Source organism: Eublepharis macularius, chromosome 8, assembly GCF_028583425.1.
Source record: "Eublepharis macularius isolate TG4126 chromosome 8, MPM_Emac_v1.0, whole genome shotgun sequence".
NCBI classification, from domain to species: Eukaryota; Metazoa; Chordata; class Lepidosauria; order Squamata; family Eublepharidae; genus Eublepharis; species Eublepharis macularius.
This window is the reverse complement of record NC_072797.1, coordinates 21,274,342-21,335,289: the sequence shown is the minus strand read 5'-3', so window position 1 is coordinate 21,335,289 and position 60,948 is coordinate 21,274,342. Positions and strand designations below refer to the sequence as shown.

At 44.0% G+C, this 60,948-nt stretch overlaps 1 protein-coding gene across 1 annotated transcript; it reads left to right on the top strand.

Annotated features, from left to right (window-relative positions):
* The first annotated feature begins 212 nt into the window (after positions 1-212).
* On the top strand, positions 213-41,122 carry MTMR12 (myotubularin related protein 12). Its single transcript, XM_054987334.1, has 16 exons — positions 213-405; positions 15,371-15,425; positions 16,765-16,898; positions 17,870-17,942; positions 18,467-18,597; positions 19,759-19,852; positions 21,576-21,699; positions 22,917-22,992; positions 25,500-25,606; positions 27,414-27,538; positions 28,536-28,614; positions 28,832-28,902; positions 34,472-34,644; positions 35,347-35,514; positions 36,757-36,918; positions 38,583-41,122. Exons 1-16 carry the CDS (start codon positions 334-336, stop codon positions 39,150-39,152), a joined length of 2,214 nt encoding a protein of 737 aa, XP_054843309.1. The 5' UTR covers positions 213-333; the 3' UTR covers positions 39,153-41,122.
* The last annotated feature ends 19,826 nt before the right edge of the window (positions 41,123-60,948 follow it).

The following is a 60,948-nucleotide window of genomic DNA, read 5'->3' as shown; positions in this document are numbered from 1 at the left end:
CAAACCGCCGCCTCGCCTCGACGAATCCTGGAGAACTGGGCAGGCTATCTGCTTGGACTGACAGCTCGCTGGCCCAATGGCGCGAGCACAAGAGGCGAGGCGTTTCTCCAGAAATAAGGGAGGACAGAAAGCGACGCCGAGAGCCAGAGAAAGGCCGGAGCCGCGGAGATGGGAGGAGTCAATTACGCCAGGCGGGGGACGGCGGCGCACGAGGAGCCCGGCGACCAGGACTCCTCCTGGGAGGAGCTGCCGACGCCGCCGCGGTCGCCGCCCCTGCCCGCCGGCCCCGGCTGGAGCTGGGGCACCGCTGCCGGGGCTGCCCGAGGGCGAGCTATGCTGGGCGCGGGGGGCGGCGCGGGGGCTAAGGGAGCCAAGCCGTCCTTCGTCTCTTACATCAGCCCTGAGGTGAGGCGAAAGTGGGCGCGAGGGAGGGGCCGGGGGGGGGAGAAGGGGAGCTGAGCGGGGAAGGGGCTTGTTGGTGGAGGCTCCCCGGCAGGTTGGGTCCTTTTCCCCAGTTGGGAACTCGGAGGTGATGGAGGTAGCTGCTCCCCCTCCCCTTCTTTTGCTTTTTTGTAGATTAAAAAACTATACTTAAACAGGCTATGTGAATAGCAGCTAACAAGGTATAGTATTTTTTTAATACAACTTAGTTTTAGATGGGTAGCCCTGTTGGTCTGCAGTAAAAGAGCAAGATTAGAGTCCAGTTGCCCTTCAGAGACCTATAAGATTTCCAGGGGGTGAGCTTTTGAAACTCAAAGCTCATATCCTTGTAATCTAGTGGGTCTCTAAAGTGCAACTGGACTTGAATCTTGCTCTTAATAAAATATAGCATTCTTAATATCTGAAGAAGTTAGCTGTGACTCGAAAGCTCATACCTGCCACAAATTTTGTTAGTCTTATAGGTGCTTCTGGACTTTTATTTGTAACATAACGTTCTTAATATATTTCTTCATATATTCTGCTCTTATTAAGATGTGTTCATTGATCTCTTAATCTCCATGGGTTTTTATTGACTTCACCAGGTTGTGCTAAGCTGTTTTCAGCTTCACTTTCTTTCTTAAAAAAAAAATGAAGGATGTGGCTAATAAACTCTGTCGTTGCTGATCGGGACTTTCTCGTGAATCTTCTGTGAAGGCAGAGCTGTATGAATTTGTGCATTGTGTATTTTATTTTTTATGTTGTTATAGTCTGCCTTTATTACTGAGACTCAGGGTGGATTAAGCAGTGGGTGTCAGTATAGTCTGTTTCAAAGATGTTTCGTTAAACCATGTAATAGGGTGTATAAATGCAAATTTCCACAGCTTTAAAACCAGCAGAATTTTAGGACAGTAATGCTAAAATGGAGCATAAGCAATTGTAAGACTGATATATTAAGCAACATAGAAGCTACACAGCAGGATTATACTTACAGCAACATATGGTGCATAATAATAAAGTATTGTCCATATCCCTTTGCTATATATAGTTTTTCAGTTTCTTTAACATGTTTAGAAGCCAGAAGAGGGTATAATTAAGCAGCAGTGAGGGTCAGCAAGGGTACTGTAGAAAGAACTGGTGAGGTCAAAGGGTAGTAGTGGAGTTATTTCTTATCATCCCCACTTTGGAAATTGCAGTTGCTGGTGGGGTAAAGGAGAGACACAGATTCCTTTGGGTTAACAATTGACTAGCTAATCGCAGGGTTGCAGTAACTTAATGTTCTAATAGCTTTTCTCTACTAAGGTGCTTGAGTGGCCATGCTTTCTATATAATATGTTGTCTTTAAAAATGACAACCCTAATTGAGCTAGTTTAGTGTAGTGGTTAAGGGTGCGAGACTCTAATCTGGAGAACCGGGTTTTATTCCCCATTCCTCCACTTGAAGCCAGCTGAGTGACCTTGGACCAGTCACAGCTTCTAGGGGCTCTCTCAGCCCCACCCACCTCACAGGGTGATTGTTGTGGGGATAATGATAACATACTTTGTAAATTGCTCTGAGTGGACATTAAGTTGCCCTGAAGGGTGGTATATAAATTGAATGTTGTTCTTATTATATTATTATAATTCTCTTAAGGTATGAGTGAGATGGTAAAGTGAAGTGTAACATTTTAAGCTATCGGCTTTGGAGTCTAAGAATGATTGTTTGCTCTTAACTGTTGCCAAGTAGAATAAGGTGAAGGACACTAAATGCCATGTGGAAGACGCCACAATTTACCCTTGTAGAATGTCTTTCTCTCCCTATGGCGATAGTTTGCAGTTGTCTAATTGTAGAGGAAACTACTCTGAACACCTTCTGAGGTTCATTTTATATTATAAACACCTGCTGTTATGAAACAAGCAACATGCGCAATAGAGTGGCTTATATATTGTAGGCATTTACATGCATGTGTCTCCCTACAGCATTCATCTCGTTCAAGACAACTCATAGGGAGGAGTGTGGAATGGATTATGCTCTCAGTGCTACTTGTTCCTGAAGTTCGCTCTTTAATGGACTCCTGTATAAATGAATGCTTCAGTGAGGAAAAGTAAATGGTGCACTACCAATAGGAGTTCTTCCTACCAATTGTTGCCTGAGCCTTTATGAATAAAGCTCAGTTATATCTATGTGACCTCATTCTGGGTTTTGTTCCTTGGTCATACTAAAATATTCCATAATTTTTTATGGGTGGAGCTCTGGGAACTAGTTTTACTTATATAACTTTCTCTTTCCTTTAATAAAAGGCATATTTAAATAAAGATTGAAATAAGTAGGCTTTGGTTAAAGGAAGGATGGGAGTACTAGACCATAACCTGCAAGAGACTAAAACTATTATCAGTTCTACAGTTCTCTGGGGAGATGTGGGCTGCAGGCCACAGTAAAGTAATTTTGAGTACCAGAAAAGTGTAGTGGTATGTGTAATTCTCCCACAGACACACACAGTCCCAGTCTTTTCTTACTTGCAAACAGAAACAATAAGCAAACTCATCATTGTGGCTTGATTAAAAATTTTTACTAGAAATGCATGGGGCGCCTGGATGAGATTACAGGTTTCAGCCACACAGCTAATCAAGCTTCTAGTTAGCTACTCCTACCTTCATGGCTAGGCAGAACGGTCTTTGCAGGAGGCAAAGGTTGCTGTGGGCAATAGCAGGAAGCTAGTAAGGTATCTGCTGGGGGGGGGGAGTAATGGCTAGAGGCACATGAGGAGCACAGAGTTGCGAGGGAGGGATTGCCTAACAGCAGTGGATCATGAGAAGGATGGGCGTGGGGAAGATCTAGAGGAGCCAAGGCTATGACCACTGTATATTATGGCATGAAGAGGGATTTTAGTTATCTGGACACTCTGAAGCCACGGTGGGAAGGATCATTGGAATAAATGTGCACAACACAGTCTTATCAAAATACTACTTAAATGCACTGTAACTTTATTTACTTGATTTATACCCCATTCTTTCTCCTGAATCGGGACCCTTGTATAATTCTCCACTCCTCTTATTTTATCCTCACAATAGCCCTGCGAGGTAGGTTAAGCTAAAAGTATGTGACTGGTTCAAAGTCACCTAGCCAACTTCCATGTCAGAGTGAGAATTCAAACCTGGATATACTAACAAACTTACATTAACATAATTGAACTGTTTGTAATTAATAAATTTAAACAATCTTTTAAAATGCAGTGTCAAAAATTGTGCAGATAAGGTTGCGCCAGTTAGAAAAATAGTAAGTAAAGAGTTAAATATAGAAACATTATTTAAGTATGGTTAGTAACTTTTTCCTTACTACAAAGTCTTTTGCATAGTAGCTCCTACTGTTGTTATATACGCCATAAGCAACAATCCCTTTACATCAACCAACTTTCTATCGCTTGTATATTGAATGTTCTAAAGTTGAATGTCGATCTATTTAGTTATGTATCATTCTACATAGTAAGTATGATAAAAGAAGTGACATGGGTTTAATGTGATGAAAAGTTATTTTTGAACATTTTTCTTATTTTTGAAAGATCAGTAGCTTCTGATTCAGAACTCCATAGACTTAGAGTACATAAAAGATGTGCACATTATGAAACAAGAACAAGATGCTCCATTTCACGAGCTAGCTTCCTTCTTGGTTTGGTGTATATTTACCAACACAGACTGATTTCTTTCATTACTTTAAATATTTGTACCCTACTTTTCTTCCCAGGGGAGACTCAGTGTGGCTTTTAACATCATTCTTGCCTCCGTTTTATCCTGAACACCAGGAGGCAGGTTAGGCTGAGAGAAAGTGACTGGCCCAAGAGATCACCCACTGAGCTTTCATGAATTCAAACCTGAGTGTCCCAGATCCTAGCCTGACAATCTAATTACAACTGCAGAAAGAACCACCTGAAAGAGGCAAGAGTTGTGCATATCTCTAGTAAACAGGAATCGTAATTAATACTGTAGATATTCAGGGAATACAAAGAGTATCTAAATCTATATTAAAAACCTTGCCTGACAGCTTTTCACTTCAAAAACTTTTTTTCTTTTGGAAAAATGAGGAATGTACAGATTAGTTCATGCCTTTCCACAGGAGCATACTCCAAGGGATTCATTACTTCACATAGGCTTATTTTGGTGTATTTTGCAAGTTTAGTGTATTTGGCAAATAGCCAGTTTGGTGTAGTGATGAAGAGCGTGGGAATCTGGAGAACCAGGTTTGATTCCCCACTCCTCCACTTGAAGCCAACTGGGTCGCCTTGGGTCAATCACAGCTTCTAGTAGCTCTCTCAGCCCCACCCACCTCACAGGGTATTTTGTTGTGGGGATAATAACATAATTTGTAAACTGCTGTCAGTAGGTGTTAAGTCATCCTGAAGGGCAGTATATAAATCAAATGGGGGGGTAGTGGTGGTAGTAGTAGTATCCGCTAAAGAGATAACTTGGGATTGCTTCCTTCCTCTTATGCGTATTTGTAATAGGTCTTTAACTTCGGTATGATGAGCAAGGCTTTCAATAGTACAGACTTGAGAAGGTGGCAATTAGTTCACTGAGTGTGGATGTAGCAAGAAGAGTTGAGCTAGGCATTTATTTTAACGTATTTGCATCTGAATGTGACCCATGATAAAAATGAGCAAAGGAATGGTTTCATGAACAGAGGGATAGATTTATAGGGCTGGGGCTTAGCTGAAGGAAGAGAAAATAAAAAAAACTGGAGTTCATTTGGTAGCAATTGGCAGATCATACTGGTATACAACATTGGCTGTTGAATAGCACAGACCAAAGAAAGATAAAGTCAGGAACTGGGACAGTGGAAAGCAAGAGGTTCATGTAGTGGTTTGGGGCAGTTAAGGGCTGCTTCCACACACATTGGATATAATCCACTTTCAATACTTTTTAGTGAACATTTGGAACTGCTTTTCCATGTGTGGAACAAAAAATCCACTTCCAAAGGATTGCTAAAGTGCATTGAAAGTACATTATTCAACGTGTGTGGAAATGGCCAAGGTTTCTAGGATGGGAGTAATGTAGGCAGCACAAATAAAATGGCTTTACTGAGAATAGTGAATTTGTTACGAAGGTCATCACATGGAGTAATAACAGGATGGCAGAGTATAATCAGGAAGTTAAGGACTGGGAGGTAGGTTAGCATTAACTACTACAACCTGCTCACCAATAAAGGCGGGCAGTTGACCAGCCAGGACTACCTTTTGTGCCCCCCCTTCCCACCACCGTAATTAGGATAAAGTAAAATACTTCAAAATAATAAACTTGCCCAGGGTGGGAAGTAAATGTGTAGTGCGGCACACAAAGTTTTTGGTTAGGGCAGGGTTCAAGAGGAGTTCAATATTGATGCCCAGCCTAGCTGATAAGCAGTGGGCCAGGCGTGGTGTTTGGATTTAATTGCTATTCTCCAAATGTGGTAGTCTGACACTGATGGAACCTTCACTGATAGCTTTTCTGATTATTTTACTATGTCTATCTGAAATTGTCACACCATGGCTTTTCAGAAGCCAGGTAGTTCTTGAATTTATAGCCAATATCAATACAACTGCTGAGTCTAATTGTATTTAAGACCTCAAAGAACCTCCATTTATATAGTGCTTGTGTTTATCTATACAACACGTAAGGACATAACAATATTTACTTTATTGAAGTGTACTTGCTAAAGAAATGTAAGCTGATACTTGAACTTGCCCTTCAGGCCAGCTCCATACTGGTTATTCTTGTTTTTAGTTTCGTTCTGGTTTTGACTGATTGAAGAGTTTGAAATAACGCATGAATATCTAAAAATTACAGTTGCTTATAAGTACCTTCCTATGTCTACTTTCAATAGTAATTAACTCTAGTTTGCAGATTTGTTGGATTAAAATATAACATGGAAGTCTACACTTCGATGTAATATTATGGTAGATGTCAGGCTGTCCTTGGTTGTCAGACGCCCTCAGTGTGAACTTGGACAAAGTTTATCCTGCAGTTAGAGCATATGTGGGTTATCGTGAAGTTACTGGCATAGCTCTGTAAATAATGTGGGGAAATTTCCATGGTAGTTCACTGAGTGAGGGCAAGGAAGGACTTCGAAAACCAGAATGCTGTCAAGCAGCTTTTGCTTAGAATGCCTGTATATTGGACTCTACTGCTGCTAGCCCTGGAAATACAAAACACTGAAGTATAAAGGTGGCTCTGTATACTCCAAGATTATTTCTGGGTCTTTATTCATTCTATCACCCTTCTCCCAAGGAGCTCAGTGTGGCACGTATTATTTCTTCTCTTCCATCCCCTTTTGGTTGATTTGGCTGAGATGGTAACTGGCACATGGTAGCAGAGTGAGCTTCGTGGCAAAGCAGATTTGGACCCAGTTTTCCCTGGTCTATTTTGCCATGGAGCCCTTCTGCAAACTTAATATCTACACTGAATTGCATGCTGCTTTAAATGGTACTGTTGCTTAAGTGCTCTCAATCCAGTTAGAACTTGCATTTCTAAGTGCTTGAAACTTTATTCTGTCTACTCGATTGCTGCTTAATCCATTTGGTTAGTTTGGAGGCGCTTCCTGTTCTGATACAGATGTAATGTGGCTTGCCCAGGAATATGCATTAATGACTGGGGGATGGGCTGCCGGTTTGTTTCCTGCCCCTCAGATTCTTCCACCTTCACCTCTGTTCTTCAGCAGGGTGAAAAACAGTTCTCATGAGTAACTACAATTAGAAACAAGCTTGGTTTCAAAATTAGCATGGAATCCTGATTAGCAATAGCTGTGGTTAATACCTGGTGAATGTTTAGTTGTTTTCCAGACACTTGCGCAATTATAAAATCTTTTATCTTTTGGCAAACCTTTACTATGGTAGAAAAGTGGTGTTGTGACTGAGTGCATTTATTTTTAGAAGACAAATTTAAGTGCTGTAATTGTAGGGAATTGCATCCCCCCCCCCCCCAGAGTAGAGACTATAAAGATGAATGAGTTACTTTCACAGTACAGGTTACTGGGGCACAGTTGTTAATGTTGACTACATCTCTGGTTAATTTGCATTGCAGTGAGTTAGAGAACTTAGTACGTTGTTTATCCTGCCTTTCCTGGGAGGAGCTCATTCACAGTAGCATTCATTTGTCCTCCATTTATCTTCACAACAACCCTTTGAGAATAGATTAGGCAGAGTGACTGGCCCATAGTTACGTAAGTAGTTTTCATGGTGGCTGACCTTGGATTTAAATGTGGGTCTCCCATATTTTGTTCTAATGCTCTAATACTGGCAGGTTGGCTGTTTAGAGTCTTTCTCTGTTATGTACCTCTGGAACCAACATTTTTATGGAGTCAGTATGAATGATCTGAAGGCTGTTTTAGCAGATTTTTAGTACTTAGTACTACAAAAAGGAACCTTTAAAGGCCACTCTGAGCCATATGCAGGTGAATTCAATGAATTCCAAAAAGCTTGATGGACAAAGCTGGCTGAGCCTCTCTGGGGAGGAACTCATGACCATTCTTCATGTTCTTTGCCTGAAGGTATTTAACGTGGTTGACTGACAGTGCAATTCTATGCAGTATTACTTCAGTGAAACCCACTGAAAATTGGAGTGGCTCTGCATAGGACTACTCTGTCAGTGATCCTCAGTGCTTTCTGAGCTTTGGGCTATCTACCAATCAATTATATTGTTAAATTGGTACCAGAAATCAGCTGGTGGCAGATGAAGACATAAACGTTAAAAGAATGCAGAGTTCTAAAATACTGGGTTTTTAAAGTTTTCTTCCGAGTAAGGAGGCAGTACCATTTCATATGTTGACCGTAACCATATAGGTCCAAATTGCAGCTAGTGAATCTTCTCTGTCAGTATTCCATCTCTGCAAAAAAAATTCAACACTTGCTTGAAACATCCATTTAGTTGTGGAAGTAGTTGCCTGTGAATAGAAGTTATTTTGGTGAATGACTTACCAGTGTAATTTAATAGGGGAGAAAATATGGGCTTTTAGCTGATCAGTGTACAACACTGCTGTATATGCAGGACTTCTCTTTAAAAGTACCATTCAGACTGCAAATTAATTTTGTTAACTTCATTTATGTCCTGCCTTTGTGGGACCAAGTGGCTTACTTTGTTCTATACTTCCCGTTTCATCCTCACTGCAACCCTGCAAGATTATTAGACCGACAGTCTGGGACTGGCCCAAGGTCACCCAGCAAGCTTCCATGATGGAGTAGGGATTTGAACCTAGGTCTCAGATCCTAGTCTGCCACTCTTAGCTAATGTGCCATGTTGGCTATCAAATAAGAAGATATAAGCAGCTCCCTTGATGTCATGTCTTCCCATGTGGAAATATTCAAATATACAACTCATAACCTACAACACTTGTATGACTGGGGAAATAAATTAGCTTCTATAGCAACAACGCTTCTGTTGTCATCATCTGTTACAGTACATGATGGGAGTAATTACTGCTTCAGAGAGCAGAATTTGGAAGGTGGTCACATAGCTTGGTATACCAATAGGAAGATTCCAGTAAAAAACCAGCTTTAGTTTAGAGTTCTGTATACTACTTCAAAACTTTGTTTTTAAATTTTGAAGATTGCAGATGTACATAAAATCCAGAAAAATACTCAACCAAAATAACATGACATATTAACTATTGTTCCAATAGCTTGCCAGAGTTATCTCATATCATGCCCTTCCCAACCTGTTTACATTGTCCAGAGTTAAGACAGCCCTAAAGTTCAGATTCCTCTGTGAAACAGGGAAGAAATCTGAGTGCTGTAGTATACCTAACAACCTTGATAATTTTGTAATGATTCAGTGCATTTTAAGGAAGCAAATACAGCATCCACTTGAGCATGAAGCTGTGTACTGCTGTAAATACTGTTTTTCTTTTCAGTAATCTGATATTTGTTAAATAATGAATGCTATTATTAGCAAAAAGCTTCTCACAAGTCAGTTTAAAATCTAGCTTATTTCCTGGTAAAACACTAACTAAAGGTTACAGCATAATAGAGTAGTATGAGCCTTAAAAGTCTTGGTCAGCGTAATAGTTCATTGAATCCAACATCCTGTTTCCCACAATAAAACTGCCAGATGTTTCCAGGAAGCCTTTGTGCAGGCAGTAGTCCTCCGTCTGTTTGTCTCTGCAGCGACTGGTGTTCATAGTTCAATTAGCATACTGCCGAACTTTACAAAAAAAAAAAGGTTTAAGCTAAAAGCAATCCAACAAGCTCTTCCTGTACCTGTTGATCTTGCCTTCCTGGGTATCTGGCTGTCTACAGTTAATACAACTGGTCTACGCTTGTCCCTAGGCACTTGCTAGACAGTGAAGACTGCTGAGGAAATGGCTCATAGGAAGACTATTGTGATGTCTGGAGAAACTTGGAAACATGGGAATTTACTTATTTCATTCATACCCTGCCTTTTCCCCCAGTAGGGAACCAAAGCAGCTTACATCCTTCTCCCCTCCATTTTATCCTCTTTGAAGACAGGCAACGTGTAACTGACCCAAGGTACTCCAGTTAGCTTCCATGGTTCTATGGGCATTTGAACCTGGTTCTTCCAGACCCTCTGTGCTAGAAGTTCTAGTGCTGCACATTGTGTAGCTTTTCTCTGGATAGGCAAGGGAAGATGTTTAAACTGGCTGTAGCTATGCTCATGCAGACCTTTGTTGACAACCGGTGCAGCTCTTTATAAAGAATGCTGTGATGCATCAAAATCAGTCAGAAGCTTGCTCTGGGCTTGAGTGTTGTATGATTTGCACTACTTATAGCCTGAGTATCACTTCAGCACCAATTTGGCTTTATCTGGTGTGTGATTCTATTTTTAGCAAAAAAAACTTAGAAATCTTGAGTTAATAAGATTGGAGTGCTAAATTTAGACAAGGTGACAAAACATATTTGTTTAATTGGTACAAACCCTGGTTAATTACCCTCTCCCTTCTGAGATTGAAAACAGAAGTATTCAGTCGTAACCACTCGACTTACTTTGATTTTCTTAGCAGTCAATGCCTAAGGAGTCGATTTGGGTGTGGTTCTTCTTTACATCTGCCCTCCCTTTATATTTTTGCAGTTGTGGAGTCGGTTTGGTTTCTTCTGCATGTGCCTTTTTTCAAATGATTTTCAAATGAGGATGCTGTTGTCATTGATGGCATCGTTAGTAATATCACAGCAACATCCTCTTTTTGCGCATGCTTATATTGTTATATCAATATAAGGGCTGAATTTTTAAAAAAGATTGAAAATGAACACATGTGGAAGTCTTTGCATGAGGAAGCCTAAAAAAGGAGAGGCTCAGTCACCCATATGTAACCCCCACCCCAGCAGTGGAAAGTGACGAGTCTTGCCCAGACTGACAGCCAAGTGCAGCCACAGCTAAGTGCTTTTCAAACACTGATGTTTTTGGGGGTGCCAGAAGTGGCTACTCCCCCAGGACCCCCAAGAAATTGGCCACTAAAAAAAATCATTTTCTTAGCATTTGTTGTTACAACCTACCGTTGTAACAATACATGCAACAGGTTCTCTAAATTCCATTTTTCCAATTTCACTTTTTGAAAAAGCAAGCCTCTAGCCTGTTGTGTTGCAGAGATACAAGGAAAAAGGCATATCTCCTCAATGGAATGGGCTAGAGACTTTTTAATGGAAGCTGGGAATTCAGAGTATGCATCGTTACAAGGGTAGGTCAATATAGCACTATGAAAATGGTGTGGTGGTGATGATGAGCATCCAGTCCTCAAAAAGTGGGTTGGAAAAGAATGGGAGTGGGTGGGACAAACAATGCTGAAGGGATCATTATGTACAAGGAAAAAATTGACTCAGAATTGGCATCCAGAAAAAAAAGATTGGGGTAAAAGTGGTCTCAAAAGAAAGGGGAAAACCAAAAAAAACCTACAGGCAAAAAACATGTGCAGAAATCACAGGATAAATTGAAGCAGCATGGGGCCAGAGCCGATGGTGGGAAAACCCATGCTGAAAACCTTGCTGTTTAATTCTGATTCAGAATAGTAGTTACTAGGAGAGAACAAACCACTTAATGAAGGGGCTCTCATTCATACATAACGATTTATTGGAGTGGCATAAAAGGCATTTAATAATAACTGCACTTATATACTGCTCTTCTATAGAGATTACTAGGGGTGTGCACCTTGACACATATTTGGGTTTCCCACTTCAGGTTTACTGGAACAAGGGGAAAATTCCGGAAAACGCGAAACCACTTTGCATAGTTAAACTGCTTCAGGGTTATTAGGAAAGATTTGGCCATTGTTTCCAATGGGAAATGCCGCTCCCAGCTATCCGGGGGGCTGGGGGGGGGCATTTTCTTTCCTAATAATACCAAAGTTGGTGGAAACCTTCTTCTAACACTCATGACCAGTCAAGTTTCAGAAAGATTGGACTTTGGGGCGGGGGGGCATGTTATGCCCCCTCAAAGAAGGTGCCCCTATCCACCTCCAATCTCCATTATTCCCTATGTGAAAAACTAGTGGGCTTTCTAGGAGGCTGGGGGAGGCATTTTGCAAGCAAAATGCACCAAATTAACAGGGGACCTATTCCTTCCTGTCCTCTCAAGAACCCCCAAGTATCAGGGATATTGGACCCCGGGAGGCCATTTTATGGCATCCCAAAGAAGGTGACCCCAGCCACCCCATTTGTTTCTATTGTGGGGGAAAAACAGACTCCCACAGCAGAAACACATGGATTGTGACATGGAATTTCTTCTTGAACGTCTCTTCTAACAATTCACAGCTCAAGCAGTAATTATATTAGCCAGTATGGTATAAATGGTTAGTGTCAGACTGGGACCTGGGAGACCCATTATGCTGATCTTCTCCTACATTCTTTATTTGGGATAGAGGCTCCTGTGGTACCAGTTTATGCAGATCGCTTTAAAGAGCACCTTGAATTTGGCTTTATTTTTACTATCCTATCTCCAGTCCTGCGTCTGATCTGGCGTACATTTTTATTGCCTAAAAGGAGCTTTTCCTTTTGACGTCAAGATTATTTTAATTTAACACTTCTAAGTGACCTGAAGTTTATAACACAAAACTGGAATTGTGGCTTTCTCCTTCATGGTTGAATGGAAACTTTGAACAGAAGGTTGCTAAACAGGATCTGGGAGTAGCTGACTTCCTTCTAAAAAGGGGAGGGAAATCAAGGAATAGTTGTCTAAGGATTGTGGCAGAAGAAATTAACATAGTGGATTTCGTGTCTCCCCCCCCCCCCCCCTTAGGACAGAAAAGTGCTTTATGCTTGAGTGATCAGTGTCTCATGTTTCAAAAACAGAGGAGAGAAAGCATCAGGTGTAGCAGATCATATAAAAATTACTGCTGTGTGACAGTATTGAACAGGAGAGTGATAAAGCATGTGCCGTGACTCTTGCTGCATGAACCAGGTGCTAGCTGGCATGCATTTGAGTAGCACAGTACTTTTGAGCCCTTTGAAGTGCAGGATTACTACCAACAGTATGCTGAGATGATGTAATGTTTTGCCATATAAATAGTTTGTTTCGATTCTGCTGGCTAATGTGTTTTTTGTAATGTGTCACTTTGGTTTTAAATGTAGGCTTCTGAAGGGAGGAGGAGGGGGGGCTGAATGGGTGAGTGGAGTACGTTGTGGGTTGGATGGAAGCTGGAATGGAATGAACTGCAGTTCTTAGTCCAAATGGTGAAAGTTTAGTCAGTTCACAGTGCAATCCCAAGCGCAGTTACTCCAGTCTAAGCCCATTGAAATCAGTAGACTTAAGCTCAAGTAGCTCTGCTTGGGATTGCTCTGTCAAACACTGTGTGATGAGAGGACCGTTTATTCTGTTAGTGAAGAACTGAGGTAAATAAGTCTTTGTGATGGAGTCTGTTTATTTCTAGCCTAAGTGGCAACAACATGAAAAATTAGTCTTTGACTGGGTCTGTGAATAAATATTTAAGAATCTATACCTAATTTGAAACCACCAGGCTTATGAACCTAATCTGAAACCAATTTAGTGCATGTATCTTAATCTTTGCTACTGAGAGCTGCAGAGAGGGTCAAATAAAAATTGAAAATGCAAAGCACAGACTTTAGCAGTAAACACAACATGTTTGGTAGTCATTGTCCTATAGTCATAATAACACCGGCCGCATATTTGGATATCAGGTTAAACTTTAAACAGCTCTGAAAACAATAACCTTTTACAAAATAATATACCCATGGTGACATAGCATGCTAATTGTAGACAAAATTAGTCATATTTAAGCAGTAAATATATCCTGAAGAATACATTAGGTTTACACTATAGGCAGGAATTACGTATTCTCTAGGACTATACATTTACGTAGAGAAAAGTCAGTATACAATCTCGTCTTTAAATTACTTATTCCAAAAATGGAACATTGCACAGGAGTGTTTTCCCAGTGTTCCTCCAAAATTAATTTTTGCCATTGGAAAAATAGAAAACCCTGAGGGTAATGTACCACCTTACAAATGGGCAGAATCAACAGCTGCCCTTTACAGGTGCTGTACAGGTGCTTTCCCTGTGGTGGCCTCCACCTTATCGAACAGCATACTGGAAAGCCCCCGCTCTCCTGGTGTTCCACAAACAGTGAAAACAGAATTATTAAAAGGGGCTTTTTACTCATATAGGCGGGCTGCACTATAAGGAAGTGGTCTCAAGATCCATCAGTAAAGGGATAAGAAGGGGCCATTGACTTCAGTAGTGTTGCTGTAAATATTAAGGTACCATAGACGTCACTACTGTTGCTATAAGTATAATGTTGTTTAATGTGTCAGGCATAGAATTGCTTACGCTCTGTTTCAACATTTCTTCAGGTCTGTATTGGACTTCTGCTGATTTTTAAATCTTTGCAAATTTGCCTGTATATTCACATTACATGTTTAGTGAAATGTCTTTGATATTGATGTACTGGATCATGCTATGTAATCCACCTTGAGTCTTCGTGATAAAGGCGGATTATAAATAACATAAATAAATGGAAAAATGTTTCTCCCTCCAAACGTTTCTGTTCTGTTATCACTCCCCCAGGCTTTCTCATCTATATGAACAATACCTACACGAAGCTTGGAAGCCAAAGGGGCAGCTGAATATAGGGTTCTGGGGGCTGAGTGTAAGGTTCCAGCACCCTTCACTACTCTGCTTCCATGACAAGATAAAATGTACAAAATGCACAAGTTACACCTCATTGTATAGTTTACAGTGGATAGTCATGGTGGTCTGAAGTAGATTCACAAGGTTCAAGTCGAGTAGCACCTTAAACACCAACACAGTTTCCAGAGTATAAGCCTTGAAATTCCCACCTTCTGATAAAATACTCAGATCTCCATTAGTACTCATATCTGAAGAAGGGAGCTTGAAATTTATACCCTGGAAATGTTGTTGGTCTTTAAGGTGTTGCTGGACTCAAACCTTGCATATCTTACTTAAAAAGGTGAGCCATATTGGTAACGACTCACTTTTTATCCTGGCGCAGGTGCACTTGTGCCAGGATAAATGTGAGTTGTTGGTACGGCCCAGCAAGGTGCTGCTGGTTCTTCAGAGGTCCACACTGGGCCTATATGCCACCTGCGACAGGCCTCTGAGGGGCTGCAGAGGCAGCAGGAGGGCGCATCGTGGTCCCATAGCCGCTGTAGAGGTGCTGGAAAGGCTGCGGCAGTGTGAGGGGGCCGAGGATCCCTGCCAGGGTAGGGAGGGGGCGAGGCTCTCTGCTGCTTCCACGGTTGCTGCGGCATGTCCCTCTCAACGTGTCTCTCCCAATTCCCCGTGGAGGCAGTGGGAAGTCCATGCAGGGGGTGAGGCTTTCCGCCACTTCCACAGCCATACAGCCATTGTGGTAGATAGAGAGGCCTTTATTGCAGAGAACATATAACCCTCGTTATAATCTCTCAAGTTACACAGTAACTTTTTTCAACTGAAGCATATTGTTCTGCACAACAGCACATACTCTGAATGTTCTCAAACATAGGTCTCTACTGTAGAGAAGGACTAAAATGTCTCTTCTTTCCTTCCAGGAAGTACACTTAAAAGAACCAGTTGAAAAGGAAGTAAAGCCTCATTTCTTGCCAGGTAATATTTTTATTATTCTTAAACTATTTGTAATTTAACTCGCTGTATTTTGACCAGTATATCAATTTTGCTCAACGCTCTGGGTACCTTTTCTACGCTATCAGTTTGTTCCAGCTGCTTTTTTATCCTTCCATATAAGGATAATCCTCCCAAATGTAATAGATCATGGGAGATGAAAGGTCATCCAACTCAAATCCTTTTCCTGAAAGGAATGGGAGAAGACTAGGTAGCTACGTGCTCCCGCAGGAGGAGTTCTCAGCCTTCAGTCAGTGAAGGAAGGCTGGGGGTAGAAGGGAAAGAAAGCTTTGTTTTGTAGTTTCTTGACACAAATACCAAGTTGGATCCAAACAGCCTTTCTGCTGGTGCAAAAGGGAGGGACAGCACCCCTTGACCCACCCCAAATGCCTGTGCTGGGAATTTCGAGACTTGCATGGACAAAAACAATGTGGGAAGGGACAGGGTGCATAGTAAAGGAGACAACTGGGGAAGACTGAGCCAAAAGGCTGGCTTGATCCAGCCCTCTGACAACACTGCAACTTAATACAGCCTAGGAGTTGGGGGATAGGATGCCAGAGGCAAGGGGAGCCAGCCTTATCGCTGCAATGATTCTTTTTCTGGTGAAAGTTTAAGCACTATTTTTTGTGTGTGTGCTTCTAGGAGACAGGATGGGGAGAAGGGGTGTAAATGCCAAAGAAGCTGGTGCTTTTTATGTTTAATAGATGTAAAGGAGGATTGTCTGGCTAATGCACCTGGACTTGCATCGCAATGTTCCCTCTTCTACACAGGTCGTAAAAGAACAGGAGCCGTGTCCTCCTTCACATCTCATCACCAAATTGAGAAGCAATTTTTACTAACTTAAAATTAAGGGGGCTATTGTATGTTTGGTTTTGAAGGTAGTATCCCAGATTTAAAGAGGTCTACTTTTCATTAATTTAAAAAGGGTCCAATAAAAGATCTGAGAACAAGAGGCAGAAAGAAATGTTCTGTATGTAGACAAAGTTAGGTTTTAAGGAATTGCTAGATTTTGAATATTGAGGAGCTTTTCTGTAGTATTCTTGATGCTTCCATGGGCTGGGTAGAATTAAACTGCCTCCTGTAGTCAGATTGTGCAGAGCCATGTTAAACTTTGCTGTCATTCCACCTGAAGTTTGAAGATTGTGATAGGATATCCCAGGACACTCTAAACCAATGGACCCAAGCGCCCTTTTAACAAAAATGGAAGTAAGCAGCTATGCAAATGTCTTTTGTGTTCTGCACAGTGAAATAATTAATGAAAACATTTGCAGTAAAGTTTTGAATTTAAGAATCTGAATGTTTCACTACACTCAATTTCTATCAGGTGAAGTGCTGCTTTGTGAAGCAAACATGGTTTTGAAGTGTGCACTGGATGATGGATCAAATCGTGGGACATACGGCAAACTTATTTGCACAAATTTCAAGATCTCGTTCCTTGGTGCCTGTGCTTTGGAAGATGTAAGAAATCAAAAGTCTACCTTAAGAGTGTTTTAATCTATCCTAGGCGGGATATTAGCAACAGCTGATTTCTGCCACAAAGTGTTCCGTCGTGTTACCTTAAATGAATCTAGTAATTGTCATATACATTTATATCTCTGTATGAGGATTTCTTCCAGTAGATATTGTTGGGTTTAAGCCATAAAGTTCAACGCTGAACCTTTCACTAAACTATGGACTCGTTAGAAGAGATTGTTAATTCTGTTCTTACTAGTAGTCATAAGCAACATTTTAAAGGAACAAACTTCTGACTTCATTGTTACACAAAATTTAGTGGCTGATGGAGCAAGGAAGATCCAGCACTCGAAATTCTTTTTCTAATTGTGTGGAAAACATTGCAGATTAATTTAATGATATTGTCTGAATACTTGAGTTGAGAACTTTGGAGAAACATGACACGCCTATATTTTAAGTACTTTTCAAAATACTCTGCCTTTGGAGGTAGGCCTAAATTGCACCTTCTGCCTCATTGAAGCAGAATCTTAGAAGCAAAACTAAAGCATAATCAGGCTGTTCTTAGGCAACATACAACATAATCCACCATAAAGAGTTTGAGAACTCTGATGTTCAGCGTTTTAAATATATCAAAGCAGACTCTTCAGTAGTCTCTAGATTGCTGCTCTATTGTGTGCATGCTGCTTATCTCAATATTAGCTTGATGCTGTTGTCTGTGTGCACATCCCTGATGATTGGTGGAGCTCTCGGGAGAGAACTATAGCTCTGGAAGTAAGAAAAGCTCGGAAACTCGGATGTGAAAACATTCCGTTTCTGACTTGATCCATTCAGTATTTAGAGCTCTTGTTCTACAAAAATAAGAATACATCTGGTAACACAATCTATATACACTTGGCATAGGTACTCTACAGAATAAGACTACTCTTAAATTTGCCTTAGTAAAGAAAGCCTAGTAACAGGTATCTTTCCTCTTTCAGGAACCACTGTTTAAAAATAAAATCATTGGAGAAAATGACATCACTCTTCAGTGTGTAGACCAGCTCTACGGAAGTAAGCTGGGTAGCTCTATGGGTTAATGCGTTGTTTTGCTTGATGACCTTAACCTACAAGTCAGTCTCTTATGCAGTTTAATGGGAAATTAATACTACAATTTAGCAAAGTTATCCCTGTGGGTAAAAGTGAGTCATGCATACCTTTTTCCTGTTTTCTTTGAATACCTGCAATGCCTGCACATTAAAAAATCCAGTGACTGTCTTCCAAGTCTGTACTCACTTTATCTAAATTTTCAAACTGACAACCTATGATCTAAAGAGAGAATTTGCTGCTCATTTGTTACAAAACGCAGATTTAAGATACTAGCTCAAGAACTACTCAGGTCCTGCTTGGTGCATTTGGTTCAAATATTTGTTCCCTCAAAAAGGCCTTTTCCACCCTCAGAACTAAAAACTATAACAAAACAAACTTGAATTATTGGGGCACAAATATGCAGGATATAGTTTAGTGGTTGGCCAAATAAGTGTCGTTTATTAATTGCCTGAAGAGATGTTTTAAAATTACATTTTTTTCCCTTTTAGTGTATGATGAGAGAAGAAAACCTTTACACAATCAACTGAGAAGATACCCAGAGAAAATAATAATCTATTGCAAAGATCTGAGAGTGTTTCACTTCTGTTTGAGGTACACAAAGGAGGAAGAAGTAAAAAGGGTAATTATAACCTTGTTAATTCTTCCCCTTGATTAAAAAAAATAATTTTGGGTGTCAGTGTAACATAATGTCTGTTAATGAAGTTACTAATGTTCAGTTTTCTCAATTCAGTATGGAAGTAGATATCACAAGGGAATTGTAGGATTCCCTTATGTTTTGCAGTAGTGATGAGAGGCACATGTAAGAAAGGATTAACTGAAGGGGAGAGGTGCCTTGCCTTCTCTGAGCAGGAAGTTGGAAGTAAGCTCAAAGGGGGTGGGGGTACTGCTGGAGAGAAGGGCACTTTTAAGAGAGCATAGGTGAGCATAGGCAATTAATCACTCTGCCTTCCCCATTTGTTTTTTTTTCCTCATGGAGAAAGCCTGCCTCACACTCATCTCAGCAAACATGAGAATCTCCACCACCCCTGGAAGCTAACACAGGGCTGCTTTAGAGCCAGGTCATTTGGGAGGAGAAATGGAAGCATACCATATTTAGATCTATATAACTGGGTCTGCTGTATCTAACCACTGTATTCTCACACTGAATAGCTTACTAGTTCTAAACTTAGTGGAAAAGCTTGTTCCTTTAAAATCAGCTGAATGGCACAGAAACAATACTAGAGACTCTCTAATACTCAGCTGAAAAGCTTTCATTTCTGAATTCTGTTGAAGCCCTCTTTAATGTTAATGGAAGCTGCACAACTGCATTCTTTAGAGATGCAAAATATGATAATGAAACTATTTCGAATCTTAGCTTTGGCACTTCTCTAGGGTATACACATCAATATGTTTGAACGTTTGTTTCAGCAAACCATTAGCCATTGAGAACAAGTTTGAGGGATCTCACAGTCCAGTCCTCACATGTGGCTTACTGTGATTCTAGTTCGCCTGCTGCAGCCAACGAAATCAGCAAGGTTACTGCCAACTGAGAAGTAGAGGGTGGGAATTGCTGCAAGGGAAGCAGCAGGGAGTGTGAAGGAGCCTGACTTGGCTTCAGTGGAAGTGAAGAGAAAAGGCTAGGATTCTTGGTGTTGCTTTAGACCTAGGCTGCAGAGGAGTGCTGTCACATAGGTGTGTATTAACTTAATCCATAAAAAAACCTGCCAGCTTTGTCACACACAGAACCTCAACTCTTCTGGCGTACTTCTAGCTCATGGCTATGTTGTCAATTCTTTCCTAGATTGTTAGTGGCATAGTTCATCACACACAAACGCCTAAGCTATTTAAACGCTTGTTTCTGTTCTCATACACACCAGCTGCACCAAAAGATATGGGTAAGCATGTGACAGGTGACTGTCTTTATACGTTGTTATATGCTGTTTCATAGAATACTATTGTTCCAATAAACTTGCATTAAAATTTGTTGGTTACACATAGATTCAGATAAAGGGCTGATTCCATACAGATGCCAAAGCTACCCTGGGATGAGTAATTTCATCCTGAAGTAGCTTGGATGCCTTTATCCTGCTAAACTGAGACTTGTATAATAAGATATTTGTGTGATATTTGATCTCTTTGATATCTTCAGTAAATATCTACACTAGACATGTCTAGCCCTGATTTCTTCTTCCTTGTAGAGGAAAGGACTCAAAACCAATTAAATCTTTTTAATACACATCTAAATTGTGTGTTATGGGTCTCGTCTAGTGAATAAAACCGAGTAGAAGCAGCTCTGTTGATGTTGATACAGTGTTGGTTGGCTTAACCTGAGAATACTTTGGAGGAAGATACGCAGATTCAGATACTAAACTGGTATCTGTAGCCTGTGAGATGTCTGTGCTCCTGCCTCTCGGTAGATCCAAAGATGCAGCTCTTGCCCTGAGGTTGCAAACTAAACCATACATGCAAGATGATGAAGAAATGCCCTAAATCCCAAACTTGAACCAAAGTTGTAAATTAAGTACCCAGTTCCCTGTATACGATTCAGAACAAAACTGACTCCTCTGCCCTATGCTTTATATTAGAGCAAAGGAAAGATTCCCAAAATTGTATAGGCAAAGGGTAGGTACAGAACAAAAGCAGATTAGGCTCAACTTTCTTTTACTATGTAATATTTAGAGTTGTTCCAAGCAATGCCCAGAAACCCTGGGTAAAGAATTTAAGTTGACCTTATGCTACAATAAAATTGGTTAGTCTTAAAGGTGCTACTGGACTCTTTCGTGACTGTACATAGTTGTTTGGAACTAATCAATATGTTGTCAGATTTCCTTTGTTAGCTTATTCCAGACAATAGCAAAGTTTCTATGCTGTCTTTCTATCCAAGTAGAGCATTCAAGGAATGTGTAAGTTCATAAGAGCAAAACATTAGAACAGTAACTGAATAGAGCAAAAACAGGAAAAGCTTACTACAAGCTGCTGTATTTGTCCTGCAAACAATTAACAAAACTACTGTAACCAGATAACTTTATATATAAAAATTCCTTTGGTAGGAGGTAGCTCCTTAAGGGTTCTGTGGCCACAAAAGCACTTCTCATGACTCCCGACTGCAGGGAGTCTTGCAGTCTTTCAGGTAGCTTAAGGATTTTAAGGGCAAAACTAGCACCTATCAGTAATGGGTCAAGGAGAGCCCTGGACAAATATGCATTTCATACTGTTTAAGCTATATATTGGTGTTTAGTTTCTTTCTAGAAAGCTAACTCCTTAGCTCTCTTTAAACTTCTTTGAGTTCAAAAGGCAGCTTTAATATAGAACATTTCAAAGAGCCAGAAAAAATGCTGTGCTTGTACAAGCAACATTTTCCCTTTATACTCTGCCCCAAAAATTCAGGTGCATGTGCTTCCCTTTGAATTGTGGCCATGATCTGAAGTAGTGGCTTTGATGTATAAGCATCCCTGTAGAATACTAATTTTGGTCTTTTAATAGCCAGACTTCATGCATGCAACTCTGGTTAAATTAGAAATTTTTCATTTTAAGTGCATCTCCTTGTCTCGCAGTCAAATTGGTAATAAAACTCAAAGAATCAGAACTTAAGCTCTAATGTTTGTGTATTTTTAATAGAAATAAAGAATCAGACAGTGATGTTTGACACCATAAAGGACTGGCGTCAGGAGTTGGAACGGACCAAAGGGAACCTGAAATTCAAAGCAGTGAGTGCCAATGAAGGATACAGAATTTCTAAAAAGTAAGGCTGAATTTCAGTTGTTCTTTAGTACAGACACACGCTAAGAGATGTCATATGAATCATTCTATACATGCAAACTGGCTGTGGATTAGTAACAAGACAGGTTATTATGGTCTTAACCAGGGCTTTTTTTCAGCTGGAACGCGGTATAATGGAGTTCCAGCACCTCTTGAAAATGGTCACATGGCCAGTGGCCCCACCTCCTGATCTCCAGACAGAGGGGAGTTTAGATTGCCTTCTGTACTGCTGCAGCGGCGCGGAGGGCAATCTAAACTCCCCTCTGTCTGGAGATCAGGGGGTGGGGCCACCAGCCATGTGACCATTTTCACCTAGGGTGGTAAACTTCCCCCCTTGTTCCAGCTGACCCTGTGTGTGGTTCTGGGAGCATGCACGCACTTTGCGCATGTGGTACCAGGGACACCATCTCCTGCCGAGAGTTGCCTCCTGTGCTGGCAACCCACTGAGTTCCACCACCTCTTTTCCCAGAAAAAAAGCCCTGGTCTTAACACTGGTGACAGTATGTAATTTGGTCGTTTCAACCAAAGCTGAGATTGACAGTGACACAGGACCAGTGAGAAGTCCTCCCTCCAACAATGCCTGCGCCACTGACTTTTGCAGAAGCTCAGTGGTTTCTTGCTGCCCTTCTTAAGCGTGTGGTCACTCATGCAACTCTTAGCCCCGAGTCCCTGTAACAGACCCCTGCTGTTCTTGTGTGCTTCAGTTCTTTGGGTGCTCTGTAATCACCCAGTACAGAAGTGTTATTTCCCTGGTTCTTTTGAAGCAAAGACTGCCTGACCACCTTGGCCTGCAGATTTTCAGCTTTTCTCATTTTGTCTTAGTCGGTGTTGATACAATATTTCCCCCAAAATCAATTGCCACAGTAGAGATTTTTCTGCAGTTGTTGAAACAAGTTTTTGTGGTCCATGTGATACCAAGAAGCAACTGGGTACCAGTTTAAGTTTTGTAATAAGTGGTGGATGTCTTGAGTCATTTGGATGTTGACATTCTTATTAGATTATATGACTCTTAACACTTCCAAGCCACTCTGAATTCTGTTTCTGGAGAAAATTGGCATGTAAGTATTCTAAACATAGAATACAACCATCGCTGCTGTTGCTACTCTTCCCCTTTATATGGAAGTACTGCACTTATAAATCAGAAGGCATCATGACTTTCCGGATAATGCAGGCTTAAGGTTATTACATTTATTTTTTTAGGTTGCCACCCTACTTTGTTGTTCCAATGGCTGTCTCTGAAGACAGTCTTCTGCAGTACCAAGGACAAGGAGTTCCAGTGAGTATATTTGTAACATGACTGAACAGAAAGCGTCAAATAAAACTCAATGCAGGGTGTGTTTAGGGCTTGTTCAGGTACAACTGATGAAATGGGTGCAGCTTATGGACACAGGTTGTACAGGACAGACCAAGTGTGGGATGTAACGCTCAAGTAATGAGCCTGCTTTGACATCTGCTTCTGCTCACATGAAGCGCTGCTACTGTGAATTTTGTACAGTTCTGAATCAAATAATTTCTCAGAACACAAACAACACTTTTGGTTCTTGGTTCTTCTCTACTGTAAATCCGTTTTTTGTTTGTTTCATATTGGGCTTGGCATCCTTTTGACCTCTGCTTCAGCAATGTCAATTTCAGCTTCTCAGAATTATTTTCACTGAAGACATGGAAATGTGGTTTAACTTTTAGCCTGTTTGCTACTGGATGAGATCACTTCTTGATCTAATAGATAGTTTCAGGTAGGTAGCCATTGTGGTCTGCAGTGGAGCAGCAGAATTTGAGTCCAGGAGCAACTTAAGGATGAACAGGATTTTTAGGGTATAAGCTTTCAAGAGTCAAAGCTGAAAAGAGGAGCTTTGCCTCTCAAGACCTCATACCCTGAAAATCCCGTTGGTGTTTCCACTGGAATCAAATCCTGCTCATCTAATAGAGTACAGCTGGCCACATGTACAGGTGCAGCATAGTTGGGTAGAGGTTCTCCAGCATGTGCGGAAATTTAAAGCTAAACTGCACTAGATCACGCTTAAGGATGGGCATGCAAGCTTTTTTCCTAAGTTGTCAAGATCTTGAGACTTGCTATTGCCGGTTAGAAGCAGAACTAGCAGTGTTCCATATATCTCAAGTGCCCCTATTTACCGAAAGGAGTCCCTGTTTTCTGTTTTTCATTCCTACTGCATAATCCCTAAAGATGAGGGTTCAATAGCTCCTCTTTCTCAGGGTCTGTAGAAATTTAATCAGAGCAGAACATGCATGCATCTAGTGCGACTGCTCGTGCATAAAGTGGTGAGCAGTTGTGGGAAGGTGCCATGACTTAGTGAATGTCATTTCATGCACAGATGAAGTTCAGTTTGAACCTACGAGAATAAAGGGGTTAAAAGTTCTGTGTCCTGATTTTCATCTGTTAAATGTAATAAATGGAATAGTATGAGATTCTGAATGCAGCAGACTGCTGAGTCAAGTCCCAGAACCTAAGAGCCCACAGCCCAGACACAGGACCTCCATCTTTGTAGGATTTAATTTTAGTCAGCTGTGTTTCAACTATCCAGTCATGGCTCCCAAAGCCCTGGCCAGACTGTCTGGGGCAGTATCTGGCCATCCATCCATCAGCATATTGGTGGCAGCCCAACCCCAAGCACCGTGCCAACTTTGCCTAGAAAGGTCGTGGGGCAGTTACCTCCTTTATGAAATCTATATTGTACTACCTGTCTGCCTTTTTTTAAAAAAACTGTTTCATTAGATTTTCACTGCCACCAGAGGCTCTTGTCTTAGTTCTCTCTGTTTGACTTATAGTATAGAAAGGCTTAATGGTAGGTTAAGCCTTCCTGCTAGGTAGTAGAATTACAGAACAATCAGCACGTGGAGGTAGCTTTGAGGAAAACGGGATTCTTTATTTTAGATTAAACAAGTTTTACTTAACCAGAAATAGTATATAAGCATAATGGTTTCAGAATGATTCATAAGGATGATGGTTTCAAGACAAGTACCGATCTTCAGACATTTATAAAAGGACTCAGACTTACTTGTCCCCAGTTGCCACTTATGTGGATTTCATCCACAAAGTCTGACACAGAGACTTCTACCCTCAGCACTTCATTCACAGAATAATTCTCCTCTCATCCTCATGGACTGACTGCGCTGTCAGAATGTTCTCAGTTCACTCTTCCGCCTAGTTTACAGCTGCTGTCCAATCACAACTCTTCAGTGTGATCCATCTAGGCCCCCTCCTCCTTGCTTTACAGGTCCGCACTTTTAACCACAATAAATATGCATTCATACCCCCACCTTAATTACCTGAAATAAAACTCTCACAAAAATATTTACATGGCAAAACATTACAGGGCAGATTAGAGACTGAGGGATAATTGGCCGGATCATTTTTGTCTAGGGGTAGTTTTTAAAGTAGTGGATGGATAACTGCCTCATTGAGCAGTTGTGGGAAAGTGCCTTGAGTTAGTGACTGATTTGTAATGGACAATGGGATCATTTATGTGGTCCTTACATGATTTTAGTAGCCAAAATGGGAAAGCATCCAGTGAACAAGTAGTAGCCTTACAGATGCCAGGATCCTGTCAGTGTCTATCTCTGTAACTTAGTCAAAATGGTCCATAAGCAGACCAGATGATACATTAGATATCACAGGGTTGTTGTAACTATACACATCATGTGCACAAATGAGATCTTATGCATGGTCGAGTTCTGAACTTTCCTTTGGAAAGCCGCAGCTTTGCTCCACAATGTATATAAAATTAGTGTCTGTGATGTATAATTACTTGTAAATGTGTGTTGCAGATCTGGTGCTGGTCTTGCCATACTGGTGCTGGTCTTCTCAAAATGTCATCTTTCCCCAAAGAACAAGATGACAGCATTTCGCAAATGCAGAAAATCTTCTTGGATGGGTCAGTAATAGCTGTTCTATCCAATATGTGAATCAGTCCTTCCCTTGTACTTTGCTTGCATGGTAACAAACACTTACTAATAATGTGACTTTGTAAAATTGTATTTATTTAGCCTATGGTATTGTTTATAGAAGTGTCCTTGAAATTGACTGTACTAATCTCACACTATGTAATCCGCTTTGAGTCTCAGCGAGAGAGACAGATTACAGACAAACAAACAAATAAATAAATAAAACTTCTATATCAACAGAAAGCAGAGCCCAGCAAAAAAACACCAACAAAGCTTCTGTAAAGAGAGCCCAGTAACAGGGGAAAAACAGACCCCGCCCCCCAAAGAACAAGCAGAAAAATACAGTAAACTTAACCAACTTCAAATGCCAGAAATCAAAGCCCTCCTACTCAAAAGCCCAATCAGAGTCCCACACACAGAGCAAAAAATGCTTAAAATGCAAACAAAAAAGCTTTTCCTTCCTAGACATCAGGCCAACCCCCCCTCCCAAAGAGAGAAAAAATCCCAGTGAGTCTACAGCTCTCAAATCAAGCAGCAGCCACTCCACTCACTGGGCAGCAAGATCCAGTCACAGTCCAAAGCAGGCCAAGAGAACCAACAGCTAGAAGCAGCGAGCAGGCCGTGTCTCTCAGTCTCCAGATCAGAGCAAAGCCTCCTAATTTTAACTCCTTGCTGCAGTTTAAAAAAGGCACTCTCCTTGAGAATCCCATTGGCCAGAGAAGGAGAGCTGCTGTAAGGATTGGCCTCTCATACTTCTCCCATCTGGTAAAACAAAGCAGGAAGCGGCATTTCTTTGCTGTTCCTTAGGAAAGGAACAGCACTACTGCGCTTCCTGAATTTTACCAAACTTAAACATTGGTATTACCAAATTCATTCGGTAATACAGATTTAAGTTCGGTAACACTGAATTTTACCTAATCAGGTAAAATTCGGTAATTTTTACCAAATACCAAACCCAAATTGCACATCCTTAATTGGAACAAAAAGTATTAGGTCAGTTGCATGCCTAAAAAAAATACTTGTGAGAGCCCTCTCCCCAAACAGTACAGATTACCCAACCATTCAGCATCTCCAAGGAGGCTGTTATACATCTAATATCTGAGGGCCCCCGAGAATCTGTTAGTCTTCAGAAATAAGTTTTGTAAGCTTCCAAACCACAGGGATGAGCAAATATTTATACAGTTCTTTGACTGCCTACATTCTAGCTATATAGGCTAGGGTAGTTTTTTTGTAGTATAAGTTAAAATACTAGCAGAAGATCCAGTTGAAGGCACTGAATGCCTCAAGTGTTCCCTGAACTGTTAATAGAGAAAACTGTGACTACACAGACGATAGCTGCTAGTCACAATTCTCTGCCATTTGCTCCATAGCTTATACTTAAGTCTGAATAGAATGAGTATTTTTTTCTGTACTGACTTATACATGTTTTCTCTTCCCATATTATGCTTACAATGCCCCAAGTGTAAGAATGACAGGTGCAGCTCTTAAAGTTAAGACTTAGGATGCTACAGCATACTGGAATAAGTATAGAATGAATTGCTGTATATCCATAGGACAACTGCAGCAGCAGTCCTCCTCCCCCCTGAAAACCCAATAATTGGATAGTCCTAGTGGTATATACCCTTATGGCATTATCTTTTACTAGAAGAGCCTCATGTTACCAACATTAACAACAGTTAACAATTTGGAATATTTTGCGTTTTGTTTACATTTTAGGGAGATGAATTGTAAGCTTGCTTCCTGCAGTAAAATGTTACTGTTAGAATACTAATCTTGAATGATTAATTGTGTGTTCAGAATGTACAAGACAATTAATAAGCCGCCTTACGAAGCCATGAAAATTGATGAGCTTTCAAGCAGTCTTCCATCTCTGCAAGATATCCAAACTGCGTATACTAGATTTAAACAACTGTTTCTAGTAGGTAAGTGAAGTCTACGAGGTAGAAGGCTGGTAACTATCTCAAGGAAAAAATCAAATATTTGTCCAGAGAACATTACTACCAAAACTAGTACAACATATCTGATCTAAACTTACTAGTATATGATCTTCCTTGCACAGAGGGACTGCTTTTGAGCAGCTGCCTGTTTACAGATTTGTGATCTGTGTGATATATGTGAAACCAAAAAGGGACAATTTTGCCACAGTGAGAGCTATTACCAAAATACTTTATTACATTGAGAGTCACATCTGAAATTTAGATCTCTAGACAGCTGTCCTTTGCTTCCAATAGTATTGTGCTGTTTTCTTCCTTTGTGGTTCAGTTTTCTGCACTTCTGTCTTATTTTAGGCTGCATGCAGTTGTCATAAATTGTCTTGATCAAATTCCTATTGGTTGCAACTGGGGATTCAAACGGTCCAGCGAGGCAGAGTGTGTTGGCTGACACCAAACTGGGATTTTACACTAGGGTTTGTAGCTAGTTAACTACATTTTGTACTAACTTGGGTTTGGCTAGGAGTCTGAAATTGCAGTTTTCAATAGCCCCGTCCCTTGCAATCAGGGTAGGCAAGATGTACTCCATGTTAAGAGGCAGACAGGAGGCAAGAATTGAACATAACAGAGGCTTCTGCACAGAGTGAGGTTTCTTTCTTATATCTGGTAGATAATCAGTTTGTTCCATGAACCACAGCTGATTGTGATGTGAATGCAATCTTAGTCTTTCTGCATGCCTGCTAATGTCTGTCAGTATTTAGTTCTTGGTACTCACATTTTTCTTCGCACCTTGCCCATTTTATCATTTGTACATTAACCATTTAGTCTGTATTTGAGCAGCAGAGGCACACAAATGTATACTTTCAGGCATCATTACTGTCTTTGAAATATATCATTCCTTATAGGAGCTCTCTGAAGCTTCTCTTCCAAGGTGGCATCTAGCAATCAAACAACTGAATTACAATTTTTCTTCCTTTTTCATAAACAGATAATAGTGCAGACTTCTGGGATACTGATGTGAAATGGTTTTCATTACTGGAAAGTACAAATTGGCAAGAAATTGTAAGGTTAGTCGTGACTACTTTTTCACAAAGCTTCTACCATAATAAACCAGCTAGTCTGACATTGTGGTGTTGTGAAATGTGTCAGTACAAACTTTAACAACAATGCAAGTCTTCAGTGTTAGTTCTGAGTTATCCATAGCTGTGTGTAGACCATGGCTCCATTGGCTTTGCAGCATAATTACCTTAATTGCAGTGACTTATGTTGGTCTTTTTCTTACAGACGCTGTCTGAGAAAAGCAGTAGAGGTTATTGACTTGCTGGAAGCACAGAATACAAATGTTCTCCTTGTAGGTAAGAGTGATGTACACTTTGACTGCTTTTTCCTGTATTCTTTCAGCAGCAATTTCTAAGTAGCCAGAGTTGAAAGATTCATGAACTGTATGGTATTTTGAACTATACCGAAGTTCCTTAAAAGGATATCTATCCTGCATTTAAACTTTTTTTTTCCTGGTTGAGATCCGACCCATGGCTCAGTCCAAAAGGGGGATTGTTTATAGAAGATGAGTTGATCAAGCATTATGATCGAGTCTTATCTTTTAATGCTGCTTAATCTGACCAAGCCAGGGCTCTGGTGAGACTTGCAGGATGGGATTCTCCCCCCACCCCCACCCTGCCAATCCCAGCCTCAACATTGGTGGTGGCATTTCCTGCCACCGCAGGCCAGCTGACCCTAGTTTTGGCCTGGTGGCAACAGCTCCCCCATTGCCCACCTACTTCCATGCTCACCATCTCAACAGCAGTGATGCCCCCCCCCCAGCCTGGCTGACCCCAAGCTTGGTGATAGTGGCAGCTCTCTCCCCCCCCCCCCCCCGGCATGATTCCATGTTCACTGGTTCACTAGAGGCGGCAATGGTGTTCCTTGTTGTCAACCTGTAGTACAGTCCAAGCATACATAGGCCAACCAGTTTTTAGCACTTGTACTGCTGACTTTTTAAAATTCTTTTCTTACTGTATTAGGTGAAGCTTAAATGTTTAGCCTTGGTTGTATTATACCATTAGTTGCATAAAATTATGCTTGTGCATTCATTTGTGCTGAAGTTTAAGGTCTTATGCTAAGGTTCCTGATTAATGTGTTCAGCTGACAAGAGGGGCATTTGCTTGTTTGCCAGACCCGATTCAAAACCACTTGCGCTTAGACCTCCTTGCCTAATATGGATGTGGCTGTTTAATAGGCATGCACACATGTAATTTCACCAGGTTACATAATCGTGAGCTACCAAGTCCAGTGATACCTAAGAAACATGGGTTCTGAAGGAGAATCCACAGTAATGCACTGTGATCAATGACATGCTGCAGGATGCTCAAGCAATGTTTGCAAGATAAAACATCAAATACCTTTTAGTATTCCATCTTTCCTTAGAGTTGGCTGGTGGAATGAATTATTAATAAACACAGAATTGGAACATTAAATGCAACGCCAGATTAAATAAAACACAATTTTTGTTTCAATTGTCAAAACAGAGTGCAGGCATAAGTTTTATTTTTGCTAATGAAATGTTTTCTTGGCAGTAAACTGAGGAAACTTTTTGAAGAGCGTGGAGCAATTCAACTTTACCCTCATATCTTGATAGAACATCAAAATTAGAGTCCAGTGACAGCTTAGAGACCAACAAGATTTTCAGAGTATAAGCTTTCGAGAGTCAAAGCTGCCTTCTTCAGCTAAGAGACTTGTCTCTGAAGAAGACACCCGGAAAATCTTGTTGGCCTCTAGACCTCGAGAGCTCCGGCTACTCTTCCCAAGCACTGAACCGACAGCCCCTTGAGACCCCTAGCAGCCTCATGGGGAATCCGGTCCTTAAGTTTGAGACTTTCAGCCTCCGGGTTTGTTCCTTGGGAGGACCGGCACACATTCAGTCAGTAACTCCCAGCACCAGAAGTAAAATATATTTTGTTAAGTTCAGATTACGAAGAGTATACAGGGCAGGAACCACACTATTAAAGCACAGAGCAAAAAGGCAAGTGAAAATAACAGCTTGCCAGTGCTTAACTAAGACTGACTAGACATTAAAAAGCTTGCTTTCATTCTCTGAAGTAGCTTCCAGGCATTGCTCATACTCACAAACAAAGTCCAAACTATACCAAGCAGCTCTGCTCATCATCATGGCATCTGGCATGGAGCAAAGAGCCTCTCTCACTTGCTGGTAGAACGGTTCTGGCTAAAGAGGATCAGATTGGATTCACAGTGCTATGAGGAGCCGTCCTTTCAAGAGCTGTCAGCCAATTAGGGCACACTCAGAGTGGAACTACAAGTGACAAAAGGCACAGATTGGACACTTGTCAGTTTCCCTCAAGTTTTGATGGGAAATGTAGGCAGCTTGGCGGAATGTTAGACAAGTGACAGTTGATAAGTCCATTGGACAGCAGTCAGAGAGCCAAGCTGCAAGACTAGGATGCCTACATCTCCCATCAAAACTTGAGGGAAGCTGACAAGTGTCAAATCTGTGCCTTTTGTCACTTGTAGTTCTGCCATTAGATAACGGTGTTGCTGGCTTGAGAAACCAGGTTGGATAGCCAGCACTGATACTCCCTTCCACCCAAGGACATCTTCCCTTGAGAACAACAGTCTGCAGGTGGAGCTAATTAAGAGACCTGTTCATTCTTTTCTCAGGGGCCAGGCCAAAACTGGGCCTGTGGAAACCTGCACTCCTGAACCAAAGTTGCATGTGCAGGCCAGCCATGTATGTATTAAGGCTGGTCTTGAAGGTCTCTAAGGTGTCACTGGACTCAGATTCTGATGTTCTGCTGCAGACCAACACCCACCTGAAACGATCTGGATAGAACAGATACGTTAAAGAGATGCATTCTGGACCAGCTTCAAGCACTGGTTTTAGGAATCCTAGCATTAACTGCGGTTGGTGCTGGTACAAATAAATACCTTGCCTGCTTTTAAGGCAGGAGGGAGGAATGTGTTGTGAGGAAGAAATACATGATCTCACAGCCTTCTTGCGGTCGCGACTGTGATTAAGAGATTTGCCTAGCATTACGGCTTCTCCAGAACTCTCTGCTTGCCCACAGCTTCTATTTAAATTAAAACAATCTTAATCTAGAACTGTGTTACAATGTAGTGGGATAAATGGATTCATTAAATCTTTAGGAGGTTTTTCTTTATAATGAAAAGGAAGCACATAAGACAGCATTTCTTCAATACTTTAGCTGTGCCAAAGAGCTTGAATACATCAGGGAGATTATTTATTCTTCCCCTCGGTTTCAGAAGAAGTCTTACTTTGTGACTGGATTTGTTGGAACTGTTCTCTGAATTCCCGATCCAATTGTCCTGTCAACTTCTGCACCCTTCAGTCAGTCCTTTCCGCAAAAGAACCAACCTAAAGCATTTTATTCAGAAAATTTTTGTAGATGCTAAAGAGGGTGCTGCTGCTTTGGCAACGTTTTTCAATGCTTTCTGTTACAGTTTTATCTACTGCTGTTGTAGATTTTTCTAAGGACAGTTAGAATTTTGAGAGAGTTGCTGCTTCTTTCTCTCACCTGTCCCCTGTCCTTTCAGAGACTTAATCTCATGCAACTGGGGGAAGGGTGTATGTGAGCCTTCTGTATAGGTCCCTTGATGGTACCTTCTTGTTACACTGGCTGAAAATTTATTTTTAAAAATAGGATAACCCTGTATGTTGTCTAGATCCCATGCATCTTAATCAGACTTGTGCATGGTTCCTAGTTTCTAGCTAAGCTGTAAATGGCCTCTTCTGAAGTATGGCTGTAGCTGGAGGTACTTTTAGTATGTTGTTTTGCTTTAGCCAGACACCTGCGTCTTCCTTCTCTTCTTCCTTTTCAGTGAAAACCCTTGTCTTCTGCAGCCCCACCTCTTTCTCCTTCACCTGTGAGTAGAGTACTGCTTGTTAGCTTAAAGGGGTTAGAGTTTGGTGTGATTGCTCTTCATTTTGCCATTCAAATAGGCCCAGCATTGGCTCAACATAGATACTTGGGCTGGTTTTGTAATGTTTCAAAGTAGTTTCCCTTTGGCAATTGGCAGGCTATCCTAAGAATTCACCATGGCTTTGTTTACTTGTTGCATTGTATACAGAGTTGTGTTCCTTCTGCTTCAAGATTTATTGCTGTTGATGATGCTTGTGTGGTATACAGCCCTTTGTGTCTACCTTGCTGCTCGTAAAATACTACTTTTCTCTGTACTGTATTGGTGTGTTTGCTTGACTTACATAGCAGTAGAAACACCAAAGTAGTTTTGCAGTGAATAATGCATAGAATCCTTCCTAACTTTAATCCTAGTAAACATATTGAGTGCACTGAGGCATTGCAAACAAATCTGTGCTTGTGACGAGAATAAGCTTGCACACTTTTCCTCATCACTTTGCACACTATGTTAACTTTGCAAAGCAAGAAGTCCACAGTTTTTATTTACATTTTTTTTCCGTACCCTTTATCCAGATTGCTACTGGTGTCTGCATAGTTCTCCCTTCCTGTTTTATCCTGCAATTCAGGAGGAACATTACACTGAGAGAGGATGACTGCCCTAAGGTCACACAGTGAATGTTTCATGGCAAGTTGGTGTTTGATCTTGGGGTCTCTAACACTTTGTCTCAAACTACAGCTTGTGATGTCTAAATCCAGTGCTGACTAGGGGTGTGCACTGCTAAAAAATCTGAAGCGGGGAAAACATCCAGAATTACCAGATTCTGGTATTTAGCTTGCTTCAGTATGCTACGTAAATATTCGGAGCATACTGAAGTGAGGGGGAACAAAAAAACCCACCCCCACCCCACTTACCTGGCAGGCAGGGAGAGGGGAGGCTGATCAGCTGGATGGTGGGAAAGCATGGAGCCAGCTCCACACCGCCGCCTCTGCTGCCGCAGGGACCAGCTGGGCCATGGGGAAGCACAGAGCCGGCTCCTCTGACCCTTCCATGGCAGCCATTTGAGGGGTAGGAAAGGCCTCCTCTGCCTCCTTTGCTGATGGCTGGAGCGGGGGGGCGGGGGAGAGCTTAAAGGGTAGAAGGCTCCACACCCCATTTGCAAACGGCATGCAGAGCCTTCTACCCTTTAAGCTCTTCCCCTCTCTATCTGGCTGGAGGCATGGGGGAAGAGCTTAAAGGGTAGAAGGCTCCCTGCGCCATTTGCAAATGGCGTGGGGAGCTTATTTCCCTTTAAATCCTCCCCCTCCAGCATGCTCAGGAGGCCCTTTAATCTTCAGCTGGCCCATGGGCCAGCTGAAGTTTAAAGGGCTCCGAAGCTTCCCAAAGCAACCTGAATCGCTTCAGAAAGCTTTGATTTGGATGTTCCGAAACTGGCCCTGATTCGGAAAACCCAAATCTTTACAGATTGGGTCCGATTCAGGCATTTTTTCTGAATCGGGAACCCGAAGTGCACACCCCTAGTGCTGACTAATTAGCAAACCTTAAGAATGCAGTTTTAAGGAGCTCACTAGGTACTGCAAAAATGAAGCGCAGTTGGGAGACTTGCTAGTTTTAGTCCAGTGCTGCATATAGTGGGGGTAAAGGTATGTGACCCTGAGGACTTTAACACATTTTCATTACAAATAGAGCTTTATTTTTGATATCTGGAAGCAGCCAATTTTGTGCTGAGCCAAAATACTATACATTATTTGAAAAGATGTTCTGGCTACATTTGGATCAATATCCATTCTTTGGAAGGACCTCTAATCAAAAAGGTCGATTTGTGGGTGTTCAGTTGTCTTGAAGATAATGTAATATAATAGCAATCCTTCATTTCTGTACTACTAGCACCAAAGTGAACAAATAGCTTGTGTTTGAAGGCAGTACTATTAATATGCATTGAAACTTCTTTCTGTTCCACATTACATGTCCATAAAATTTCCTCTTGTCTTCAAGTAATGGTTGCTTTAACACTTAATCCTTTTTAATTCTCTGCAGAGGAGAATGCTTCTGACCTGTGCTGTGTGATCACCAGTCTGGTTCAGATCATGATGGATTCATACTACAGAACAAAGCTGGGATTTCAGAGCCTCATTCAGAAAGAATGGATAATAGGGGGACATGCTTTTTTGAATCGCTGCAACCATCTCCGGCAGACTGAAAGAGAAGAGGTAGGACTGTCCCACAGAACTATTCGTCACTGGTCCTGGAGGGATGTGGGAGGCTGAGCTGTGAAAGCATTCCCATGTATGTTGTTCTGTTGTAACTTAAATAGTTGGCTGGCGTAGTTGGCTAATGTAACTTGGGCTCCAGGAGAAAAGGTAAACTTGAGAGGTGTAAGTTTGCTAAGCCCCAAGGATTGGCATTTTAAGGAAAGTGTTGTAATATTCTGTACGCTACAAATATTTTGTTTCCACATTCAAATTATTACTGTTCTAGATTGTCATCACAGTAAGAAAATTCTTATTGACTGAATAACGAAATGCCCTAGGCCAGGGCTGGGGGTCGGATTGGGGAGAAGAGCTCACCAACAGAAGTGCCAAATCTGTTTCCTAAGAAAACTACTGTGCGTTCTTGAATTGATAGCTTGAAACTTGTGACACCTGAAGCCATTTGATGTTGCCCTTGCTCTTAGATACTTCATCACCTACAGAATGAGCAGTGAACACTAATTCATAGCTATAGCTGGTATATTTGTACTCAAATTAACAAGTTACATTAGTGAACTGAAACCTCTTACATTTGTCAAGAGTGATCAGCTGTCATATAATTGTAAATAGAATGAATGTATCTTTTTTAGAGGACCAATTAATAACTGGTAACAGATTAAATGGATGTCACTACTGTTGCTTAAGTGACTTCTTTTTTTCTAGGCACCAGTTTTCTTGCTCTTCTTGGATTGCGTCTGGCAGCTGGTTCAGCAATATCCACCAGCGTTTGAGTTCACAGAGACTTATTTAACTGTCCTGTCGGATTGCTTGTACATACCTATATTTAGCACGTTCTTCTTCAATTGTCAGCATCAGAAAGATTCCTCTGTGGTAAGAGAGGCTGTTGGGCAATACAGAAGCTCTGTGGGTGCTGTTGAATGGGTCATAAAACCAAAGGCAGTTCAGCTTAAGTGCCAATAAAAAGCTTAACTCTGATACATGGAACAAGTTAATATGCAAGTTGGCTTGCTTTCATCATTCTTCCTCATAGCTTGAGTTGACAAACTCATGCAGGACAGACTCTGTACCCCAGTCTGCTGTCTTATATTTCACCTGGCATTGCCTGCATACTTGCTTTTTAAGCCATAAAAGCTTAGAAAGTCTTTTTTTTTTTGGCTACCTATCTTCATTTATGAAATGGAGTTTAATGCCAAATCCTGTGCTTGTGCACAGTTGTGTATTGCACATGGTCTACAGCAGGGTGTTTTTCTGGGAAAAGAGGTGGTGGAACTCCGTGGGTTGCCCTCGGAGAACATGGTGCTGCTGAGCGGCGCGGAGGGCCATCTAAACTCCCCTCTGTCTGGAGATCAGGGGGCGGAGCCACCAGCCATGTGACCATTTTCAAGGGGTTCTGGAACTCCATTCCACTGCGTTCCTGCTGAAAAAAAGCCCTGGTCTACAGTACAGTCGGCAGCAAACAGCCCTTCTCTCTTGTCCAGACTTCCTGAGCTTTCTAGGGTGTCAACTGCTGCTATGCTCTCTCCAAAGCAGTTCTTGCAAGAATCTGAGTGGCGTGCCTTCAGGTTGTAACTGCACAACACAGGCCACTTGATAGTATGTGAAGGCCATTTTTTTTGTCTTGCCCTTAGGAAAACTTGCACTTGACACTTTGTAATGGCTATAACTTTAGCTGCTGAGTTTAGCTGCCTGTCTTTCTGACCCAAGATGGTTGGTCTCCCAGGGTAGGTTAGCAACACATTTTAAAAGGTTTTGGAGGTCGTATCGATATTGTGAGTAAAATTTATGGAAATGCTGCACTACATTTTACCATCAAGAAGCTTCCACAGAAACATTGCCATTGTTGACCAAAACAGTGTGTTCTTCTTGACCTTTAGCTTTATGGCGAATCTGTAACATCCTTTTCCTGTACTGCAGTAAGGGAAACCTTGGCCAATCTCCCCCCTGCCCCCAGACGCCTAATTCACCTTCCAGGTTAGTTGAGGATAAAATTGGGAAGAACCATGTGTGTTGTCGTAAGGTGCATAGAGGAAGAACAGAGAGCATGTGCTATAAAGAGCTAGTGTGAATTTCTGCATTTCTGGTCTGTAATTCTGAACTGTTTCTCCTTGACAGTGTGAAGGAAGCTATGTTGCAGAAAGTGGTCCTCTTAGTTTCCTTTCAGTTTGGGATTGGTCTGTGCAGTTTGAACCTGAAGCACTGGCTTTGCTTAATAACCCCCTTTATGCAGAAAAACCAAAGTTAGAAAAAAATCAGAGGAAAACTGCACGATTCAAGGTAAGGCATTCACTTCTTTCCCCGTAAGCTGTTCTTCCTAGAAGACATATGTCAAAGTAGCTGACAAATGCCATCCTACTGTCCAGTTAAATATGTGGGTTTAAGTCAAACTGAAGTATTTAATGTGCAAAGATTAAAATGAATATTTCTGCCTGTACATTTAAACAGCAAATCCAGCCCTATACGTATTCCTGTGACTCTGGAACAGGAGATTGGTATAGCAAACTTCACCCCACTGTTTAACTTTTAGGCCTTATTCAGACAAGTACTGTTGATAGAGTACTGTTGGACTACGTGTGTTCCCCAACCTTTTTGAGCCATTTTGGGGAATACCACCCCAAAATGGCTGTCACCTCCTGGGAAGAAGGAAAGCCTGAAGGGGGAATATAACCACACACACAGGGACTAAGAAAAGCTCAGGTCAGCTGGAGCAAGGGGGAGGCTTAAAGGGTCCTCTGTGCTGTTTGCGAGCTGCACAGAGGGCGTTTCATTGGGCCAGTCAGCTGGAGCAACAGAGTACCCTCCAGTCAGCTGAAGCAAGGGGGGAGTTTAAAGGGCCCTCTGTGCCGCTTGCAAGTGGCTCGGAGGGCGCTCTGTTGGTTCAGCTGGCTGGCGGGCTCCGCCAATCAGCTGGAGCAAAAGGGGGATTTAAACTTTAAAGTGCTCCCTGCGCTGCTTGCAAGCGGCACGGGGAGCGATTTAAACCCCTCTTTCCTCCAACTTACTGGTGGGCCTGCCAGCAGGGGTAAAAACTTCCCCCAGGGAAGGTGCCGGGATGTCTGGAATTACAGACCAGCAGACCATGGGCCGACCCAAAAGTCATGGGGTTTGTGGAAAATGGCGTCCCCACGACCCGCCGGTTTGCAAACGCTGAACCGGGCTGGTCCGTGTAAAATTTTGGTCCGTTTCCCAGTCCGTACCTACCTCTACTTGCCACCTTAAGTCAATTAGATGTGGCTAGTAAATTTGCTGTATGAAACAGATATTGATGTCCCAGTTGTCAAACTGCATGTTAATCTCTTCAAATAATTTTAAGTACCAAGCACCATAAATTACCTGGTGCTTGGTACTTAACTGGTAAAACATGCTATTGAAAACTTGTTATCATGTTAAGCTTAGCAGTTGATCCTGGAAATATGCTTTATACAAGGCATAGACTAGATCACCACTAACCTGACTCACCTGTCCTCCAACCACTGTATCAACAGTCCTCCAACAACTGTAACAACTTTGCGTTAGTATTTAATGCTGTAGTTGATTACACAGTAAGTAAAGTTGCAGTCTAGATCTGGTAATTGATACGGCATAGGTTACCTGATTGATTTGAGGGTGGGGGAATACTGGCATCCTGACACTTCCTGTTTCTGTTGGTCGAGGGATTCTAATGCAGTTTGACCTGATGAAAGTATTAATAGTACACATACTACATTGCTAAAGAGTTAGTCAAGTAATGGAGTTTATTGTACAAATAAGATGACTTGCCTTTCTCCTTTAAAATTACTGGGACAAGTAATTTCATCTTATAGCTGTTTAGTGACTTGATGAAGTCTCCTGGTTTGGCTTCACTGTTTGGGATTCTTATAAGTAAGACAGCTGTTCTAGAACTATGAAGTCAATTTCAGCTGTGTTAAACCACATCCCTTTCTTCTTTTTTTTAAAAAAAGCATCAACGGCAACTTTCTTTGCCCCTGACACAAAGCAAACCACCTCCAAAAAGAGGGTTTTTTAAGGAAGAAACAGATCAATTAATTAAAAACATTCTGGGCAAAAGAATCAGCAAGCTGATAACTTCTTCTGATGAACTTCAAAGTACCTCCAGGGAGTTCTATGATAACTGGCATCATAAACCTGTTGACTTCCATGGGCTCCTGCTGCCCCGCCTTGAAGGCCCGGGAATCAGAGTGTGGGCACAGAGGTATTTACGTTGGATCCCTGAAGCTCAGCTCCCTGGTGGTGGCGCAGTTGCCACTGCAACTAAGATCTTGGACACTATGGAAGACGTGCAGAGCTTACAGAAGAAAGTGGATGAAAAACACAGTCAGGTTGCATCTTCAGAGATGGAAACTTCCACCTTAATGAGAAATCCTGCTCGCTTGTCATCCTTATTTCCGTTTGCTCTTCTTCAAAGACAGTCCTTCAAGCCTGTCTTACCTACCAGTACTTGGAAGGACTTGGAAAGCGAGGAAGACGTGGCCAGGAGAGATGATGACTTTGTTGAAGTAGCTGATGTTTGACATGAAGTTGTGTTTGTTTGTTTTTTTTAAACTACCCAAATAAAAAGTACTGACACTTTTGCGTTTACCAGCCTGTGGCAAGTTGGCTTGTAGTGGTGGGCTTTCCCTTCCCTAAAGCTGCCTTGTGAATTTTTAGCACTGGAATATTTTTCTTTTAAAAAAACCAATATTTTTTAAAGACTCCTTGCAGTGGGGATGGGAGGTGCATAGCTGTATTCTGAAGGCCCATTTAAATTCTAGTTTCCCTGTAATGGTGGCAAGAATTGTTAGACTGCTGTAAGACCCTGTGCAGAGGCATAAAGGGGGCAGTAAATACCCACAAGAGCTGGGCCTGGGCTCGAACTCTAGATTCATCTTAAATTGTGTGGAGTTGCATGGTGGTCTGGTAATACCATTTGCACATTTTTAGTTTCTTTTTAAAAATTCTGCTACTTATTTAGTAGTCATCACACCTTTAATATAAGCTGCCGGACCACACTCGCCTTTTTCTTTCATTGACTTGTGCATCCTGCTACTTCTGGTACACATTTCATTCTGTGGAAATTAAGAGCATATGGAATGATACCTTAAAGAGGCTGTTCAATAGTATTCAGAAACTTAAGGTCACAATCTCTTGTCCCTCACCAGTCTGTCTTTACACTTCCTTCGTATGTATTATCCTTCTGCTTTGGTATGTGACATTCTGGTCATTCACTGCCAAACACAAAAGAGTAAAACCTGAAGATACCAGAATATTGATTCCAAATTGCATAGGGTGCTCCGTCGGGTCTTCCTTACTAATGCCTTCAAGGTTCCTTCTAGCTTGCACTGAGCCTCTTTAGTCGTCCTGTTGGGAGAGGCAGCTAAAGAGCTATTTTGAGCATGAAACTGAATTTATTAATCGTTACTACTGTTAGTTGTAAGCACAGCATTAAAGCCTACTATGAATGTTAAGAAGTTTGCGCGTCGGAATTAGACTGCTGGATGTTGCAACAGTACCTCAGTCTTTAAAAAGCCATATGAGAGATGCCTGTTAAATCTTTGGTTTTTGCATGTGCTACGGAGATAATCCTACTCAGCCACTTTTCTACTTCTGTGAGAAATGAGATGGGCCCTCTGAATGTAATCAAATCCAGAAATAGCCCACAAGGCAGAACGTACAGCCTTTCTCCTTCGGGAAGGCTACGCTCGCCTGTGTCTGAACTTATTGTCCCCCTTGATGTTCTAGATGCAAGACCTGCGCTTTACCTTGTCTTGTATCCCTGTGCGCAGCAAGCTGATCTGCTTTCATTTGAATCTGTTGTTAAGAGCAAAAACTTAGTCTCCTGGCATGAGATGGGGGTTCTGAAGAAGTAGATAAGTCGGTGTTGCTGAATGCCAAACAGGAACCTCTTGCACCCGCGATGCCTTACGGATCACAGTACAGTGGGGCTTCCTGAGCTTTCAGTATTTTTTTTTAAAATGTTCAGTTCTGTTTGTATATTGACTGCCTTAAAGCTATTGCACAATTTTCCTTGAGAGGCTCCTCAGTGTTCTGCGATAACAGCTGTTCTGTGGCTGGTATAGACCATATGTGTCCATTGATTATGATTTATTTAAAAACACTAACATTGGAAAATGTAATTTTCTTAAATATGATAATCAGTTGTAATATATTGATAATGGAAACATATTTATCGAAGCTGTCAAGTGTCTTGGGTTTATAGGAAACTTTCAAATCGTTATGTATATATGGAGGAATTTTTATAAAGGTTTATAGAATCACTTCACTTTAATGGGAAAGGGCACACAATTGATAAATGTCCAAAACACAGCACTATAGGGTTGAAAATAGATGTAACTGTCCCCAAAGGTATTGTATTAATTCCTCCAGTTTTTACACTGAATTCAAACTTGTAGCTTTAACAGAACTTTTTAAGGATAACTCTAGTAACTCTAAATAGGTTATTTAGACATATGAACTTGTTTAATAAAATGTACTTTTTACTGTACCATTGTAGTCCTTGTGTGAATCAATTTAAAACGGTCTCGAGTTGCAGTAAGGTCATAACTACTCTTACGGTGCAATCCTAAGCAGAGTTTACTCCAGTCTAAGCCCATTGATTTCCATGGGCTTAGACTGGAGTAAGTCTGTTAGGATTGCACAGCCAGTATATCTATTGAAACAAATGAGTTTTCCAGTGGCATGCATCTGTCTTATCTTTTCCTTCTATTATAATAATAATATTTGATTTATGTACCACCCTTCAGGATGCCTTAACATCCACTCAGAGCAGTTTACAAAGTATGTTGTTATTATCCACGCAACAAAACACCCTGTGAGGTGGGTGGGGCTGAAAGAGCTAGAAGCTGTGACGGACCCAAGGTCACCCAGCTGGCTTCAAGTGGAGGAGTGGGGGAATCAAACCTGGTTCTCCAGATTAGAGTCCCGCATTTTTAACCACTACACCAAACTGGCTTCTACTTCAGAGATCAGATGTCCTTTATAATTGAGGAGCCAAACTACATCAAAATTACACATCAACAAAAAGAGCCAGTATACGGGAGCCCATTTTCACCAATGAAAACACACAGCTTACTGATAATTAAAATGTTGATCCATAATCAGTCAAGTTTCTGCAGCTCATATACTGATAGTCTTCTGTTAGGAAGTGGAATAAATACAGGAGTACCCTGCACAATTGTGTAGTGCAAGCTGTGTGCGCCTTTCATTTGGATTACAGGTAGCAATTTTACCTCTGTCACTTATCTGTGTAAAGCATCTCTAAGAAGCCTTTTAGTCCCATCAAATATTTTTCTATCCTTCACATGCTGTCTATGCTAGCATCTTACTTATTCCTCCAGTATATCTTAATGTAAACATTTTTTTTGCACTGCACCACATTTGGCTGTATATCTGTAAGCTACAAGCACCTGCCCTACTTGAAAAGTCATACTTTTGACAATTCCCAAGAAAAACTTAATAGTAAACTTAGCAGTCACAGGATAAAAAGATCAGTTCTTTTTATGGATTAAAAACGGGTTACATGATTAGGAACCAAAGTAGGAATAAATGCACAGTTTTTGCAATGGAACAAGTGAGCATTGGGGTCCCTTAACAGGCAACACTTGGCCTAGCGCTTATCTAATTAATGAATTGGGAATGAGCAGCATAGTGTGAAAGTTTGCAGATGATACTCAAGAAGGCAGATTACAAAGAGCAAGGGAAAAAAGAAAACTGAGTAATCAAAAAAGGTTCAAACCTATATATGAGTGCCAAGATCAGTACAAATAAAAGTGAGAAATAAAGTTATTTAATAAAATTCCAAACAATAAAACTGTACTTAACCCAATGACAGTCTGATTCTACATATAAGTACCTTCCTGCTGTGTAAACATCACTAAACAAATGTATCCATATGCATAGGGATATCATACATTACAGACAGCTTACAAATGACAGAATATTATACACATCCTAAAATACATGTCACCAAATACATTTTGGCTGTGCGGCATTCTTCAGTGATTTAATTTGATTAATACACATCATACAATATATTCCTATACTATAGGGAACAGTAGAAAGTGATTGCCATCACCTGAATAGGAGTTGCATCATCCATTGGAAATATCCCACGATCGACATGTACCAATGCATCAAGGAAGCAAGTAAAGATTATCCACCGGACACACACAGCCTAGTGCTGTCAATCAGCAAACATTTCTATCCCACACACATCCAGTCTTATTTCCTCATTCAAGCCATATGAAACTAAGCCCTTCAATGTAAAAATCCAGAATGTCTCTTTTCCTCAGAAACTGGTATATCTGCAAGTTTTGTTTTGTACCGAACCACATTTGGCTGTTTATCGATAGGCTACAAGCTCCTGCCCTACTTGAAAAGTAATACTTTGGCAATTCCCAAGAAAAACTTGGAGACTTTCAGTAACCTAGAATCTCAGCTGCTTATCTGAATGTATCAAGGCCAGAAAGTGTTTCGCAAGCAGAACCTGCATCTTCTTTAATCTAATAGGGCTTCTGTGCTCACATGTGTATGTTTTCACTGATCTTGTCATTCCTACATAAACCAAATAGCAAGGACATTTCACAATGTAGATCACACTTTTAGAATTACAAGTAACCAGGGCTTTTTTTCTGGGAAAAGAGGTGGTGGAACTCAGAGGGTTGCCAGCACAGGGGGCAACTCCTGGTGGGAGGTGGTGCCCCTGGTACCATGTGCATGTGTGCAAAGTGCGTGCATGCTCCCAGGACTACACAATGACATCACTTTGAGACAGCTGGAACAAGTTTTTTTTTAAAGTTTAAATCACCCTTGGTGAAAATAGTCACATGGCTGGTGGCCCCGCCCCCCAATCTCCAGACAGAGGGGAGTTTAGATTGCCCTCTGCGCCGCTCGAGTGGCGTGGAGGGCAATCTAAACTCCCCTCTGTCTGGAGATCAGGGGGCGGGGCCACCCGCCATGTGACCATTTTCAAGAGGTGCTGGAACTCCATTCCTCTGCGTTCCAGCTGAAAAAAAGCCCTGCAAGTAACAAAAGATCTTACATAATATCCTAAAATACATTCATTTTTAAGGCACAGACAGCACACTGAATATTTACTTCTCTCATCACCCTCCCCCTTCCTCCAATGATCTCATGCCCCGGGAATCATCTGTCCAGAGGTCAGAAGGAGATTGCGAAAGTAAAGGAATGTGGGAGGCGTTCTGTACAGAGTGGTAGGATACTGATCAATGCCATTTCAAGGGACATAGACTGGAATAATGACATGAGATGGCATTTTTAATAGAAATGGGAAGTCCTATCTCCTTGTAAGGACTTGCTGTTCCTCTACTCTCCCCTACCCCCTTTTATCTCTCTGCACAATGTAGATTGCAGCCTCAATTTGCCTGTGAGCTGGGCAGAGACAGCTGGTTTAAACTGTCAGACTGCCACTAGGTTTCAGTAGTCAAATGTCTCGCCTCCTCTGCTTTTATCATTTTGAAGGGGAAAAGGCATGTAATTAAAAAGAAAATCACTGAAAATGCTAATCAAGCAGGACGCCCATGCAGTCAAGTGCATGTTGAACCCTACCCTGCTCTGCACGAATCTGCTTCTGTCTGTAAAATGGAAACTGAAAATGCCTGAATGTTTTATATGGAAGAACATTTTGAAATTTTCATGGAGAAGGCTATGCTAGAATCAAAGTTCATTTTAATTAGTGTGGAAACTTCTGCCTGGAGTGGCTCCTGGCATTTTATTTGGCACGCAGTGCAATCCTAAGAAGAGTTACTCCAGTCTAAGCCCATTGGACTTAGACTGGAGTAACTCTTCTTAGGATTGCACTGATGTAGGTTTTAAGACATTCTTGCCTGCCTCAGTTAGTGGGAAGGAAATAACATGCCATTGGTGAGAACAGCCCACTAAGGAGGGAGGAAAGAATGGGATTAGCTAGTAAATACTAAAATTTCTCTCTTCCCAGCTAATCTACAAATGGTGAGTTGGAATGAATTATGCTGAGGGACTGGATGCATCTGTTGAGAAGCTTTTGTTAATAACTTGTGATGTTCCTGTTGCAATTTTACCATACGGCTTTCCTATCAGTATGTACATCTTAACTCTATAATTTGTACGTCGCTAGCTTGGTAGGTACTTCAGTGCATAGAAACTCTCACTGTAAATCTCTGTGCTGGACACACGGAACCCATATGACGGAAAAACCTGAACTGATTGTATTGCATTCTCTCTCTGTTCTTTAAGGAAATTATCATCAATCTGGGAAATTACTCATTATTTTAAAAGTCAAATTTGTGATGGAACTGTCATATCATTGCTAGCAGGCAGTAAGTCATTTAAAATTTCACACGTACTTGTCGGTATATTTAGTGTTGCATATTCTCAGAAGCATATTTAACCAGACAGGGACTAAAGGAAGCTTAATTCTCAAATTTCAACTTCCAAATAGATCTGAACTTTCAGTCTGTGGTACATTACAGTCTTCCAGTTTTTCACCATTTCTCTGTGACTGGGAAGATAATTACCTACCGCGCACAACGAAGGCAGTGTATGCAAGTTTTTCCCTCTAGAGCCCAAGTTCCCAATATACGGAGTCTTCTGAGCATTTTCAGAATTTGGAGAAGCAATAGTGGGCTCTACTACAAAAAGGCTATGATAGGAACTGTGGCCTGTGGTTAAATAAATTTTACTCTGGAGGTTTGGATGGTACCAAAAACTTCACCTTTAGTTTTAAGTGTTTCTCAGCAGAGAACAGACAGGGTAGATGGGAGAGCCAGAGGTGCTCCAGTGACACCCTGCCAGGACTTTAGACATGCATGCAAATGCTTTGCCCGGCTGCAGACAATGGAACGGTCAGCTCAGACCTTCTGCTGAAAGCTGACATAAGGGAGGGGGTCACAGAGTACGGCCTTCAGGTTATAAGACTCTATGATGGGATGTTTTGGAGGGCATTCATGTATAGGGGCACCATTCGTTGAAAGCGATTTGATGGCACATAACACACACAGCTAGGAAGAGATGGGGGGATGTTAGAAAGTTCCTTTCTGGAGATTTCAGGAGAGATTTCTTTTACTTCCCCCATCCCTCCCAGTGGGAGGGCAACCAGAGATAATAAAATCCCCTGGCACTGAGGGGAATCTCCGATTTGCCAATTCCATTTCAGAAGAAGGAGCAAATTCCAGACACATGCTCCACAGAACCTCCTTGAAGCTATTGACACCATTGCTCCTTGTCGACCCCTCTGGCCCTTGGGATGGAAGCCGGCACCATGGTTTACCATGGAGCTGGCTGACCTGAAGAGGGCCGGAAGGTGTCTAGAAAGACGCTGGTGAAAAACTCGAATAGAAGCTGATAGAGCTTGCTACAGAACACGTTGGAAGATCTATGAAGCGGAAGCGAAAGTGGCAAAGAAACGTTACTTCTTGGCAACCTTGCATCAGCTAGTTCATGTCTGTCCCAATTGTTCAGGGTATCCAGATACCTTCTAACCCCTAAATCTGAACCTTTACAGTCCAGACTCATGTCCTTTAGACCTTTAAACTCCAGACCTTCTTGGATAACTCTAGCACTCTGGACCCTTTCCAGTCTGGATTCAGACCGGGGCATGGGACAGAGCATTAGTGGATGATCTCTGTCTGAATATGGACAAGAGCTACGCCTCCTTATTGCTCCTCCTGGATCTACCTGCAGTCTTTGACACAGTAGACCATGCCATCCTGTTGAGGCATCTAGAAACAAGTGGGCATCAAAGGATGTGCCCTGGACTGGTTTAAATTGTTTCTCATGGAACAGACTCAAAGGGTTGCTGTCGGAGATCAGCTATCTCCAGAATGGGAACTATCTTGGGGGGTTCCACAGGGCGCAATCTTATCTCCCATGTTCATCGACGGTCTTCCTGTGCAGTCCCACATGGGACTGCGCACGCGCAGGCCTGCTGACTTCAGAGATTTTTACAGCTCAGAACCACTAGGGGGCGCTCCTGCCTCTCAGTGCGCATGCGCAGCTATCTTCCCGCCGAAAACGGCTCCTAAGAGGCGGGGCGCCCCCGACATACCCTCAGTTCCTCTTTTGCCGCCGACTTGAGAGGTTCTTGGCTAGCTCTACTCCTTGGATTGGCGTCTTTCGTTTTTTCCAGGATGTCTGAGAAAGCTTTGTTTAAGCAACGTGTGATAGAAAAATGACTAAATCGGATGGTCATTCCCAGTGCCTATATTGCTTGGGCGAAACCCACAACCCGCAGACTTGTAAGCACTGCCGTACCTTCACTACGAAGGCCAGGGCGGAACGGTCGGGTAGACTTCAGGCCTATTTATGGTGACGCGCGATGGTGGTAACAGACCTATCTACTTCAGGCAAATCCCCCGCACTTGGGAAATCCACTACCCCGACTTCAAGAATTTCCGAGAAGTCGCCTAGCTCCCGCCATTCTCCCGCGCACATTGACTCGCAACCACTGACCCCGGTCAAGTTGGCGCGCAGCTCTTCGGATCCGATCGGTACAACCTCATCGGATCCGACCTCGAGGTCAAGACCTGCCTCGGAACCATCAGATTCACGGTCTGGAGATCGACCCGAGAGGGAAGCCTCTGTGTCTTGCTCGGAACCTAGAACCCCTCGGAACAATTTGGACCAACGTAGAGCCTCACAAAGGTCCTCTGAACCGAGATCTTCAGATCCGGTAGGATCGACTGTGGAGAAGAAAAGGAAGAAGAAGAAGCACCGGTCCTCTAAGTCGGACACACAGGTGCTCAAGAGTGTCATTACTCCTCAGCGAGATGCTTCAGAGTCGGAACCCCCTACTAAGTGTCATCGGGGCTCGGGAGATGCTACCTCCCAGAAGACAACCCCTGTATCCGAGAGATCTCGGATCTTATAATAGAGAAGCCTCCGACTCCATCGGGTGTACCTCGTTCCCCTTCCCATGACTCATGGTCCTCACGTTCTTCCCGGGAAAGGGGTCGATCACGACACCGCTCGGATAGGTATAGCCCGTATTCTACCAGGCACCGTTATTATGAGGAAGGACCCTATGGTTCCGACCATGGTTCCGGGAGACGGTCTCGTTCACCTTCAATGCGTGCATTTTCTCCCAGGGGCTCCAGACGGACCCCTGTTTGTTCAGATACCGAATTTGATCTCCCTCTTGAGAGGTCCTATGGCTCTCCTTCGAATTCACCAGAAACGGTCATTGGTCCTTCGGAGGAGGCTTCCCCGACGGAAGATTTTAGAGCATACAATGACCTACTCCAAAGGATGGCAAAAGCGTTAGAAATTGAGGTGTCTTCCTCGGAACCGCGCTCCAAGGATAAGATCCTGAAACATATATACTCGGGTTCGACCCCAACGATTGCCTTCCCTATGATTGAGGGATTTGTGGAGCTTCTGACAGGGTTGAATTTAAAACCTGCCTCCACTCCGGAGACCAACAAGAAAGTTGAAAACTTATACAGGGTCAAGGATGACCAGTGTCCATTCCTGTCACTTCACCCGCCTCCCTCTTCCCTGGTCACGGAAGACATGCAATCAAAACCGAAACAAGGATCCCTTTCGGTTCCGGCGGATAAGGACAGTAGAAAGATTGACTCTCTAGCAAGAAAGGCTTATGCTTCGTCAGCGTTTAGTATAAAAATTGCTAACTTTGCGGCGATGATGGCCGCTTACCAGTTGCTGTTATGGACAAAGGTGGCAACATTTGTCCCTCAGCTTCCCGAAGACCAAAGAATCTTTCTCCGAGTTATCCAGGAAGAGGCTGTGCGCCTGTCACGCCACCAAATCACCGTTAGCAGAAATATGGCTGATTCCATCGGCCAGAGCTCTTTTATCTGCGCTTGTACTCCGTAGATTCACGTGGCTGAGAACTACCGCTTTACCCCAAGACACCAGAGTCAAGGTGGAAGACCTCCCCTTCGAAGGGCAGAACTTGTTTTCTGACAGGACAGACGAATATTTGTCCAAGAAATGGAAGGACAGATTGACAGCCTGCTCTTACGGCGTCCTGCATCAACAACAACAGCCTACTTGAGCGCAATACCGGCCTTATGTTAAGAATCGCCAACAGCGCTTTCACCCTTATGGGTATGGGTTTCAATCTCAGTGTTGTTACCAAAGCCCTCAAGCTACCTTCCATAAGAGAAGGCAGAACAACAAGGGTAGACAGAGAAGCAACCAACAACAACCCAAGGAACTGGGACATTCTCTAAAACAATTTTGACAATTACAGGGCCCTGAGCCCTATTTTGGGGACAGGCTCTCTTTTTTGCTGAATGGCTTGCCATTACCTCAGATGTTTGGGTGTTACAGTTAGTTAACGTTGGTTATAAAGTTGAGTTTGATCAGTGGCCTGGTCTCCGGCTTCCTGTTTTTTCTTCTAGAACACCCCAAGCTGGGGTGGTTTCTGAATTGTCAGCCCTATTATCTAAAGGGGCTATTGAAGAGGTAGCCCCCTCTGATTCCCCCTTGGGCTTCTATTTGAACCTTTTTGTAGTGGACAAGAAGGATGGGGGTTTGCGTCCCATTTTAGATCTTAGGGGGCTGAATAAGTTCATAAAAACTCAAAAGTTCAAAATGACTACCCTATAGACAGTTTTGAATTTATTACCTCTTGATTCCTGGTTTGGGATCTTAGATCTTAAGGATGCGTATTTCCATGTCTCAATTTTTCCCGAGCATAGAAAGTTTTTGCGTTTTACCTATGGTACTAGGATTTTTCAGTACCGGGTGCTCCCCTTTGGATTATCCACAGCCCCTAGGGTGTTCACCAAATGTGTGGCAGTAGTTATTGCCTTCCTTAGAACTCAAGGGTGCTGCATTTTTCCTTATATCGATGACTGGTTGGTAGTTGGCCAATCAGAGCAGGATGTTACCTATCAAGTGTCTCTGACCTTGGATACTTGTTTAAAACTGGGGTTGTTTGTAAACCAGAAGAAATCTAAACTTATCCCATCTAAAGTGATTCAGTTTATTGGGGCTACTATTGATGGATCCTGAAATATGGTTTTTTTGCCTTCAGATAGGGTGTGCAAGATTAAGGCCTTTATTAGAAGGTTTAAGAAATGCAGGTTCCAGCCTGCTAAACTTATCCAGGTTCTTTTAGGTCATATGGCTGCCACCACTGTTGTAATCGCTCTAGCGAGGCTTCAGATGAGACCTTTACAACTTTGGTTCTCTAGGGTTTTCTTCCTTGACAGGGATTTCCAGAGAAAGAGGTTTAGTATCCCCCGTAGAGTTATTCTGTCCTTGGACTGGTGGTTGCAGGACTCCAATTTATTTGAGGGAGTCAGCTTTGGTTATAGGCAGCCGAATGTTCAGTTACTACAGATGCCTCTACCCTAGGATGGGGCGCACACTGTGAGGGCTCATATGCGCATGGTCTGTGGGATGAATTGGAGTGCACAGAGCACATTAACCTTTTGGAACTGAGGGCAGTTTATTACACCTTAATCTCCTTTTCTGACTTAGTACAGAACAAAACAGTCCAGGTCCTTACAGACAACACTACCACAATGTTTTATTTGAATAAACAAGGGGGAACTATGTCTCCAGCCCTGTGTGAGGAGACTATGAAGATTTGGGAGTGGGCCATTCGTCACGCAGTTCGGATAGTGGCTGTCCACATACCAGGTGTTGACAGTGTGACAGCCAATCGCCTTAGTAGACTGGGAGGTGATACGCATGAATGGTCGCTTCACGACAAGTATTTAACTCCTGTCTTTTCAGAATGGGGGATTCCAGACTTAGATCTTTTCGCTACAGAGGAAAATCGCAAGATTCCCAGATACTGTTCCAGAGGAGGTGTCGGCCTCGAGTCACTTGGGGACGCGTTTCAGTTAACATGGTCCGGTCGTCTCCATTACATGTTTCCCCCGTTCCCCCTGTTAGCCAGGGTGCTCTCCAAGATCCAAATGGACAAAACATCTGCCATTCTCGTAACCCCCTACTGGCTGAGGCAACCATGGTTTCATGCTCTTCTGAGACTTCAATGTCAGATGCACCAGTTCCCGGTACATCCAGATCTTCTTTCCTTTCAGGGGGTGTTCCATCACAGAGTACATACACTCAGACTGACAGCATGGCTGATTCTACAGGATGACCCCTTTCTGAAGGAGTGATGCATGTGCTTCAGAATGCACATCGCTTGTCCACTCGGCAGTCGTATTCCCTGAAATTGAATAGATTTTCTAATTGGTGTGTGGATAGAGGATTGGACCCATTGACCTCCCCTCTTTCTGAAATTCTGGAATTTTTGTGGGGACTAAAGCAGTTGGGACTGTCAAACTCCTCTGTAAAATGGTTGTTGTGGGTTTTCCGGGCTGTATTGCTGTGGTCTTGGCATTGTAGTTCCTGACGTTTCGCCAGCAGCTGTGGCTGGCATCTTCAGAGGTGTAGCACCAAAAGACTTTTGGTGGTACACCTCTGAAGATGCCAGCCACAGCTGCTGGCGAAACGTCAGGAACTACAATGCCAAGACCACGGCAATACAGCCCAGAAAACCCACAACCATCGTTCTCCGGCCGTGAAAGCCTTCGACAATACATCGTCTGTAAAAGTTTATTTATCTGCGATTTCCGCTTTCCACCCCCTGGTGGATCGGAAGACAGTTTTTTCCCATTATACATCTAAGTTGTTTTTGAAAGGACTGAATAATTTGTTTCCTCCGGTAAGGGAGATGGTGCTTCAATGGTCCCTCCCCCTGGTATTGACCAAATTGATATCCAAACTGTTCAAACCCTTAGCTACTTGTCCCTTGAATCTTCTTTCGTTTAAGGTAGCGTTCTTAGTAGCTGTCACATCTGCCAGGAGAGTAGGCAAATTGGCGGCTCTATTATGTGATGTTCCCTACTTGAACATCCATCCTGATAAGGTGGTTCTCAGAACCAAAGTAGAATTTTTACCTAAAGTGGTTTCCAAATTTCATTTATCGCAAGAAATTTCTTTACCTGTCTTTTTCAAGGATTATTCTTCAGAAGCAGAGAGATCCCTTCATGCGTTAGATGTTCAGAGGGCTTTTTTGTTTTATTTGGATAGGGTGAAACCATTTAGGAAGGACTCTCACCTGTTTATTTGCTTTACGGGCCCAAAGAAAGCCAATCCTCAAACTGTGGCTCGATGGATGGTACAAGCTATTTTGTTGAGTTACAAATATGCTAACCTACTGTTGCCAAGTAGGCCCCCTCCCCTGCTTTGAAGCCTGCTATGAACTGTGTTAAAGTTTCCTGCGTTGCTGTTTTATTGCTGCACCAAAAACTGCTTTGCACGTGTGTGTTCTGATACACGTGTCAGTTTCCTGCCTGCGTGTCAAGTACCCTGCTGCTGTAATAGACTGTGTAGTTTACTGACTCCATGTTTGGCTAACTGCACAAAGGACTCTCTTTCTGGGCAGCCCTGCCCCGACCTGTATCTGGACTTCCCAGTGTGTGTTTGGACTTTGCTACAAGTGTGCCCCGTGCCTGCATTGCCATCTGCCACGGACCGTGCCTGTTCCCTGCTTTGGACTGTGTTTTAAAGTGTTGTTCCCGCTGCCTCCATGGAAGCCTGCCTCACATGGGCCCAAGCCGCTGCTAGCAGCTGGGCGCCTGCCGGGGAAACCTCCAGCGAGCCTGGCTAGGCGCTCCCTGGTCAGTTCCCGCCTGGAGCCTCCCGCGGGCCGGTCCCCGAGCTTGCCCTCGCTACCGGGCAGCCTGCTATCCAGCCCCAGCTATGCCCAGCCGGCATCCATGTTCTCAGGCACCCAGAAGACCCAGAGGAAAAGACTACTTTGGGAAGCCATTTCGGCGAAGCGGGCACACCACGTCCGCAGCGAGAATACCTCGCCCCGCTCTGCATATCTTAGGAGCCGCCCTGGAGAAGGAACTAAGTGCCGACCATCCCAAGCACTTAGAGAATGCATCTCAAAGAAACCTCCGCATTCCAGAAGCTGATGACATCAGGACAAGCCCTGTCCGCTGGAACATCCTTTCAGCCCACTTGGATTTCCCCCTCCCTCTTTTGTCCCCTCTTCCTGAGGTGTCACTTATCACAATCTGATTACCAAAGTGGCCCATCCAAGCCATTCAGTAGCCCATTAGAACCTTTGTTTTAATCTGTGAGAACCACCAAGTACAGCACCAGCCCCAGGGTACGTTTTGGGGTATTTAAGCTGGTCTCCCAGACCACTCGGTGCTCAGGCCATTCCCTATCCAGACCCCCCCCCTTGCTGCCCGTGGCTCAGGCCATTCCCTATCCAGACCTCCTTGCTGTCCGTCTGTGGTCCCAGTGCTGGCATTGGGCCACCCTCGCTGCTGTGTCTCTGCTTCGCTCCAGGATTGTGAGTATTTCCCTTATCATCGTTGGGAACCCGCTAATGCGAACGTCTCTGTATTTCTTACTCTATATTTCTTAGACCTTGTATGTTCTTTGTATGATTGTGCAAGCTAGGCTTACGCTACACTCAATACACGTGTTTGGACCTTACTCCTTGTCTGCCTCTTTTTCACTAGAGTGTCTGGGATTGGGACCTCCGTAAACATAGGTTATGATCCTCGCTTAATATTAATAGTTACAGACTGCTACAGCTAATTCCCCATTATAATAAAAGAGCAGTTCTGGTAACAGTTTACTGGTGGAGAATGCGGGCATAACCCGGTTCGTGTGAATACACGTGAGTCGACACGCGTGTCTTCAGCGAACTGACTTAGAGGAAAATTTTCCAGACCTCAGTGTAAAGAGCGCAATTTAGCTCAGGGAATTAAAAGTGTGAGTGTGTGTGGCTCTAGTGAGCATTTCTATCTTGTGGGTTGGCTTTTCCCCCATTTCCTCCTTCAGCCAGCTTTGGACTACTTGCCTTTTGTGGTGCACCGCGAGGCCCTCCAGCCGTTATAACCGGTGTACTGTGGGTGAGGACCTCTGAACTGGTGAAGTTCCTGGCCACCTTCCGGGCCGCCTAAACGCGTCTATGTGGGTGGGATCCCAGAAGTAGGCTCTATAGATATATATATGCATCCTGAAGCAGCACATATAAAACTCTTTTCCGCCCTCCCCCGTCTCTCCTAAGTCCGTCCAAACCCCCGTTCCTGCCAGCACTTAGGCTTCAATCCCCGCTCCGGAGGAAACGTGAAGGGATCGTTAGTCCGTTTGGTTGTTCAGTCAGTTTAGCTTTGGGAATCTGAAGCCAGGTTCCTGAAGCCCCGCGGCAGCCGGCCGCAAAGTGCTTAAGAGTTTTAAGGTAGACTCTTGGGCGCCTTTCCACTTGCGAGTTTTAAGTCAGACTCGTGGGCGCATTTTTGCTTGGGAGTTGTTTGAACTCTTGAGCGCTTTTTCCGCTTGGGAGTACAGTAAGCTTTACTCCTGGGCACTTTTGCTTGGGGACTTGCAGAGGCAGTCCTTGAGCGCATTTAGTCTTTTGGTCGTGGCTTGGAGACAGTTTAATCGTTTGTCTCTGAGCACGAGGCCTGGGGACACTTTGAGTTTAGTTCTTGGACAGAGAGCCTGAGAGCATTTTGGCTTCTGAGCAGAGGCTTGGGAGCATTTCTGGTTGCCTGAGCAGAGGCTTGGGAGACCCCCTTAGTTGCAGTTTCCAGGCAGAGGTTTGGAGACACTTTTTGGTTTTCTGAGCGCATAGGCTTGGGAGACCCCTGAGCTGTGGTTTTCTGAGCGCATAGGCTTGGGAGACCCCTGAGCTGTGGTTTTCCGAGTATAGGCTTGGGAGACCCCTGAGCTTTAGCTTCTGAGCAGAGGCTTGGAAACACTGAGCGTTTTTGGTTCTTGGGCTTAGAGAGCTTGAGAGCACCCTCTGAGCCAGTAAACTTTTCCTGGTCCCGTGGCTTGTAGGCAAGCTTGAAACGGGAATAGGAATTTTCCTTCTCCCCCGGTGGAGAAGAGCCGAGTGTAGAACCCTTAAAAATACCCTTTGAACCTAAAAGTAGAACCTTAAAACCCCCTGGTAAAAACCCTTGAGGACCTGAGGGAAGGATAAACCTCCCAAAAGGAACATAGAGAGGAAGAAGTTGTTAAAACCCTTGAGCAGCTTTAATCGCCCCACCCCTGGTGTCGCTGATCTACTCTTTAACCTCCCCCGAGATCAGCCTTAAACTAAAAAAATAAAAATGTACCGGGCAAACCCCACCGTGCCCCGCTTGGAGAAGTGGCTAGTTAAGAAGGGAGATTGCCCTTGGGAAGCCGGTTCCTTCAAGGGACCTGACCCGCTCCAGATAGTCAGAAGTGCCTTCCAAGATTTCTGTGACAAGGAAAAACCTAGGTCAAGTAAAAAAGACAGGTATGGAGCCTGGGCACTTTTCACTGCCCTGCAGGACAGCGTGTCCCTAATTAGCAAGTTGCAAACAGCACAGGAGGAGTTAGAGGAGAGGTCGAAACGAGAGCAGGACGCCTTGCGCCTAGAAATCCAGACTCTCAGGACCAAGCTAACCGACCAGGAGAGAGAACATGAGGAAAAGGCAGTTGAGTGGCGCGCCGAACGCGTCAATTTCATATTAGAGAAGCAAGGATTAACTACCGCCCTCCAGGATGCTCAACACAAGGCTGAAGCGGCCACCGCTCGTGCCGATATGGCTGAGCACGCATTAACGGAGGGACAAGAGGAGATTACTAAGCTCACCCATGCCGCCCGGTTCATGGCGGACCACAACCAGTCTAAAACCACAGCCGCGGATCATTCAGCTTGTAAGAGGGAGCTAGAGGCCCTGAAGCGACACTTGGGGATGCAACAGGCCGTAATTTCCGCCGTGCACCCCTCAGCCCTCTTGGCCCTCCCAGAAGACAGTAAGGATAGCTGGGCATCTCAGTCGTCCCAACCCGAAGAAGCCCCACAGCCCCTCCACCCAATAGCCACCAAGGAAATTGTATCCATGGACGAGGATGGCAGGAAAACAGACCGGGTCGTTAAGGAAACCCGCAATTGGAGGCCCGATGAGCTCCAAGCCATAGCAGATCGCATGGGACCCCTAAACCGAGACACGGCCATCCAGTGGTTCACCCATGTGACCACCTCTCAGCCTTCCGCTAGTGGTTCCGATGTAGCCCAGCTGGCCCGCCAATGCGCCGCCCCTGAAATAGTCTCGGCCCTGAATGCCTATATCTCTAACCGAAGGTTAGCCACCCGCAGTCAGTACGGAGCAATTAAAGAAATTTGTGCATTCCTGTGGCCCACCAAAAGCTTAAAAGCCCTGTACATTGCAGAGTCCCAAAAGCCCGGAGAGGACCCAGAGGCATATTTAGCCAGAAAGCAGCTTCTCGCCGAGCTGGCAGACGAAGTGGACCTAGATGCAAGCGATGTACCCGACTTTGACGAATTAGAATTCAGGAGAGCAGTCTTAGATGGTCTCAATAGTACCACCCGCCTAGCGCTAGCAGGAGTGGAGCCTGGGAGCATCTCATGGGGAGACCTGGAAGCTCGCATCAGAAGCATTGCTGGCCTGTTGCGAGAAACCGGCGCCATCCGCCATGTGAAACCCCCGGCCTCTCGTAGGAAGGAGAGCGAGCCGATAAGTGCAGTCACCTATGCCAACCATGGCCCCCACTCTCAGTACCGACCACAGGGACGCAGCCCGTACTCCGAGGCAAGGGGAGGAATCCTGAGGGGAAGGAGCAGTAGCTTTAACCGGGGAAGAGGACCAAGGGACTACCGCCCGGGAGTCTCCTTTGCGCCCGCCCCGAGTTACAGTTCCTCCTCCCAGCAAGGACCCCACGAGCCCCGACTACAGGATGTACCCATAGCCCCTTCTCACTCGCGAGCATCGCACCCGTACAACCATCAGGTCTACCCGCCTCCAGATCAGTCTAACGCTTGGGGAGCATCGCAGGGCGACCACGAGGGCTACCGGGACCGCGGCAGCACGCCCCAGTCCAGGGACTCCCTCCGTTGGGAACTTTGGATGCGCCTCAAAAACATTGGAGCGAACATGGAGCTCTTCGACGGAAAGCCCACGTCCGTTCTAATGAAGGCGATCATGGAGTGGGAAGACCAGCAGCAGCCCCCAGCACCTCCGTCGGCGCCCCCTTTGCCGCCAGACCCTCCCTTCTCGAGTCCCCCGATAGCTGCGGTCCGGGAACGCCCGAGCCCCAACAACCCCTTTAGAGGAAGCGCCGCTTCCACCGATCAGGGTGCAGGACCAGAATAGGGTTGCCCCGAGTCCCAGTCTCCTTCCATGGGCATAGTTGCCAAACTAAAGCTGGACACATGGGGGAGACCGACAGTAAAGGCAGGGATCGGGACTCCCGGGGAAAAGAAGAAGCCTGCCACTCTCCTCATAGATACCGGAGCCTCACTTAATATACTCCGGCCCACCTTAGTTGCAAAGGGCACCCAGACCCCCACAACCATGCAGCTCGCCGGTTTTGGAGGCGGCATGCAGGAATCCCCGGTCTGGCAGGATATCCCCCTCTCCGTTGGGAACCTGGCCACCCGGATTTCGGCATGCGCAAACCGGGGAGAAGATGATGGACTTTTGGGCATGCCGTTCTTCCGAGCCGAGGGACTGACCATTGACTTAGCAAACGGGCTCCTGTGGCGCATCCCGGGAGGCCCAGACTTTGTTAATGCAGTCCATCGATGTGCAGCCCTTAAGGCCCCCCTTCCTCTCGCCCCCATCACAGGAGACCCCTGGGTTCAGGACTTTCCCGAAGTGTGGGTGACAGACAAAGCCGAGTGTGGGATAGTGAAGGGCGCCTGCGTCCTGATAGAAGGAAAGGACCCCCCTCCCCAAAGACAGTACAAGTACCCAGCAGAAGCTGAGGCAGGGATAGCCAAGACTATAGAAGGACTCCTTGAGTGGGACGTCATACTCCCGATGCAGTCCATCTGCAACGCCCCATTGTGGCCAGTTCTGAAAGCAGATGGAGTGACCTGGAGAATGACGGTCGACTTCCGTGCCCTGAATGCCACCACCCCTCCAGTTGCCCCGGTTGTGGCCAAGTATAATGAGATCCTAACGGCCATTGCCGCTGGGTCCCGGTTCTACTCGGTCATAGACCTGGCCAACGCCTTCCATTCCATCCGGCTGCATGAGTCTTGCTGGTACAAGTTCGCGTTCACTTTCCGCGGCCAGCAATACGCATTCAAACGGACACCCCAGGGATTCCACTCCAGCCCCAGTATTTGTCATGCCCATGTAGTTCAGATGTGGGAACACCTCCAACCCTCCTCGAGGCCCCACGTACTGAGCTACGTGGATGACATTTTAGTCCACGCCCCCACGGAAGAATTAGCCCGCCAAATCACCAGGGAAGTCCTGGAACTCCTCCGCGAGACTGGGTTCAAGGCAAGCAGGGAAAAGGCCCAATTGGTTCAGACCAGCGTCAAGTACCTGGGTCTGACCCTGGGACCCGAGGGTCGCACCCCGGACGCCCAGCGAATGGAGGTCATTTCCAAGCTGCCTGCACCCACCGATGTCCCCTCCCTCAGAGCCCTTCTAGGAACTTTTAACTTTTCCCGAGACTTCATCGAGTCCTTTGCAGACAAAGCTCGCCCCCTTTATGCTCTCCTCAAGAAGAACACTCCCTGGGAGTGGGGACCGGAGCAACAGACAGCCTTAGCCGAGCTAAAGCGCAGCCTGGCCGCAGCCCCGGCCCTAGCCCATCCAGATGTCACTCAGCCATTCTTTATCCAGTTAGCAGTATCAGACAAGAGCATAGGAGCCACGCTCACCCAGCAGCAAGCGGGAACCGCTAGAGTAGTAGCCTATGCCTCTCGCAACCTAACCGCAGTAGAAGCTAAGTTTAGCCCATGCGAGAAGACATGCCTTGCCCTAGTTTGGAGTCTGACCCATTGGGAATTTATCATAGGAGGTTCACGTACGATAGTTCAAACCACTCACACGCCCCTCAAATATATTCTGTCTGGCAAGATACAAGACGGACAAGTCTCAAACGCCCGCATAGCACAGTGGACCCTGGCCCTGGTCAACCGCGGAGTAGAGTTTAAAAAGGAGACCACCGAGCCACCAGCCCCCTATGGCCTGTTAGTAACCGGGACCGAGCACGAGTGCCCCCTGGACCCGCCACCGCAGGTTGTCTGGCCAGTCACTTGGGGGGTCCCGCTAGAGGAAGCCCGACAGAACGGCTTCACGTGCTGGTTCTGTGATGGCTCCTCCTTTCACGTTGGAGGCTCCCCTCAGACAGGCTACGGCGCAGTGCGAGTGAGCGACGCCCATACCCTCAAAGGTCCAGCCCGCCCCCATTCCAGCCAAGCGGCTGAGGTGCAAGCGCTTCTGGCAGTGCTCGAGTTTGAGCCCCCAGAAAGCCCACTTGCCATTTACACAGACTCGGATTGGACGGCCAAAGCCGCCACAGTCTGGCTCCCGGTGTGGCAGAATCAGGGGTGGAGAGCTAGTGATGGGAAACCCGTAGCCCACCTACAGCTATGGCAGCAAGTAGCAGCACTCCTTCAGTCCCGCTCAGGCCCAACGCAGGTGACCCATGTCAAGGGACACCAGAAGACAAATTCAGAGACCGCTTATTGGAATGACCAGGCAGACCTTGCAGCCAAGGCAGCCGCCACTGAAAATGCTCCCCTACCGGAACCAGCCACCGATTGTCCCCTCCGCCCTGTCACCACCCGGGCACAAGCCCGCAGCCAAGCCCAGGGAACCGCAGGAACACTAGATCTAGCACAACTGCAGCTATCTGACCCAGAAATAACTGACCTCCTAGCCGCAGGAAGGGATCAGACAGGGAGACTCATGATCAGAGAAGAGGAAGGCATAGTTTGGGCAGTAGATACAGCCGGCGAACGCCACTGGGTAGTGCCATTGGAAGTTAGGGCCGACCTAATTCAGTTCGTCCACGAGCAGGGACACCGAGGCAAGGACCTGACTCTGGAAAGGGTAAAAGAGGTTGGTTGGTGGCCTGGCATGCGCACCGAAGTAGCGCAATGGGTAGACAACTGTCTGTCCTGTGCTATGGTCAATGCAGACCCCACCGGACCTAGAGCTCCCCTCCAGCATCAGAGAATTGACGGACCCTGGGCTCGCATACAGATTGACTTTATCGGCCCCCTTCCCCCCACTGCTCGCGGCAATCGCTACTGTCTCACTGTCATAGACCCTTTTAGCAAATGGGTCGAAGCGTTTCCGTGCAAGCGCAACAATGCAGCCACCACAGCCAAACTACTATTCAACAATGTTTTCTCAAGATGGGGTATTGTAAGAGTCATGGACTCTGATTTAGGGTCACACTTCATCGGAGAAGTCACACAGGAACTTTGTAAAGCACTGGGCATCCAGCAACGTTTCCACATAGCCGGCCACCCTCAAGCTTCAGGCGCCATAGAAAGAACCAACCGGACCCTCAAGGAGGCTCTCCGCAAGATGGTTCGCTCCTCCAGGAGAGACTGGGATGAAAAACTCCCCATAATTCTAATGGCCATTAGAGGCACTACCGCAGTTCATGGGCTCACACCCCATATGGTAATGACAGGGCGAAGAATGCAGCTCCCGGAAGCCTTCTGGCTAGATACGCAGCTCCCTTCTGATATGCAGCCCGTAGTGATTAATGACGCTTGGGTCCAAGACCTGCTCTCATCCATACACGCCGTCCACATGCAAGTGGCCCAGAAGTTGGGCACAGCTCAGAAGGATATGGACCGTAAACTAGGATGGGTCAGGAACCCCAGGCAGTGGGAGGAAGGACAGCTCGTTCTGTACAGGAAGTTTTCGCAAAAGGCACACTCACTAGCAGCCAAATGGCAAGGCCCAGTCCCCATCACAAAAAGAGTCTCCCCAGCCGTCTATCAGGTAGCTATCCAGAGAAGGACCGGAGGCACTTGGCTAAAATACTTTCACGCCTCTCAATTAAAAGAATGGAAAGGGAAGCCGCTGCAAACCGCCCCTCCTGTGTATGACCCTGGGGGAACCGCCACCAGCCCAGCCCCCCTCTGCCCTGTGATTCGCCAGATATCCCTCCACCCTGGGCCAGAGATACCCTGTGTCCCCTTAGACCAGACCTTTGTAGCTTTAGTATAAAAGAAATAGTAGAATACGTAGATATAGGTGTGAATGTCAAAAGTTTTTCCAGTTCTATTCTTTAACTTCATTAGGCGGGCCCCACAGTTGGGACCCTTAGGAGAAGACACGGCAACCAAAGCCAAATAGGACCACCACCGAAAGTGAATCTTAATTGGATTTTAAGCCGCGTGTTCGGAAAAAATTGCACAGGCAAAAGAGATTTGCTGTGTGTGAAAGTGGTTGGAGAGGCGTTAGCCCAGAGGTGCATACATTCTTTCGAACATAGTGGAATCACCAAATAAGGTGATCCCTGTATTCGAAAATATATCACCCGCCGTGCTGGTGAAGATCCCGCATCTACGTAGATTCGGGGTCTCACCTGCCAGAC

Bases quoted from the DNA above. Each gene is read 5' to 3' on its own strand.
- MTMR12 (XM_054987334.1), top strand. From the start codon at position 334: ATGCTGGGCGCGGGGGGCGGCGCGGGGGCTAAGGGAGCCAAGCCGTCC. The intron at 406-15,370 runs GTGAGGCGAAAG...CTTTCCTTCCAG, and splicing joins TCTCTTACATCAGCCCTGAG to GAAGTACACTTAAAAGAACC. The intron at 22,993-25,499 runs GTGAGTATATTT...TGTGTGTTGCAG, and splicing joins ACCAAGGACAAGGAGTTCCA to ATCTGGTGCTGGTCTTGCCA.